Source organism: Elgaria multicarinata, chromosome 11, assembly GCF_023053635.1.
Source record: "Elgaria multicarinata webbii isolate HBS135686 ecotype San Diego chromosome 11, rElgMul1.1.pri, whole genome shotgun sequence".
NCBI lineage: Eukaryota > Metazoa > Chordata > Lepidosauria > Squamata > Anguidae > Elgaria > Elgaria multicarinata.
Genome location: NC_086181.1, coordinates 27,021,007 through 27,086,516, shown reverse-complemented (window position 1 = coordinate 27,086,516; position 65,510 = coordinate 27,021,007). Strand labels below are relative to the sequence as shown.

General features: G+C 43.2%; 3 protein-coding genes across 3 annotated transcripts; all 3 read right to left on the bottom strand.

Moving 5' to 3' along the window:
- Nucleotides 1-11,218: 11,218 nt before the first annotated feature.
- On the bottom strand, nucleotides 11,219-22,333 carry LOC134405630 (serine protease 27-like; the record flags this gene model as incomplete). Its single annotated transcript, XM_063136871.1, has 6 exons — nucleotides 22,276-22,333; nucleotides 19,880-19,900; nucleotides 19,043-19,205; nucleotides 15,297-15,571; nucleotides 14,015-14,184; nucleotides 11,219-11,362 (listed from the first exon to the last, which is right to left on the bottom strand). Coding segments are annotated over exons 1-6 (831 nt in total), but the record flags the coding sequence as incomplete, so codon positions are not given.
- A 10,912-nt stretch (nucleotides 22,334-33,245) lies between these two features.
- LOC134405628 (serine protease 27-like) lies at nucleotides 33,246-40,685 on the bottom strand. Its single transcript, XM_063136870.1, has 6 exons — nucleotides 40,661-40,685; nucleotides 39,423-39,443; nucleotides 37,537-37,675; nucleotides 35,959-36,233; nucleotides 34,630-34,799; nucleotides 33,246-33,476 (listed from the first exon to the last, which is right to left on the bottom strand). The coding sequence occupies exons 1-6, from the start codon at nucleotides 40,683-40,685 to the stop codon at nucleotides 33,246-33,248; spliced, it is 861 nt and encodes a 286-aa protein (XP_062992940.1).
- Nucleotides 40,686-49,629: 8,944 nt separating this feature from the next.
- On the bottom strand, nucleotides 49,630-62,944 carry LOC134405627 (serine protease 27-like). Its single transcript, XM_063136869.1, has 6 exons — nucleotides 62,882-62,944; nucleotides 62,189-62,288; nucleotides 61,175-61,334; nucleotides 52,163-52,431; nucleotides 50,831-50,994; nucleotides 49,630-49,803 (listed from the first exon to the last, which is right to left on the bottom strand). The coding sequence occupies exons 1-6, from the start codon at nucleotides 62,942-62,944 to the stop codon at nucleotides 49,630-49,632; spliced, it is 930 nt and encodes a 309-aa protein (XP_062992939.1).
- Between the last annotated feature and the right edge of the window lie 2,566 nt (nucleotides 62,945-65,510).

Genomic DNA, 65,510 nt, shown 5'->3' with positions numbered 1-65,510 from the left:
CTGGGAGGAGGAGCTGGATGTACCACCTTTTCCAAATCCTGATGCTTTACCCATTGTAGCTATTACAGTATAAATTCGGTATCATCTCAAAATTCGGTCCCACAAAGGGATAGTTCACCTAATAAAATTCTGTCTGCTGTATGTCAGCTCTGTCACTTGATTATATTATTATTATTGTTGTTGTTGTTGTTATTTATTTATTTATTTAGTAGATAGACAGGCCCTAAGCTCTTTAGTAGGGCTGTGCAAATCCGGGCTTCGAATTAGAAAATTCATAAGCACGGAGGTCATTTTATGATGGATCTGCCATTTTAGGAGGGAACCACCATTTCAATGCACAGGCCTAGCCCCCCATACAGCCTAGAACTCCCAGCATCCAGTGCCTGGGAGGGCTGTACTTACTGGGACCAGCAAGATCGGCCTCCCTGGGCTGGCTTCTGATCCTCGGGCCACCCTCTGAGAGATTGGGCCACTGGGCTGGGCACTGCAAGATCAGAGGCTCTTCAATGGTAGCCCTAAGTAGAGCGCGTTGCAGCGCGTAATGTAGCCAAGGCATGTATAAGTTTTGCCAAATCACAGAGACTCAGAAAAGCTCATTCTTTACAAAGAATGAAAGGACAAGTCCCTACACACAATGGGCTTACAGTAAAAAACTGTATACAAGGAACCAGCAGAAGAAGGGAAGGCAGAGATTAAACAGGGAGAGGATATGTAATTATTACACCTGCTTGCATTTAAATATTAATAATTATTAATGGCATTAGGTATAACGGGGTGTTCAAAAGCCTTCACAGAAAAGATGAGTTTTGAGGAGGGATTTGAATGAATTAAGGAAGGGGTGCTTTCAGAGGCATTTGGAAAGTCACTACCAGAAATAATGGGGCAGTTTCAAGAAAAGGGTGCAGTTATTTGAGGGAACAGGAGACCTTTGGATGGCTGAGTATTGGAACTCTAGGCTGAGAATTGGATATCGAATATAAGCTAACCAGCACTTCGAATTCTGCTCGGAAATGAATCAGAAGCCTTAGCAAATGGAAAAGAATTGGTGTAATGGTTTCCCCCTGCAATAGCAAATCCTATGGGCATGTCTACACCATATGGTGTAGAGGAAGGGAGGTGAGATGATCCTGGCCTAATTCTGGGATCGTTGTAGTGTGTCTAGACATGGCACATGACGTTCCGGGAGGAAGAGGACGTCGCGCCCACCATTTTGTTTTTTTCCTTTTGTTTTTAATAAAAAATGAGCACAGGAGCGCTCCACTGAAAAAGTAATTTTTTTTTAGTTTTTTTATTCCTGTTCCCCCCCCACTCCACCCCCAATGGGCACAGAGCTCCTGAAGAGCCCAGTGCCCAGGTCGGCTCCTTGCGGTTACTCACAAGGAGCCGTGATGAAACCATGACGGCCGGCCACACCTCCTGCGGTCTTGGGATCATCCTACACTGTACTGCTTTCGTCGCCAGCTGAAGACCTTTTTATTCACTCAGTATTTTAACACTTAATTTTAACTTAAATTTAAATTTTACTGTTTTAACTCTGTATTTTAATCTTATATCAACTTTGCTGTGTGGTTTTATCCTGGTTGCGCTTTTTATACTGTATTTCGTAATTGTGTTTTTAACCTGTTGGGTGTTTTACTGTGGTTTTAATTTTTGTGAACCGCCCAGAGAGCTTCGGCTATTGGGCGGTATAAAAATGTAATAAATAAATAAATATAAATAAATGAATAAAGACCACGGAAAATATGGTTAAAGGGTGTATCGGTCCGGGCCCGATTCAAAGTGCTGGTATTGACATTTAAAGCCCTAAACGGTTTGGGGCCAGATTATTTGAAGGAACACCTCCTCCCATATGTACCTACCCGGACCTTAAGATCATCTACAGGGGCCCTTCTCCGTGAGCCCCTGCCAAAGGAAGTGAGGCAGGTGGCTACTAGGAGGAGGGCTCTCTCCGCTGTGGCACCTCGGTTGTGGAATGAGCTCCCCAGAGAGGTCCGCCTGGCGCCTACACTGTACTCCTTTCATCGCCAGCTGAAGACCTTTTTATTCACTCAGTATTTTAACACTTAATTTTAACTTAAATTTAAATTATACTGTTTTAACTCTGTATTTTAACCTTATATTGGTTGCTGCGTGGTTTTATCCTGGTTGTGCTTTTTATATTGTATTTTGTATTTGTGTTTTTAACTTGTTGGTTGTTTTATGACGGTTTTAATTTTTGTGAACCGCCCAGAAAGCTTCGGCTATTGGGCGGTATAAAAATGTAATAAATAAATAAATAAATAAATAAATTAAAGGGTAGGGTGATTAAAGGGTAGGGTGATATCCCGTGGAAAGGGAGGGATCATCCCTCCCTGCTCCCGGGATCCCCTGTATGTCATTTGGACTCACAGGGACAATCCTGGGGCGATCCCTGGGATATCGCCCCATGTAGACATGCCCTATGTCTAGAAATAAACAACCTGATTCATTCCCCCTCCCCATTATCCTTGAATACCTCCCACAAAGATAGCAGCTGTTTCACGGCCTTTATCGCGTTATGACAACGTTTCTTCTGAGTTCTTTCCCAGAATTAACTAATTGTGCAATTAGTTATTCACAAAGGATTACAACCATGATTAAGATAAAAAGAAATAATAAAACACTCCTGGTGAAAACTGAGAAGGTACCCTACCTCTTGCCTGCTCCTCCTCCAGGTATGACCACCTTTGATGTTAACAGTTGCCTGATCTCAGTGGATTACTGGGAGTCATATCCCTTTGTCTGAGTTGTGAGTAATCCAGTCCGTGCCAATGCCTTATGGCTTCTTTTGAAGCTAGCCAGGCCTTAACTAAGTTCCATGCCTGCCCCTCCCAGGTGAAAGATGTGAAGCTTGTATTTCCAAAGAATGTTCAGAAGGAGGTCTAAAGTCCATCTGATTCTCCTGCTGAGGTATTTTATAGTTAAAGAGTAGCAGCACCTTCCCTGCAGAAGGATGAGAAGCTGACAATGATTCTCTGGTTATGACGCAGTGTTGTGGGATGAAGCTTTACCTTTTGGTCTGTCCCAAAGACTCTCACCACTGGGAAGGTGCTTCCACCAGCATTGCGTCTTCTCAGTGTCGTCTGGCGGAGCTTTTCCGGGTGGTTCGTGGCCTGCTACACTCTGGGCCAGGGCGTGAGATAGTTGAACCCTTGGTAGCATGCTGTGACGAGTTTGCACGGCACTTTGAAGATAAAGTCGCTCAGATTCGTCATGAATTGGACACCACACTTAATGCAGCTCCACTAGTAGAGGCATTCAGAGCGCCGTCCGGTTCAGTTTTATTGGATGAGTTTTAGTTATTGAGGCCCGAGGATGTGGACAAGGTGCTTGGCCAAGTCCAGTCGACCACCTGTGTGCTTGCCCCTTGCCCCTCGTGGCTCATTACATCAAATAAGGAGGGGATCGCCGGCTGGGTCCAGGAGGTTGTAAATGCCTCCTTGAGAGAGGGAGTGGTGCCGGCCTCTTTAAAAGAGGCGGTAATTAGACCACTCCTGAAGAAGCCTAATCTGGACCCGGAGGATGTTAACAACTACAGGCCGGTGGCTAATATCCCTTTCCTGGGCAAGGTGCTTGAGCGGGTGGTTGCAGGACAACTCCAGGCACTCTTGAATGAAAGGGATTATCTAGATCCATTTCAATCGGGTTTCAGGCCTGGTTTTGGAACGGAAACTGCCTTGGTCGCCCTGTGGGATGACCTCTGTCGGGAGAGAGACAGGGGGAGTGCGACCCTGTTGGTTCTCCTGGACCTCTCAGCGGCCTTCGATACCATCGACCATGGTATCCTTCTGGATAGGTTGTCTGAGCTGGGAGTTGGAGGTACTGCATTGCAGTGGTTCCGCTCCTACTTGGATGGCCGATTCCAGAAGGTGGTGCTGGGGGATTATTGCTCTGTGCCGTGGCTCCTAAGCCATGGGGTTCCGCAGGGCTCTATCTTATCCCCTATGCTGTTTAACATTTACATGAAGCCGCTGGGGGAGGTTATCCGGAGATGTGGACTGAGGTGTCATCAATATGCGGATGATACCCAGCTCTACCTTTCCTTTTCATCAAACCCAGGTGAGGCAGTGACTGTTCTGAACCAGTGCCTGAGCACGGTAATGGACTGGATGAGGGCTAACAAACTGAGACTCAATCCAGACAAGACGGAGGTACTGTTAGCGGGTGGTTCATCTGTCCGGCGAGGTGATGTTTGCCCTGTCCTGGACGGGGTTGCACTCTCCCTAAAGGATCGGGTCCGTAGTTTGGGGGTGCTCTTCGATCCAGAACTGTCACTTGAGGCACAGGTGAACTCAGTGGCAAAGAGCACCTTTTATCAGCTTAGGTTGATATACCAACTATGCCCTTATCTGGACAGAGATAGCCTAGCTACAGTTATCCATGCTCTGATAACCTCTCGCTTGGATTACTGCAATGCGTTATACGTGGGGCTGCCTTTGAAAACGGTCCGGAAGCTTCAGCTGGTACAAAATAGGGTAGCAAGGTTATTAACAGGGACTGGCTGGCGAGATCACATCACGCCAGTCCTTTTCCAGCTTCATTGGCTGCCAGTACAGGTCCGGGCCCAATTCAAAGTGCTGGTATTGACATTTAAAGCCCTAAACGGTTTGGGGCCAGGTTATTTGAAGGAACGCCTCCTCCCATATGTACCTACCCGGACCTTAAGATCATCTACAGGGCCCCTTCTCTGTGAGCCCCTGCCAAAGGAAGTGACGCAGGTGGCTACTAGGAGGAGGGCTTTCTCCGCTGTGGCACCCCGGTTGTGGAACGAGCTCCCCAGAGAGGTTCGCCTGGCGCCTACACTGTACTCCTTTCGTCGCCAGCTGAAGACCTTTTTATTCTCTCAGTGTTTTAACACTTAATTTTAACTTAAATTTAAATTTTACTGTTTTAACTCTGTATTTTAATCTTATATCAACTTTGCTGTGTGGTTTTATCCTGGTTGCGCTTTTTATACTGTATTTCGTAATTGTGTTTTAACCTGTTGGGTGTTTTACTGTGGTTTTAATTTTTGTGAACCTCCCAGAGAGCTTCGGCTATTGGGCGGTATAAAAATGTAATAAATAAATAAATCAGTATTTATGTTAAGTTATGACACCCCCTGGGATGTGTATCACTTTACACTTACTTACATTCCACCTCATTTGACATTTTAATATCCATTCCTTCACTCTGAAGAGATCCTTTTGGAGTGCTTCAAGGCTCATCTGCACCAAGCAGGATATTCCACTATGAAAGCAGTATGAAAGTGGTATATAAAATAGGGGTGTGCACGGACCCCCCGCTCCGCTTCACTTGCAGATCCGCCATTTTCCGGATCGGGCCGCTCCGCCCCGCCCCCGCCCACTCCCGCTCCGCTCCGCTCGGAGCTCCGGAGCCGGATCCGGAGCTCCGTTTTCCCCCCCCATAGGCTTGCATTGAAAGCTAAAAAATTATACAACTTTTTTTCTGTTCAAGTTAGAAACCTCACGTTTGGCACCATGACACCTCATGGGGGTATACACACGCACGCCAAGTTTCAAAGCAATCCCATCATCCCCTGATTTTTGGGGAATTTTTGAAAATCGGGCACCCCATTCACACCCCTTTCCATAGCTCCGTCAATTTGCACGTTAGAAACCTCAAACACGCCACCATGAAAGCTTATCCAGGGATACATATGCACGCGCAGACTCAAGGCAGTCCCATCATCCCCTGATTTTTGGGGAATTTATGAAAATTCACCCCTTTCCATAGCTCCGTCAATTTTGCACGTTAAAAAAAACCCTCAAACTCACCACCATGACAGCTTATCCAGGGATACATAAGCACGCCGAGACTCAAGGCAGTCCCATCATCCCCTGTTTTTTGGCGGGGCTTAAACCTGCAAAATTTGGAACTTCCAAAACTCCAAGTGAGCGCAGGAAGGACTTCTCCCCTGAGTCAAAGCCACACACACACAACATCCCTGCGAGGTGGGCAAGGGAGGAGGGAGGGAAGGCAGGCAGGCAGCTGGCATTTCTGGGGGCATAAGGAAGTGAGCCAAGGATAAGCCAGTAATGCATATAAAATGGAATAAATCAATAAATAAACAAAGGAGGGGTGGAATTAAAAGCAGCAGTGTTGCTCAATAAACAGCAAGAAGAATTTTTTAAAAAAGGCTATATCTGTCTTTTACCAGCAATAGGGGGACGTGCCCGGGGGAGGGGGAAGTAGCTGCCAGTTCAGCTCAAGACAGCCATTGCTTCACCACGAGAGCTCTAAGAAGCAAACGCTCACTTCAACTCATAACAGGCATCGCTCCACCACTAAGTAATGAACGCTCACTTCGACTCATGATAGGCATTGCTCCACCGTTTTACTCTCTTTGGAAGGCTCTAATGGCCTTCCAGTGCAGGAGAGAGTGGGGGCACGTCCACGATGAGATGCCCTAGGGGAGCTCATCCCCTTGCACCACATCTTTTCAGTTGTTCCCCAAAGTTAGGGTGGGTAGCAGTGCTGTGTTTCTATCTCTTATTCTTGGCTTAGTATATGATTTCAGGTTGTGTTTGTGCATTTGGTGGGGCTACTGTTTTAAAAAACACTGGGAAAAGCCCGTTCAGATGAAGAAAGAGAAGTTTCCCAGAATCCCAAGTTACCTGTTTTGCCTATGCCCTCCTCTAACTTTGGGATCATCATGACCGGGAGCTGACTCTGCCCCTCAGCCCTTTGAAAAAGGTATTTTTCCCGCTGATTTTTTAAAAACTTCTAGTGCGCGACCTGCACGACACAGAAAGTTGAGAGTAGTCTCAAAATGACCCCCATCCACGACTCTCTGTGCACAAGAATTTTCGGAACGATAGCTTAAAAACCAACCCAGTTATGCCCGAGTCTTTCCCTCAATGCAATCCTATGGGCGAAAAGCCGAAAACGCCGTTTGAGCCGCGCAGTTGACCTGATTTTCAAACAAATATAGCACGCGACCTGCACGTCGCAGAGAGGTGAGAGTGGTCTCAAAATGACCCCCATCCACGACTCTCTGAGCACAAGAATTTCCAGAACGATAGCTTCAAAAAGAACGTAGTTATCCGCGATTATTTGCCGCAATGCAATCCTATGGCGAAATGTTTTCAAGATGGCGACCGGAGCACTCCGCCTGAACTAGGAGCTCCGAAAAATGGTCGCTTCTCTTTGCCTTGCTTCTAGGGGTCCGCGGTCCGCTCCTACTCCACCTCTGGGTAAGGCGGAGCAGGCCAATCCGCTACTGCTTCTACGCTCCTAATCGGAGCGGATCACACCCCTAATATAAAAGGCAGGATCTACACTACTGCTTTATAGTGGTACTGAAGTGCACTGACAACTTTTGGAGCCCATGACACATCTACACCAAGCAGGATATAACACTGTGAAAGTGGTATACGGTATGTGTCATGGGCCCCAGTAATTGATCCACTCCCTTCATCACTTTCGTTGCCCTTTTCTTCATTTTTCCAGCTTCACAGTTTCCTTTTTGAGGCTATGTGACCAGAATTGTACACAGTACACCATATACTTCTATAAGGCTGTTTGTTCCGGGTAGTTTTATTTTCAATTCCTTTCCTAATGATCTCAACATGGATTTTGCCATTTTCTCAACACACTGGGCCAACTTCTGCATGGAGCGATCTACTACATACGTAAGATATCTTTCTTAGTCAGTCACTGCCAGCTCAGATGACATCTGTATACGTGGTTAGGAATATATTTTTTTGGCCCATTTGTGCATCACTTTGCACTTGTTTGCTTTGAGGTCGAGTTGCTGGTTTTTTTTGGTTTTTTGCCCATTCTCCTCCTTTTGGATCTCTTTACGGATACTTCTGGTGTGAATCACCTTAAATAATTTGGTGTTGTCGCAAGCTTAGCCACCTTGCTGCTCATCCCTAATTACAGATCATTCATGAAGATGCTTAAAAGACCTGGCTCCAATACAGATACCTGGACGATCCTACTGTTTACATCCCTCCATTGTGAAACTCTCTGCTCTCTCCTTCACGTTCTTAACCAGTCACCTATCCATAAGATGACCTCTCTTGCCATCCCAGGACTGTCCGGTTTGCTCTGAAGGCTTTGATGGGGGACTTTGTCAAAAACCCTTTGAAAGTTCAAGTAACTTATGAGCATTTTTACACAAGCGATTTATTGTAAGAAAAAAATACACAATACAACCCAGATAAAATCTGTGATTTATTTTGTCTCCCGCACTGAAACGTTTGCTTGGGATAATAAAATAAACAAACAAACAAAAGAACCCTGGTAAATAATGTAGTTAGAGATTTTTTGGAAGACTCATGAGTGGTTTGTTAAGAGGCACGTTATAGTTACAGGCTGGAGAAAGAATTGAGCTGCCCTCCATGAGTAAGAAATGTCCTTTCAACAGAGGAATTTTGGGCTTTACATTGGTTTTGACGAAGCAATGAAACAGGAGAAAATCTGGAGATCTCATCAAATAATAATAATAATAATAATAATAATAATAATAATAATAATAATAATAATTTTCCCCCTGGCTACAGCAATTGTAATCATTTTATAACAAATACACTAAATTTATATCATTCAATCACAATGATAGCCATGTTTTAAGGACACAGTTATTTTCTTTAACTTTTGTAGAGGAATTTTCTTATGGCATCTCTGGACTGGTATAGGTGAGGGGTACAAATTGGGGGAGCAGAGGGGTTTTGAATCCTGCTTTCAGCCAGCTACGCATGTGCAGGAGACCTTTCAGTGGTAGCTTTCTGCCTGCATAGGTATACTGGGGATTTCTGCTGCAACGGAACTTTCACACCAACACCAACTGTGCCTGAACGGGGATGGTGCAGAGTGACCACTTCAACACCTACGGCCCTGCAGACATCAAAATGGGTTGTGAGGATTGCTCTCAAAATCACAGGAACTAAACCCACAGCTCACTATTTATGACACATCTTTGGCATTAAATTTATTCACCACGTTTTGCCTCACCATTTAAAAACCTCAAGAGATTGTTGTTATTATTTTATTTGAATTACAGACACTAAAACACCACTTTTAGCATTGTTGTTGTTGTTGTTATTATTATTATTATTACTATTATTATTATTTCAGTTTATAACTTGCCTATATGCAAAGTATTCTAGGCATCATACAGAGTTAAAACAGTTTAACTAAACAAAACATACAATAAAAACAATACAACAGGATATAACAGTCAGCCAAGAGAAATAAGACTTCTAAAAAGTATTATTTTTAGAATAGAGCCTTTAATCCCCACTTAAAAACATTCAAAGAGGTCAGCAGGCACATTACATTAGATGGGTCATTCCACACCTGAGGGGCATGATGTAGAATCACCTTAAGTATCGTGGCCCCTGAACAATGTCCATGGTTGGATAAAAAAAAAAATCCCAGCATTTTCTCACTTGAGAAAATAGCTCTGAAGCAACAGGCTCTGAAGCAACCTCCCTTGGCATTTTCTTCATGTATTGGGGAGTAAAACATTGCACATAAACCACTATCAAATTGATTTAAAACTATTTATTTATTTATTTTAGCACTTTTATCCCGCCCTTTAGCCAAAAAAGATTCTCAAGGCGGCTCACAAAAATATTTAAGCCTGCTCACAGGCTTGCAGTCTAATGGGTGATGAAGAAGTACACAAAATTAATCAGATAGAAATGAACATCAAGTTCCCTAAATCTCTACCAATTGCATATGATGGTTTTGAACATATGTATGCTGAGTTGCATTATACCCTGTGTGATGATATTTCATGAAGTTAGCCCATAGGATGAAGTCAGAGGGATGGATGTCTCAGAAGAAGGTTAGTGCAAGAGACACCAAGAGGAGTGACACAGCAGGAGTGACAGCTCTTTCCAGCTCCACTTCCATCCTGCCCACCTCCACTATGGTTCTGCCCACCATCCTACACACCTCCATTACCATCCTGCCCACCTCCATTGCCATCCTGCCCATTACCATCCTGCCCACCTCCAGTACCGTCCTGCCCATCACCATTACCATCCTGCCCACCTCCATCCTGCCCACCTCCATTACCATCCTGCCCATCTCCATTGCCATCCTGCCCATTACCATCCTGCCCACCTCCAGTACCGTCCTGCCCATCACCATTACCATCCTGCCCACCTCCATTGCCATCCTGCCCACCTCCATTACCATCCTGCCCACCTCCATCCTGCCCATCACCATTACCATCCTGCCCATTACCGTCCTGCCCACCTCCATTGCCATCCTGCCCATTACCATCCTGCCCACCTCCAGTACCGTCCTGCCCATCACCATTACCATCCTGCCCACCTCCATTGCCATCCTGCCCACCTCCATCCTGCCCACCTCCATTACCATCCTGCCCACCTCCATCCTGCCCATCACCATTACCATCCTGCCCATTACCGTCCTGCCCGCCTCCATTACCATCCTGCCCATCACCATTACCATCCTGCCAATTACTGTCCTGCCCACCTCCATTACCATCCTGCCCATCGCCATTACCATCCTGCCCACCTCCATCCTGCCCATCGCCATTACCATCCTGCCCATTACTGTCCTGCCCGCCTCCATTACCATCCTGCCCATCACCATTACCATCCTGCCAATTACTGTCCTGCCCACCTCCATTACCATCCTGCCCATCGCCATTACCATCCTGCCCACCTCCATCCTGCCCATCGCCATTACCATCCTGCCCATTACTGTCCTGCCCACCTCCATTACCATTCTGCCCACCTCCATTACCATCCTGCCCACCTCCATCCTGCCCATTACTGTCCTGCCCACCTCCATTACCATTCTGCCCACCTCCATTACCATCCTGCCCACCTCCATCCTGCCCATCACCATTACCATCCTGCCCATTACTGTCCTGCCCACCTCCATTACCATCCTGCCCACCTCCATCCTGCCCATCACCATTACCATCCTGCCCATCTCCATCCTGCCCATCACCATTACCATCCTGCCCATTACCATCCTGCCCACCTCCAGTACCATCCTGCCCACCTCCATCCTGCCCACCTCCATTACCACCCTGCCCACCTCCATTACCACCCTGCCCATTACCATCCTGCCCACCTCCATTACCACCCTGCCCACCTCCATCCTGCCCACCCCCATTGCCATCCTGCTCACCATCCTGCCCATCCAAACCACCATTCTGCTTAGCCTTCCTCTCATCATTTCTCCCACCATCATGACCAGCCATAGTCGTATTGATCCAGTTGGCATAGAAAGCCACTGAAGAGCAGACGCCAGGTTGATTGGGTATAGCACATCCCATTCCCCAACTCACAACCCCAGCCTGGGTCCAATGTCCTTCAAGTTGGCAAACCAAGGGTCCCCCGGAGTCACCCTGTGGGGAGAGATGATGAAAAATAGCATGTGCCTGTGGTAAATATTCTGTCATCTGATGATCATATGGGGGAGTTGGAATAAGACTTAAATCTTACTTCCTCCACATACTCCTAAAGGTGGCCTTAGGCAAACTAAGATAGGCTGCGTTCACGCAACACATTTACCCAGGACATTTTCTGCAATGTGGCTTTTTAACTACCTGAACAACCCAACAACAAATCATGGGCTCTCCAGGTGGCTTATTTGAGAAAAATAAGCCATGCTGCATGGTTAACAAGCCACCACACAGAAAATGTCCTGGGTTCAGACAACAAGCTAACCCCATGGTTCAACAAACAACCTTTAATTCAAAACAACCCACACTCAAACTCTTGAGTGTGGGTTAGCATGTTGTGTGAGCCCAGCCATTCTCTCAGCTTTAACCCTAGTGATGTAGTCGAGTTAGGGCTTGTAGGGATGCAACACAGGGCTCATCTACACCCAGTAGGATATTCCACTAGGAAAGCGGTATATAAAAGGCAGGAGCCACGCTACTGCTTGTAGCAGTATTAAAGTGCACCACAAGATCTACACTACTGCTTTATAGTGGTACTGAAGTGCATTAACAGCTGTTGGGGCCCATGACACATCTACACCAAGCAGGATAGAACACTATGAAAGCGACATATGGATGTGTCATGGGCCCCAACAATTGTCAGTGCATTTCAATCCCACTATAAAGTAGTAGTGTGGCTCCTGCCTTTTATATACTGCTTTCATAGTGCAATATCCTGCTTGGTGTAGATGAGCCCACAGACACCATTTCCTTAGCAACAACAATATATTGTTCCTGTTGTAATAATTTTTTTTTAAAATTGCAATGGCTTGGTCTTGGAATGGTCAATTAAGACTCGTTAGCTTTACAAAGGATCTGCTCCTGGTGGAGATAGAACTGCTAGAACTAGTTTGTTGCTATGGATCAATGCAGCTACCTAAATTTGGGTGATCTCTTGGAGTGTGTAGCTAGGTGGTATATCATAATGAGCTTCTGCACTTCAGAATTTACCACAACAATCTGTAATATTGGGGGTAACAATCCTGCCTACCCTACAGAGTAGTAAGAATTGGTGGAAAATGTATTAATGATTCAAATACTTTGCTATCATAAAACTTTTAGATGACATCCACCCATTTTATTTATTTATTTATTTATTAACAATATTTTATACCACTCCCATCCAAGGATTTCAAAGTGGTGAACAAATAGAATAAAAGAATAAAAACAGAATTAAAACATATAAAAAAATCCATTTTTAAAAGAATAAAGTTCAGATAAAACTGCGGCGAGTCATTTCGGGAAAGCTTCCTGGAACAACAATGTTTTCAGGAGGCACCAGAAGGAATACAACGTTGGCACCTGCCTGACCTCCAAAGGCAGGCATAGGAAGTGGGCCACCGCACTGAAGGCCCTTCTGATGGTCTCCAGTCGGACCATAGGTCCACGTGAAACCACCATGAACATGCCCTCATGGCCCTCAGATGACCTCAGTAACTGACCTCAGGTTGATAGATATTCTCACTTTAGAAGTTTAGCAAAGGCATTCACTCCTGTATGTGAGTGAAGAGGAAATGCCTCTTTTATGATGGTGCCTGATACATACATTGTCTCCTAAAAACAAAGGAGGATAGTTTCTCTTGTTAGAACCAGTTGTTTTATCTCATATATATATTTATAAAGATTTAATGGTGTGTGCTTGGAGTTGCAGGCCTGTCTCCTACAGTAAGCACAACCCCACCCATGAGGATTTCACCAACATTTTCTTCCTCCTTTGAGCATGTTTCTGAAATCAATTTCTTTTCTATCATCTTGAATGAGGAAGGTTCAGAAAAAACACACACCCATAGAAGACATTTTCGGGAAAGGGACGAGGAGCGAATTCTGAGAATGCCTCTGCTGACGGGACAAGTTCTGAACTGATGGTTCTTGGGAATAAATAAGAGCTAGAGTCAAAAGAAGACAGGACTCCTGAACCTTTGACAATCATACAAGCTATACCTGCAGAGGATCTACACTACTGCTTTAAAATGGTTTATAACAGTATAGGGTGAACATATGGAAAGGAGGACAGGGCTCCTGTATCTTTAACAGTTGCATAGAAGAGGGAATTTCAGCAGGTGTCATTTGTATATATGGAGAACCTGGTGAAATTCTCTCTTCATCACAACAGTTAAAGCTGCAGGAGCTATCCTAGAGTGACCAGATTTAAAAGAGGGCAGGGCACCTGCACCTTTAACTGTTGTGATGAAGAGGAAATTTCACCAGGTTCTCCATATATACAAATGACACCTGCTGAAATTCCCTTTTCAATACAACTGTTAAGGATACAGGAGCCCTGTCCTCCTTTTCATATAGTCACCCTATAACAGTAGTGACAACTGTTGAGTGTTGACACACTCCCTATACAGTCTTCAAAATGTTTTCAAAGTGTTATATCCTGCTTAGCGTAGATGAAATCACCTCTTCTTGACAACTGTTAAAAAGGTGAGGAGCCCTGTCTTTTTCTGCATCTGGCCACACTAGAATTAAACCAGGCTGTTTTGACAGGTTCAGAGATGCACCTGTCCACCACAGGCAATGGCTGTATGAAGAACAGGAGATGGAGCAGCCTACCTGGCAGGAATCCTTTCCACCTTCGGGGTCACCGGTGCAGATCATATCGGCCTTGATAGGATTTCTGTCCATTCCTTCAAGTAAGATAACGTTAAAGAGAGCGTTGCAGGTTGCTCGGCTTATGAGAGGCACCTTCAGTTCCTGGAGGGTTAGTGGGGGCAGCAGCTGCACTGTAGGAGAGAGAAATGGCAGAAGGAAGGGACTTCAGGTGTGTACAGGGCAGATCTACACCAGTGTTTATAACGTAGTATAGTTCCTCTGATAACGTAATATGTTGTACTGGTTTAAAACGTCATGGGACACACTGAGTCATTATAATGCTACTTGCCTTTCTCCTTCCTGTTATTAATTCATTTAGCTGGGCCACACTGTCTCTTCTAATGCTGTACATTTGAGGTTCCCAGCGTTGGTTTGTTCTGTGCTCTGCCCACTTCCTCTTCTCCTCCAATCTCCCTCCTCCCCATTGAGGGCTATCTTTGTGCTCTGATTTAGGCACCAAAAGGAAGTTTCTACACACCCTTGAAAGCGATTGGCTGACAAGCGACGATTCAAAAGTCAGTCAGCAAAAACTATTACGATGTACGGGGCCACATACGAACACTTCCAACGGTATTTAAACGTAACAACAGAATGAATAAAACGAAAGAATGACGGAGAATACAACGATGATAAAACGTTAGAAACTGAGAGTCATGTTCTCGGAATCCTTCCTTAATGTTATAAACCATTAGTGTTTATAGCAGTGAATACATTGTGGGAGTGCACCCGGCACACTTGGGCATCCACACAACCACATCTTTCATAACCAGAAGCTGTATGATTCATATGGAGCTGGATTTGCCCAGGGGCCGATTGGCCAACCCTAAAGTCAGTCACAAAGCTACATTCCCTCCTCCCCAGAGAACCTGTACATAGTGGGGATTGGCAGCCTATTGTGTCAATCGAAAAGTTATCTTTCCACAGTTTTGCCAATGAAAGTTTCTTTCTTGGGGTAAATTGCAGCTGAAATAGGGTGGATTTTTATCCTTTCTATCTTGTGTATATTTGGTGACAAAGAAAAGGCCCCTGTGTACATGCTCAAAGGCATTCTTTGTACTTCACATCTTTTAGGGATGTGTTTCTGCCATTGTGTTACCTTTGCTTCTCCCATGATCCTTCTGTTTCCACTTGGCAATTGGAGAAGGGAACAGTTCCCCCCTCCTCTTGCCTTGTAAAGCACCATGGGCATCGATGGTGTGAAGGTCAGCAGAGTCTAATGAGCACCACAAAGAGCATTCCTCACCTCCTTGTTGAACATCTCCCCATCCAGTGACCCAGCAGTCTGAGTCCAGAGAGAATTCTACCGAAGAGTCTGGCAGACAGATGGGGAGGATGTAGTTGGTGAACGTCACAGGAGCCGTCAATTTAACTAAAGCGATATCCCCAATGGAAGCAATATCCCCACTGTAGTCAGGGTGGGGGATAATCACTTTCACTTTGGAGTATACAACATGACTCGATAGGTTCAAGAGCTGATAGGCACCCAAAAGCATATCATACTTTGAAGTGGCGATGGATCTGCAAGCACAAAAGCAAAATGCAACAGGAGCTTGTGAAGCTGAGCTTTGGGTTTCAGTGAGACATGTAAGACCTTTGACCCTGTCCTACTGATGGGCAAACTACAGGAGACATTGGTGATCTATAGTGAGACTGGGCAGAGCATTCCTTTAGATTAGTTATTTTTGGAGTTACATAAGACAAGTCCTACCAGATCAGACAAAGGGTCCATCTAGTCCAGCACTCTGTTCACAAAGTGGCAACCAGTTGTCAACCAGGAACCCACAAGCAGGACAAGGTTGCAACAACACCCTTCTGCCCATGCTCCCCAGCAACTAGTGTATATAGGCTTACTGCCTCGGCTACTGGAGGTAGCACATAGCCATCAGGACTAGTAGCCATTGATAGCCATCTCCTCCAGGAATTTATCCAACTCCCTTTGAAACCCATCTAAATTGGTGGCCATCACTACATCCTGAGGTAGTGAATTCCATAGTTTAAGATGCACCACTGACGTTCTTGGGGAACAGTGGCTATATCCAATATGCACTTGGCTTGGGACAGGAGGGGAAAGCACAGCAGAAAGAATTTCAAAATCAACGTTTTGGCTGTTATCTGTCATGGCATTGCCATCTCTTTAATGGTGGCAACATATTTCAAGTTGTGCTTCTGTTGGAGGGGTTCCCTGGGTCCTATGGCTCCTCAGCCAGTGTGTCACTAGGCCTGCATCCTAAACATCTTTTTTTAAAAAAAACATCTGCAGGGTCCCCTGAATTGCACTGGGATCAGGGCAGTTAGAGAGGGGAGCTTCTGGACAAAGCATTTCCTGTGCAATCCCCATGCTGGGTTCACATAATTTGATGGAGGTTCAAGATGTCATCATCCATTTGTAATCCTCCCATATTCTCCCACCACTTCTTCCTTCTTTTTTCTTGCCACAGAAAATCTGATGAGGAAGGAAAGATCCAAACAATTGCCCAATCTCTTTGCGGGTGTGGACAGGAAAATGTGGGACGGAAGCAAGGCAAGAGGAGATGTCCCTGGAGAAGGCAGATGATATGTTGGAGAACTCCCCTCCTTTCTCTAGTACTTGCTGTGCATTTTCTATTTCAGAGCCAACTAATAAGCAGGGACAATCAAGCCAGCAGGTTTTCTAGGCCCTTTCTAACCCTAAGGTTTATCCCAGGCAAATGGAGGGATCATCCCTGGCTGCTCCCGGGATCCCCTGAGTGTCATTTGCACAGGGATGCTCCCAGGAAAAAAGGCAGGTGTAGAAACGGCCCTAGCTGGGCTGTGAAACTGACTAAATTGGGCTGTCTGATTACATAGGTTATGAAATTGGGTAGACTAGAGATCAGGCATTCCCAGACGAAACTGATTTGTAATAATATTTTCTTGGAAGTAAGCTTAGCTATAAACTTTTTGTCCCAGTGCTGCAGGCAATCTTTTAAATAAATATATTTAAAATGTCTTTGCAGTTGCACTGTTTTAAAAACTGTATACTCATACACAAAGAGAAATATGGGTGCTAAAACAGCACTGAGAAGCATGCCCTTCAAAACGTTGGGAGAAGAATGTGTGTGGTGACAGCACTGCCCATGTGGCTATGTCATGTTCCCCATTTGGATGGAACATAATGAGATGCATACACGAATACAAGTGATAGAATCCATGAAGTGTGGCTAGTCAATTGCATTTCCTGCTTGTAGCTTACAGTGGAATAGCAATGGTTGGTAGCAATAGAAGCACTCCATATGGAAACACCATGACACTATAGTACTAAGCTATCTAAACTTAAGGTCTGAAGTGGATTTTAAAGTGGTGACTGCGGGCATGTCTACACCATACAGTGTAGAGGTAGGTAGGTGGGACAATCCCGGACTTACATGCTTCCGGGATCATCACAGGGATGTCTAGATGCGGCGCGTTATGTCCCAGAAGGAAGAGGACGTCGCGCCCGCCATATTGTTGTTTTTTAATCAGAAAAGAGTTCAGGAGCGCTCCACCGAAAAAAATAAGGTTTTTTTTTTTTTAAAAAAATATTCCCACTCCCCCACCTCACCCCTGATGGAACCAGGATGAAAATGGGATGTCTGGACACACGTCCCGCAGTCCCAGGATCATCCCGGGACCACAGGAAAAGTTGGGATAGAAGGGTAGGGCGATATCCCAGGGAAAGGGAGGGATCATCCCTCCCTGCCCCCCGGGATCCCCTGTGCGTCATGTGGATGCACAGGGATGATCCCGGGGTGTTCCCCGGGATATTGCCCCGTCTAGCCATGCCCTGTGTAATCAGAAGTAGAGACTGAGGCTGTGCATCTGCAGCCACCTGTAGTAAAAAGTGGGGAACTGCAGAGAAGCCAGATGCTCCAAGCATCCTGATAACAATAGGCTAAAGTGGGTCAGGTGACTCTCTCTGACTGCTACAAAAGCTTGCTCACTGATCTGAACAACAGTTCTTCCTGGCTCCAGTCTGCCATTTCTTGGTTTTAGGGCATTTCTTCATTAAGCTTTTCTTCTGCACTTTTACTGGGGCTTCTGAGATTCTTTGTGAGATTAAGATTGGCTCCATCACATGTGCTTTTTTCAGGGGATTTTCTTCTCTGCTGTTCTGTATGTTTCATTATGCAGCCACTAGATGGTGCTATGGTATAGTGAAATTGTGGAAATACACGGCTTTTTTAAACAACATAAGAGCCATGCTGGATCAGACTAACGGTGTATCTAGTTCAGCATTCTATTCACACAGTGCTCGACTAGGGAACCACTCCTTTTAAAGCAGCATTCAAAAATTGCCAGTCTTTCCCTGACCTTTTTTAAAAAATGGAATAAAGATTACAAAGCACAGGAGAGGTCCTGAAGGATGACAACATCATCTAAAGGACCCACAAATTACCATGAGTGAGTAATCACAAACACACAATAAAAGCCTTGTGTAGAGATCACAAACACACAATAAAAGCCTCATGTAGAGATGCCCTTACACAGATATTGTAAGGCTCAAACTAGCAAGAATGAGCGCCATTAAATGTTATTCTGAAACCAGAGCAGAGAGTTAGAGGGTGGTATGGCAGTAGTTACCAATTCAAGAGTTAGTATTCAGGTGACACAAGAGGCCAAAAGGATTCCACCTGGTCCTATGAAGGAGCTGACCTGGGCTCATCTTTTCAGTTTGAGTAATTTAGTGTCAGGTACAGCCGTAGCTGCTCTTCCACGGCCTGTCTACAATGACTAACTGCTTGTGCTAGTTTACCTGCCCATTTCATGGCTTGACCTTTCTACAGGCCTACAACTCCCTCCTTCCCTCTGTTGGTTTACCAGCCATCGATTTCTTCTCTTTGAAGTGTCTTCCTTGCTCTGCCCGATCCCCCCTTGCTGAGACCAAGATGCTGATTAGCTGACTGGTGGGCATAGAATATTAGCTCAGCGTTGCAGCTGCTTCTGGGGTGAAGCTTTATAATGGTTTTACAATAATACATATCAGATACTTACTTGGTGAAGCAGTGCGCTGCTGACAGCACCCACTGATTGGCTATGAGGGAACCGCCACAAATAAAATAGCCATCTCGAAGAATGGCGACTTGCCAGGGCCACAACCCATCAGAGGCTGGCTGGCCCCCAACAATCCGAGGAGAGATCAGGGGCTGCCCACAAGCTGTGGAGAAAGAAGAGAGAGGAATTAAGGGGATTTGTTCTTGATCTACAATACAAAATGGAACTCTTCTGAAATAAAACAAGAGTTCTCAGCTTGAGTTATCTTGCAAAACACATGTGCACGTTTCAAAGCATTTCCAGTGATTAAACCTCCTGGGTGTAGTGGGTATTTTATCTGGCAAATTAATAAACATACATTGCCTTATTCCTCAACAGAAGTTGTGGCTCAATCCTATGCATATGTACTCACAAGTAAGACTTGCTTTGTTCAGTGAGAACAATACCTGTGGTGTAAGTATGTGTCAAGCCCCCAAAAGAGGGTCAAGTAATTTATTTTTACTTCAGAAATATATAAATACAGTGGTATATTTGACAGATATGAGCCTTCCAAGGGAATTCATTATATACTTATTTTATATGGGGTGTTTATACTAGCACAGGTGGCTTGTTAACCCTGCTGAGCATGCCCGTCCTGTGCCACCTGGATTTCCCTAATTACTCTCATTGGTGCAGCTGGCCCATGGGTTAACCACACCACAATCATGCAAACTGGCTCATGGTGTATTAAAGGAGATCCTGTCTTAGGTGAGACTAGATAATCTTTGAATTCTCAGAGACTCTGCTTTTCTTCTCCCCCGGAGCAGAAATGCTCCCAAAATACTGAGCTTCACTTACCTGCTTCTGAGCTAGCAGCACCTGAGGAAATAAAAAAGGGAAGTATTTCAGATAAGAGAAGTAGTAGGAGATACTGGGAACAGGAGGGCCCTAGTTATAATGCCATAGTTTGGATAATACTATCTTGGCTGAATAAAATGAGATTTGCATGAGCCTTTTGATCGCACAAGTTACCCCTTTCCACAAGTCACGATAAAACCAGGAAGAGAGCAATCCTGTGCCCCCTAGTCAGTGGCTGTGTTCGGATAACACAATAACCCACAGTGGTTTAAGTAGTCAACCATTGGTTAAATAGTTAATAGTTGGTTATTATGTTGCCTGTTGGGCAAAAACCACCCCATGGTTGACTATTTTCTTCCTAAAATGACCAACGAAGATAACCAATGCTCTGTGGAGTTCACTATCTGCACAACCATTGGTTAGCATGTTGTCTGTCAGGCTCAGTGGACTTGAGTTTACTATTGAGTTTACCATTGAGTTTACTATTTCGGCTGCCTACAGAGTCCTCCAGCAAGAGTGACTAAAGCAGCGGCTGCCGCTCTAGTCCAGCCAGCAGAACTTGCAATGGCTGATGGGATATCAGAGGGAGGACTGAGGTGGAGAGAGGGCGGGGGATGTGTCAATGACTAGTAGTCAACTCAACGCTGGGGTTAATCCACACCATGGCTGAGTTCAGACGACATGCTAATCAACGGTTGTTTCCCATTCTGTTCCAATTACACCTTCAGTTGATTAGTGTGTCATCCAAACTGAGCTCATGGTTGATTATGTGCTGAGTACCCTCTTGATAATCAACTGTAGAGTTGACTATTAACCCACTATTGTGTTGTCTGAACACAGCCAGTGTCTGGGGGAGGAATAGGATTGTTCAGTTTCTGGGAATCAAGTTCAGAAGCAGGGCTCTAACCTCAGGGCCCAAAAACTGGTCCTCTCTCCCCCATGTAGCCAGCACAGATATGGAGTGTGGAGATGAGGGAAAAGGGAGAGGAGGAGACCACAGAAGCTGCTTTGCGCCACTTCCTATTGGGTCTCAGGGCTTCTTCCCTCTTCCTCCCCAAAGCCGTGGCTAGATGGGTGAATTCACTAGTCTAGCCAAAATGCAGAAAGGCTGGCGCATGGAGAAGAGAATCACCTCTATGCTACAGCTGCCCTGCATAGGATAGTCAGTAGCTTCCAATTTTGGATAGGATTGTGCTTGAAGTCTCTAACTAGACATAGACCTGATTCTCATGTAATACCAATTCATGGGTTGTTTAATTCGTTATTTGGCAGGACTGCATGGGAGCAAGTGAGTGCACTGCTTCCCATGTGCTCACCACTTCTACTTTGCATCCATTTTTATAAACAACCCAGGAACACTCTGTTCTTGGGTTGTTTGATGCAATGTCCAAAGCTGGAATTCTGGGTTGTTGAGGGACAAACAATTCAGGGTTTTAACCCAACAACAAACAATAGGTTGCTTAGTCTATCGTTTGTTTTATGGGCGAACTAGCTCATAGTTCCTTGTTTATCAGCTTCAGAACAAGGCATTAGAAGCTAGTAATGGTCATTTCCAGGTATGGATGAAATTGCAGACTATGGTCAATTAGAGATTTCCTAGTTCAATTGTGACTCATGGTGAAGGAAGCAGTGAAAGGCCTGCATACCTGGGTATTAGGTTTGTGCATATTATGGTTTAATAAGCAAAGATATGACCATCCAAGATGGGCAAATTTGTTCCCAATTTGTCAAAAAATTAACACCTCTAACAAATGTGCACAGACTGTGTTCTTAGCCAAATTTTCTTAACCTGGGCACATCAGGGCTTTAGCTCTGGAATGTGCTTTTTATGTCGGGGCTGTGCCATGGGACATACTGAGCAGAGGGTAAACTGCTAGCAGCTCTAGGGCCAAATAAAACCCCGGGAAGGCTTCACTCTCACTTAGATGTTTAAAGTAAGAAGTGAGTACCTTTGACCTGGTGCAGAGTTCCTGCCTCTCTCACTTGAAATTAACCACAACTTGAATGAGATTAGGACTAAGCACTGCCATGGCAGAGGTCATGAAACTAAAGGACCTGGTGAAATCTGTTTGGAGAGCAAACAGATAAACGTATTGTGGGGTAATTTCCCTTTGCTGTGTTCATGAAATACATTTTTGAGTAACCTTTGGGTAGAAACTGAACTAACCACATAACACACTTCCTGTTTGAGGTTAAAATAAGGAGTATTTTATTGTTTCATCTAAATGTATACACCATATAGGCAAGGAGTTCTTACTGTAGGTACTGACCGTAACTATTAAGAAAATTGGCCAGAGGGATGGGAGAGAAGACATGACTTTCCGGGAGCCCCATCGCTTCTCTTAGAAATTAACCCTTGGACTAAACCCCAAGCATCTCCCCACATCATTAGTCACCTTGTGCCATGGTCACCTGCAGCAGCCAGACTACCAGTAAGGATGGCGAAATTCGCATGGCTGCCACTACTTCTGTAATCCCGTTCTGAAATGTCCTTCGAGTAGTTCAGCTGCAGTCGGTTCTAGAAAACAGATATTTTTCTTCCTGACTTTTGGTATCTGTGCTAAAACATTTCTTTGCAAGGGTGAAAGGATAATTCAGCTATGCTGTGCACAGACCCCCAATCCACTTTGGAGCCCAATCCGGACCTTCCAAATTGGGCCCGATCTGCCTTGGACCCGGATCCGAGGCGAGATTCGGAAGTCCGAATTTTTTCCAATAGACTTGCATTGGAAAAGAAAAATGCCTATAACTTTTTTATTTTTCAAGATACACACATGTAACTGGGCATCATAATAACTTCTAAACAGATTCTTAGTCATGCCAATTTTGAAGCAAATCGGATCATCCCCTGATTTTTAGGGACTTTTTAAACTTTTCCCCATTTACATTTATCTCCGTCATTTTTCAAGATACACACATGTAACTGGGCATCATGATAGCTTCCATGTAGGACCTTATGCATGCTGATGTTGAAGGAAATTGGATCATCCCCTGATTTTTAGGGATTTTAAAAAAAGATTTCAGCATTCCCCCCATTTACAAAACTCACAGGACTGATCACAGGCAGGGCTGTACTGGGGGACAGTATTGTTAACTGAAAATCAGTTAAAGCAATAAAACACATTAAAAACACAATAATTGCAGTAAAAGAGCACCCAATCCACAGACCCATTTACAGGCCAAAGGCCTTCTTGAATAAAGCAAGTTTGCCTGTTGGTGGAAAGATAGCAGAGACAGAGCGATGTTTTATTGCAAGTCCTATTTGTAGTGTCTATACTTCCAATAATGTTCAATCAGATGCAGCACCCTGCTCCTCCATTCTCTGCAAAGAAATGAATGTGTGATCCCTATCTAGTCCCTTTCTGGAGTTGGGCTAACTAGCATGGGCATTTGTGAAATGACACACCCGGGCATGTGCCCCAAATGTTCTGAGTTGTGCCCTGGATCTTTTTGAGTTGCCCCAGTGAAAACATCTGTGTCTGCCCAAGCCTGCCTCTTCCCTATGAGCTGCATTAGTCTTGCATTAACTAGGAGACCTTAACGTTCTGTCTCTTAGCAGACTAGCAGAGGTGAAGAATGAAATCAACCTTTTATACTAGAGGGAATACTACCCCCTTTCCTTCCCCAGTTTGCTTATATTTTTGTCTCTTCCTGCCTTTTTATTCCTCCCATCACACCCATTATACAGGTTTATAACATCTGAAGTGAAAGCCTCATATGCAGGCATCCATCTGAATGGCTGGCAAGGCAGTATATATGGGCTGAGGATCAGAAACCACCCAGAATATGGCAACAGGAACTTAATATTATGAATTTCTCATTTGGTCAAAGAAACTGGCAAAGTATTATTTGAATGTATCAGCTGCTCCTCCCACCCCTCTGAACATTCAATAAAAGAGCTTTAGTGTTAGATGAAAATTAGGTTTTTATTTTTAAGCTATATAAGAGCTGCTTTCTGCTTTTTTTCATACTCACTGCTGGGAACTTCTTTGCAATAAATGTTTGAAGAGGGCAGGGCAGGAAGAGCTCTGAAGTATTTCACACAGCACCTGATTTTATTGTCCTAAACTGCAACTTTTGGCTTCCGCAGGAACTCATGGGTTTCAGCAAAGCAAAGGATTTTATTAGATTCCACAAATTTCTTTTTCCCTCCCCACTGCTCTTCATTGCTCCATATAACTCTCAGAACCATATTATACCAACTGGAGTTTTAGGATAACGTGGCAGGGCTTTTAAATAAGTTATTCACGGTCTTAAAAAACAAACAAGAAAGTTGACTGATTTATGCACCCCTCTACTGTCTGGCCCCCAATTGCTTTGATGTTCTACCCCTCTGAGAGGAGCTACATAGCTTGGAGAATTCCACTCTCTTTTACCCACCCTTATCCTGGTCTTTATTTCTCTTTTTATTCCATCCAGAGGGGAGGGTGATGGGTAAGAGAAGTTCTGGCCTGTACATGACTTTATATAAACAGGCAATAGGATTTTTCTCCAGCTCCTTCTCCACCCCCATGCAACTCCCTGGGAAAAGCGGTTTTCATACAGTTGCAGAAGAAAATGGAGTCTATTTCATTTGTCAGCTGCAGTTATCTACCAATGGAATGACACAATTTAATAAAAGCAGGGGTTAATGGAGTGAGGAGGGGGGAGGGAGATATACGGACTTACAAAATTCTTCAGGCACCAACCCTTCTGGGTTTTCAGTGCTTTCTGAAAACATACTTTTATGACAATCATTTCCAGAAACGTAATACTGTCTTTGGTATACAGTAACAATGTACAGTATTTAACTGTGATTTTATACTGTATTTTTGTACCTCACTTAGACATTTCTTTTAATGTAAGCAAAGTACTTCATAAATATTTCTAAATTATTATTATTATTATTATTATTATTATTATTATTATTATTTATATAGCACCATCAATGTACATGGTGCTGTACAGAGTAAAACAGTAAATAGTAAGACGCTGCCGCATAGGCTTACATTCTAATAAAATCATAATAAAACAATAAGGAGGGGAAGAGAATGCACCAAACAGGCACAGGGTAGGGTAAAACTAACAGTATAAAGTCAGAGCAAAATCAAGTTTTAAAAGCTTTAGGAAAAAAAAAAGGTTTTTAGCTGAGCTTTAAAAGCTGTGATTGAACTTGCAGTTCTCAAATGTTCTGGAAGAACGTTCCAGGCATAAGGGGCAGCGGAAGAAAATGGACGAAGCCGAGCAAGGGAAGTAGAGACCCTTGGGCAGGTGAGAAATATGGCATCAGAGGAGCGAAGAGCACGAGCGGGGCAATAGTGTGAGATGAGAGAGGAAAGATAGGAAGGAGCTAGACAGTGAAAAGCTTTGTAGGTCAACAGGAGAAGTTTATATTGGATTCTGAAGTGAACTGGAAGCCAGTGAAGAGATTTCAGAAGAGCGGCGAGCCAAGAAGATGATCTTAGCAGCAGAGTGGTGAACAGAAACCAGCGGATTGATGTGAGAAGAAGGCAGGCCAGAGAGAAGAAGGTTGCAGTAGTCCAACCGAGAAATAACCAATGCATGAACAAGAGTCTTGGCGGAAGAGACAGACAAAAATCATCGAATCCTGGCAATATTATACAGGAAAAAACGATAGGATTTAGCTACTGTCTCAATATGAGGAATAAAGGAGAGCGAGGAATCAAATATAAAGCCAAGACTACGAGCTTCCTTGACCGGAGTAAGCGTAACATTATTGACAGTAAGAGAGAATGGGAGATGAGGAGAAGGTTTAGATTTAGGAGGAAAAACAAGCAATTCAGTCTAAATAAATAAATAAATAATCCTGTATGTCTACTCAGAGGTAAGTCCCATTGTGTTCAATGGAGCTTAAATCCAGGAAAGTGCGTAAGATGCCAAAGTCTCTTCCAAGGTATTTCCCATGAATAGTTCTTCTCAGGAAGTCAATTACAATGGGCCTGTTTGCACATCACAACAAGCCACCATGGGTTAAGTTACCTTGTTGTTGTGTTCCAGCTGACATTTTTAAAATTCAAGCCTCAACGCGCCATGGTGCAGCTTGTGTTGTGTGAACCCAGCCAGAGTGAGTTGTTGGCATGGTTAACAAACTTCCCACACTCTTGAAACCCCCCATGGTTTGTTTTTGATTTGTGGGTAGTTTGTTATCTATACCAACGACCCACCCTGGCTGGGTTCACATGACATGACAAGCTGTGGTCTGACCCTGCATTTTAAAAATGTCAGCCAGCACACAATATCAAATTCTTCAGCTAAATTTACACATGGTGGCTTTTTGTGATGTGCAAACCAGGTCAATGTTTAATATAAGAAAAGCAAACCCACTCTTCATGAAAGCGGAGGAGGTATCCTACCTCTTGCCTGCTGCTCCTCCTCCAGGTACGATCACCAGTTGCTTGCTGGGTTACTAAGCTCTGCTGACCTCTGTGGACTAGTGGCAGTCATATCACTTCATCTGAGTTGTGATCAGTCCTGCCAATTCCAAAACCTTTTGGCCTTTTTAGAATCCAGCCAAGCCCCAAATAAATTCCACACTGGTCCCTCCTAGCGGAAAGGTGTGAAAGCTGTATTTTCCAGGACTGATAGAAGGTGAGCCAAAGTGCATTTGGTTCCTCTGCTAGATATTTTATAGTTTAAGAGGGCTGCACCCTCCCCATAAAGCAAGAGAGCTGACAATGATTTCCTGATTCTTAAGCAGTGATTTCGGTTGAGTCCTTTGACCCTTACCCTTGCCCAAAAGGCTCACACCTCTAGGAAGGTGCCTGCATTATGTTACTACTGAGGACAGTTGGACAATGGAAACTCAGGTTGAGTTCCATGTAGAAATACTTCCCCTCCACTCTATAAGCAGTCTTTCTCCTATTTGACTTAGGGCTCATCTACACCAAGCAGGATATTCCACTATGAAAGTGGTATATAAAAGGCAGGAGCCACACCAAGCAGCATATTGCAGTATGAAACTGGTATATAGTATGTCTCAATGGGCCCCAACAGTTGTCATTGCACCTCAATACCGCTATAAAGCAGTAGTGTGGCTCCTGCCTTTTATATACCGCTTTCATAGTGGAATATCCTGCTTGGTGTAGATTATTATTATTATTTATTTATATAGCACCATCAATGTACATGGTGCTGTACAGAGTAAAACATGATCCCTTAGGGCTTTGCTAGACCTGCCGGGATAAGCTGGCAGGGAGGCGGGGCGGCAGCACGCTGACGTTAGCGCACTCCGCCCAGGCTTCCAGACGCATGACGCACAGGGACGACGGGAGCCCTGCAGCATCGGCTTTTGTTTTTGTTTTTTTAAAGGGGCTGCGTGCGCCCCGAAGCCGCTGGACTGGTAAGTCCGTTTTTCTTCTGTTTTTTTTTTACTGGGGGGGGGGGAAGAGAGGGGAGGGGGAAGGATGGCAGGGTGGGTGGCAAGGGGGGCGGCGGGTGACAGAGGGAGCGCTGCGCGCCGCCGCCGCTCGCAAGCAGGCGGAGCTGGGGGAAAAGCGCGCCATAAGCACATTCGCTTATGGCGCGTTGAAGGAGGCCTCAGCGCGGCCTGCCTCCGGATTCCCCTGTGCGTCATCTGGACGCACAGCAGGGAAACCGGGTGAGAAGGCCTCGTCTAGTAAGGCCCTATGAATAGGGCCATAGTTGTACATGACTTTGTAATGACCCCTTCCTTATCACCTTTGTACAAAGTGTTACTTTAGATGGCAGATCAGAAAGTCATTATTTGCCCTTTAGTTTGGAGCTGCAATTGTGAAATAGGTATGTAAAGATAGTGTTCGACTTTAATACAGAAGGGTGTCTATATGGACCTTAGCTAGACCTAAGGTTTATCCTGGGATCATCCTGGGATCATCCCTGTACATTTAAATGACACACAGGGGATCTCAGAAGCAGGCAGGGACGACCCGAGGATGATCCCGGGATAAACCTTAGGTCTAGCTAAGGCCATGGTTTCTTAAAATAGTTTAAGAGAACTTGTTGCTACTAGAAAGTTTAAAGAATTGGATATCACCTGTTTGGGGATAAACAGGGAACACAGGAAGACTGCAGGAGGCTATGTTGTGTGGGCTGCCCCCCACAAAAATCACAGGATGAAGGCAATCTGATAGCCCTGCCTGGAAGAGCCCTTTGTCTCCAGGACGTAGTTTTTGTTATACAGCAGGATCCTCCTTCAACAATTGAAACTCTGTGACAATGAAAGATCAGTCTTGCTACATAATTACACATTAGTCTTAAGTTCCCTTTAGGAGTGGTTAGGATGAAGTGGAGTTCCCTCTCTACTGGCGGTGTGGAGACATCTACGCTGGAGCTTCACTTATGCCTATGGAAAGCTCTTCAGATTTAAATCTACTGTTGGTAGTTTCCTCACCAGCAGTAGGCCCCAAAACAGGATATTCTAGGTTGGGGTAGGTGAGGGTGGTGGATCCAAAGACCCCCTATTTTTGCAAGTGGGGCTTGGAACAGACTCCTCAGCTATGCATGTCTGGAGTTTACTGAGCCAATTTTCTCTCATCCTGTTGTTTTCACTGGGGGAGGAATTTAAAAAAGAAAGGATCCGCCATGCTGCAAATTTACCTGTCCACCTCCCAGCTGGGCCAACCTGAGCTGGCAAAGCTTTGAAAGTAGCAGAGTACTCAACGTTTCACTCCTCCCTGACCTCACTTTTGGATTTCTCTGCCTTTCTCAAAATATGTTGAGAGCCCAAGTAAACATGTATTTGTAGCCTCTGTTGATTTTACTTTAGCTTTTGATCTAGTAAACAGGGATTGGCCATGGCATATGTTGATAGAGGGTTACTCTTGGCCATGCTGGGTGGGGATGATAGAACCTGTAGTCCAACACGTCTTAATGCCATGAGATTCTATAGACTAGCAAACAAAGGTATTCTATAGCAGTGGTAGGCAAGCTTCTTTGGACTTGTTGGCACATTTGGGAATTTGAACAATGGCTGTGGGTACCACCACAAAATGTCTCACATTGAGGATGTGGTTAGTCACATACTGGCTAATCCAGAAGTGGAAGGGGGGACAAATAGTGAGGCTAGAGGCTGGGAGGGGGGATTGGAAAGAGTTGTTTCCTGGCCCATCCAATTTCTTCTGTCCAGCAAGACCTTTCCCCTATCTGCCAAATATAGCATATTCAGTGACAGGCTGCAGTTTCACGATTTTAACTGTAACAAATAAAATGTTTTATTGGTATATCAGGCTAAACATTAGCCTTTTAGAACCGTAGAGCATTAGAACAGAACATTTAGAACAGTAAATATTGCTGGTATGCTATACAGGACAATAAATGATTTATTCAGGTAGTCTAAGGACCACCTTCATTCCTTCCTGCATGTCAACATCAGCTTTAGAGAGGCTCTTCTTGTGTGCCCACCTATGAGAGCAATTAGGCAGGTGGGCTAGGGCCTCTTGGTTGTGGCCCCCTCATTTGTGAAACTGTTCTAATTGACATCTACCACACCCATCATTACAGGCCTTCAAATGTGCTCTAAATAGGCACATGTTCACCCTGGCCTATGGCTGAGCTTATTTATTGGGTGTAGTTGGGTATATGGTGCTACCTGGTTTTAATTGGTAAATCTTCACATGTTGTTCTTTTTCTTGTTAATCATGTTTTATTGTGTTTCGTTCTTTTACCTTTGTACACCACCTTGGGAGGGTTTACCTTAAAAAGTAGCCTGTATATATTTAAACAAGCAAACGAACAAACAAAGATAAGGACATAATATTAAAGAAATAGTGTAAGAATGGCATTGTCAAGGCAATTAACTGAAGCAATTTGAACAGGATCCCAAACCTGCATATCTCCACTAAAACTACATTTATTCCAAATTTCCTGGTTATTTTAAATTTTCTGACATTTTGGAGCAGAAAGAATTCATGCCATTCAATCCAGTGGGGCATTGGATTCTTTCATCTCCACCTGAACTGGAAAAACAGAAAAGAGGAAAGAAAGACAGACTTGGGCCTCATCTACACCAAGCAGGATATTCCACTATCAAAGCAGTATGAAAGCGGTATATGGTATGTGTCAATGGGCCCCAACAGTTGTCAGTGCACTTCAATACCACTATAAAGCAGAAGTGTGGCTTCTGCATTTTATATACTGCTTTCATAGTGGAATATCCTGCTTGGTATAGATGAGCCCTTGGTTTGCATGTAAAGACTGGCCAGAACATGAGTATATCCTTAATTTGCTTGCCAGATGATCATGCATTATGACGACTCTGATACTGACTGAAACATGGCATCCTTGGGTCTTTAAGGTCTAGGTTGATATCTGCCTCCATCAATGCCTCATAGCGGGCTCTAAAACAGAGGTCTCTAACTTCTGCTCGGTTGGACTTGTCACAAATCTTCCACTGATGATATTCTTGTCCTCAGATCTATTGTTTCATTGTCTCGGGATCCTAGAGAACCGCAGACCCCTCTTCACTCTACTAAACAGGAGAAGGCAATTGGGAGAGGGCAATTGTGGCACCATTTATTTATTATTTATTTTATTTACAATATTTATATACTGTTCCCCATTGAAAATTTTGGAAAGGTGTACAAGATAAAATAAAATTAAAAACAGAATAAAACACTTTGAAATAGATTTTAAAAGAAGCAAAATGTACAGTGAACCATGGATGGTCATTAAGGAAAGGCTTCCTGGAATGATGATGTTTTCAGGAGGCGCCAAAAGGAATACAAAGTTAGTGCCTGCCTGACCTCCAGAGGCAAGGAATTCCACAGGAGGGGGGCTACCATGCTGAAGGCTCTTCCCTTGGTGGACTCCAATCAGAGGATGTGGAACCACCAGGAACATGCCCTCAGATGACTTCAGTGACCGGGCAGGTTGGTAGGGGAGAAGGTGCTCTCTTAGGTATCCTGGTCCCAAGTTGTTTAGGGCTTGGGACCAGAATACCTTAAACCTGGCCTGGTAGCAAATAGGCAGCCAGTACAGTTCCCTCAGCAGAGGAGTTACATGCTGGAAAGGGGCAGCTCCAGACAACAGCCGAGCTGCAGCATTATGCACTAACTCCAGCTTCTGGAGCAGCCTGTGCCACCATGGCCAAGCTAACCCTGTCCAGGAGAGGCTGTAGTTGGTGAACCAGCAGAAGCTGGTAAAAGGCACTCCGGGCTGCCTTGGCCACTTGAGCCTCCAGAGACAGAGATGGATCTAAGAGTACCCCAAACTACAAACCTGATCTTTCAGAGGGAGTGCAACCCCATCCAGAACAGGCAATGAGCCTATCTCCTGGACTCGGGAACCACTCACCCACAGGGCTTCCATCTTGCCAGGATTCAGATTCAGTTTATTGGCCCTCATCTAGCCCATTACTGAGTCCAGGACCTGCTCAGTCTCACCTGATTCAATTGTCACAGGGAGACATTTGGGCCATTTCCCCATTCCAAAGGTCTATATAGTGGTGCAAAAACCTGAACCAGATACAAAGATTTCGGTGTTGGTATCCCTTGAACACCTACCAGAGTAAAGATGGATACAAAGACTTTACAGAACTTTTTCTCAATTTCCTTGACCTTCATATGTCCCTTTCTTATACAACTATTCAACTCCAACTATGGATCTGCTTCAGTTGGAGTCACACCATGTGTAGACAGTGATGACTAAATAAATAAAGATCAGATCTAATAAATAAGGAGAACATGGTTATGCAAAGGGTGGGTAGGTGGGAAATATTGTGGCATGAACTTCCCAGCAAACCTTAACATCTATCTTCACCTATGTTTGAGGGCAAACACCCATGTTTTTCAACTAGGGTTCTCTGCAAATGTCCCTATTGGATTCCTCAACATTTTACAACCTCCCATCTCAGGTACTTGACTTCTGATTACCAGTCTCAGCATATTTATGAAAGTTCTTAGTTTTCCAGTTGTGCAAGGATTTTCAAAGGTAATTTTTTGGTATCGGATCCAGATTTAATCATAGTAAGAGTAGACCCATTTGAAACCAATAGGACTTAAATTAGAGTAAATTAAATCCCATTGAAATTCAATGTGTCTCCTCTACGTATGACTAAATCTGGATCCAACCTATGAATGAGTACAGTTTTTACCTTTGAATTTTGAAATTGTTACATGGACGACTTATTATGGGTTTCAACTGTGTTTGCATTCGTTTGTGTGGTGAGGTGAGGCAAAAAACCTGAGAGTCCGTAGGATATCACAGCATGATTTTGAAGTTCCACAAACAATAAAGGGCTGAAAAAACTGCAGAGAGGTGATTTTACTCCAGTACAATTGTGAACGTGAACCCCCTACTTTGGCCTATAATAATAGGGTGACCATATGAAAAGGAAGACAGGGCTACTGTATCTTTAACTATATGCTACCTCCGGGATTAAAGGAAGCATGTCTCTTAATACTAGTTGCACTTATGTCATACTTGCGGCTTCCTGCAGGATTTAATGTGTCTTCTGAACAGGCCTAATGGAATGGAAGATTCTTGACAATCCACAAAATACAAATGGAATGAATTTAACAAAATCTGTACATCTTTATCTGAAGATGGTCTTAAAATCCAGGTAGGTTTATGTGGGAGTGACTTTTACACAGAATGAATGATTCCTCCATGGCTTTTACTAGCCAAATATAAGGCCTAAAATTGGGCTATGCTACTATTCCTACCATATTAAGATGATGAACAGGGACAAACAATGTGCTGATAAAACAACTTCTTTCCTTATATTCCATTGAAACACCACAAGAACACCATTAGGACCATTCTGTTTATATTGTCCATAGACAGTTCCTAAATAAAATGCTTACTGAAAGGCAATCAATGACAACAACAAAAGGGAACTGGTCCAATTGGCCAATTTGGTCAAGTTCTTAACGATTCTGCGTGTTCAGTTTTTAATTATAATATATAGGTAATAAAAATGTGAGAAAAAGAAGGAAGAAGCATACCCGGTGTGAAAGCGGCAGTCAATATTATGTAACAATAGATTGATAATGTTAAAAATTGTGTGTAAAAGACAAAGCAATATCTCAGTATCTGAAGTATAAAAATAAATAACCTGTGAGAGAGCAACCCTGAATTGCATCAGGGAGAGTCAAGATGTTGATTTAACATTTCATTCGCAGGCCTACTGGCTAGTGTGGGGACTGGTTTTCCCCCTTCCTGCTGGTGGAGCAAAGTTCTTAAATGTTAGGGTGACCATATGAAAAGGAGGACAGGGCTCCTGCATCTTTAACAGCTGTATAGAAAAAAGGATTTTCAGCAGGTGTTATTTGTATGCATGCAGCACCTGCTGAAGTTGAAGCTGCAGGAGGTATACTAGAGTGACCAGATCCAAAAGAGGGCAGGGCTCCTGCAGCTTTAACTGTTGTGATGAAGAGGGAAGAGAGATTTTTCACAGGAGAGCTATTGCAAGAGACATCAAGAGGAATATCACAGCAGGGGTATTTTGCAGTCCAATGTTCTTCCCATTATCCATCGTCTCTTTGATCCATTTGTCATAGAAAGCCACTGAAGTGTAGACACCAGGATAGTTGGGTCGGCCACATGGTACTCCCCAACTCAGAATTCCTGCCTGGGTCCAACCTCCTTTGAGTTTGCAAACCAAGGGTCCTCCCGAGTCACCCTAGAGGAAAAAAAAAAAAAAGAGAGAGAGAGAGAGAGAGAGAGAGAGAGAGATGATTGGGGGGGGGACCACAAGCACACACTCTGACATCAAATTTGCAAAGTTGAGCAGGTGAGAGAGCTAGAATATGTTTCAAATCTTTCCTCAGACATATTCATAAGGTGGCCTCAAGCAACCCAACAGTCTTTCAGCGTCCCCCTGCCCAATAGGCTACCACTTAAGGTTGTAACAATTTCTGGAGGAGTTGTTAATGATTAATTAATTTTTAGAAAATTAAATTAATGTAAATATTATAGTTGACAAGCATTATTTCTTTAGTACTGATGATGTCCCACATAAAAATGTATACAGATTTATCGAATTATCCCATTAATTAATTGAGCCCCAGCTCACCTGATTAATTGACTAGGATTTCATTCTGTCAGGCGATAGCCCTACTATATCACCACCATATACACCACCAGCACCACCAAAATGAATCATAGAATTGGGGAGGGCCTCAAAGGCAATCTAGTCCAACACCCTGCCAACGCAGCAAATCCACCGATACAGTTAAATTCACACTCCAATTTGTGGCTATCCTACCCTTGTGAATTCTTATTCAGATTTTCCATTTTGAGCATTGGAAAGCCCAAAGGATCATGTGGAGGTACCATGTCCCAGCTTGACCATAGATAATTTTACTCCGTTGCAAATATTTTTCACAGTCATTTCTTTTTTCTCATCATGAATTAAACTGCTTGGGTAAAATGCAGAATAAATTTGCAGCGCAGCACTGATTTTAAAATCTGTCCTCTTCCTAGGAAAGGGAGGGGGCCTGGATTCTGTGAATTCCCCTACTGATGAGAGTACATTTCTGAACCATTGGTTCTTGTGAATAAACTAGGGTTGCCAGAGACCAAAGAACGCAGGAGTCCTTTAAAACCCATTTAAAAGGGGGTGATGAAGATGTGCTCAATATCACCTTTGAAAGTTATAGAAGAGAAACCTGTTAAAATGTCCTCTTCTACATAACTCTTAAAGGTGCAGGAGCCCTGTCATCTTTTGCATCTGGCCATGCTACAGTTAGACAGACAGAGGCCTATTCTGAACATTTCCGGGGTGCTCTTGTGTAACCCAGGCAATGGTGGTATATAGTTATGGAATATCCTACCTTGGAGGTGCCATTTCCACCTTCTGGGTAACCAGCACAACCCATATCAGGCATAATCGAATCAATGGTCAGGCCTTGAACTAGGTGACTGTTATAGAAAGTATTGCAGTCCGTTTGGTTTATCAGTGGCACCTTCACTTCCTTGAGAATCAATGGGGGTGGCAACCCTACTGTAGGAGAGAGAAATGGAATGTGGTCAGGAAATGCAGAGGAAGGATGCTTCAGGTATATACTGAGTGTCGTGTTTCTCAAAACCTCCTGCCTCATTCGGAGACAATAAAGAGGTCTGCCAAGTAGTCTACAAAGCTGTATTCAGGCAACTGAACTTCTTCTATGCAAAACTATGCAAACTAAGCAAGACAAATGTCTTTTTTTTTTAAAAAAGGGAAAGCCTTTTCCCAGAACGCTTTAACTTCAAGGTAGGGTAACCATATGAAAAGGAGGACAGGGCTCCTGTATCTTTAACAAGTTGTATAGAAAAGGGAATTTCATTAGGTGTCATTTGTATGCATACAGCACCTGGTGAAATTCCCTATTCATCACAACAGTTAGAGCTGCAGGAGCTATACTAGAGTGACCAGATACAAAAGAGGGCAGGGCTCCTGCAGCTTTAACTGTTATGATGAAGAGGGATTCATCATAACCACCATTGCCGGGTGCTGAGTGCATACAAATGAAACCTGCTGACATTCTCTTTTCTATAGAACTATTAAAGATGCAGGAGTCCTCTCCTCCTTTTAATAGGGTCACCCTATTCAAGGAGACTGGTTTTGGAGAAGCCTTTGGCAAGGAGCTAGCTGGGCTGACCTTCTCTTGCCTTCCTTTAGCTCTGCCCATTTGAGACTGTGGCAGACTCTAAGATCAGCTAGCCTTGAAGTGCCCTCCCCCTCTGAGGAATACTGATTTCCCACAGACTGTGTGTTGTCAATGTTTTCAGTGATAAGGTGTGGTGAAGGTTCATTCCTAGCTGGTGAGGAGCCCGTGAGAGTCAGTTCCCCCACTTCTCATGTAGGCTGGTACATTTCTGGCATTGTCTCTTCTGCTTCAGAATCTGATTCTGATTGATCACCTTAAACTCCTTCCCCCAGCCTAAGGAGAACAGGCCTAGTCATGACACCGAGTGGACCACAGTTTGGGCATCTGTGCAACCTTCTGCCCCATATCTGGAGGTCTTACACATGATTCTTTGGTTTTCCTATGGCAACTTTAAGACTGTACATTCCTTAGGGAAGGGAGCTGTTTCTTTCTCCATTTGCCCCTTAGAGCACCATGGGCATTGGTATGAAAATCAGTAGTGTCTGAATGAGCTCCACCAAGAACATTGCTCACCAACTTCTTGAGAAGCTTGCCATCCAGTGACCCAGCAATCTGCGTCCATAGAGAATTGTATCGAAGAGTGCGGCAGGCAGACAGGGAGGATGTAGTCAGTGAATTTCACAGGGGACACAAGTTTAAGTAATGCGATATCCTCACTGGAACTGACTCTACCACTGAAGTCAGGGTGGGAGATAATCTGTTTCACTTTCGATTTTACCACAGTATTCATGGGCCTGTTGATCTGATAGGCACCCAGCATCACATCGTATTGGGAAGGGTACATGAATCTGTGAACACAAGAGCAAAGTGCAACACGAGCTTGCAAAGCTGAGCTTTGGGTTTCAGCAAGACATGCAAGACCTTAGCCTCTGTCCCGCTGATGGCCAAACTACATGACACATTGGAGAGCCATGTTGAGATTGGGGAGAGCAGTGCTATAGCCCATTTACAATGGAAGGTTGGAAAATCACACCATTGCTTCATTGGTGGAACAGCAATTTCAAAGATGTTCTCAGTCTGGGATAGAAGGGGGAACACAGCAGAACGAAATGATAATAAAAAGAAACACCTTTGCTGTTTATTGAGTTCTGCCAGCAAACCTGTCATGGCCAGGACATATTTTTCAATTTGGCAGCATCTCTCAAGTTGCACTGCTGTACGAGGGCCTTCACTGAATCTTATAAGCTCCTCACTAGAGTACAGGATTGTGAAATAAATTCTCCTAAATGTTTGCATTTGTTTGGAAACGTATGTATTTATATTCTTTGAATTGAATCCCCCCCCCCATTCCTAGAAATGGGAACTTTTTAGTTTTATGGGGTTTATTGTTTGAATCTATCGCAGGCACAATATGGGCAAATTACACAAATTGTGGGCCAGAATTGGGCATTGTGGCTGCAAGTTTGTGCAAATTGCTATTTATGCAACTAATCCCTCCCTCCAGTTTCCTGGATTTGTGTGTAAGTTTGCACATGCTGAGACCAAGAGGGGATCTACACAGAGTCGTCGGGGCGCCCTGAAGGCGCTTGTGTGTGCCTCCAGGGCGCCCCGAAACTCCTAGTGTAGATACCTGTAGATACCTGTCCAGAAGAGGTGGAGGAGGAGGAGGAGGAGGAGGAGGAGGAGGAGGAGGCGAAAAGTTCCCAGGGCTCCTGTCAGATGCGAGGGTGCCTAGAGTGTCCTTGCCGCCGCCGCTCACCTCCCCACCGGCCTCCTGCTGCCGGCGAAAGAGCCACCCGGGTTGGAGAGCTCGGCGGGGAGGTGAGCAGCGGCGGCAAGGACGCTCTAGGCACCCTCGCATCTGACAGGAGCCCTGGGAACTTTTCGCCTCCTCCTCCTCCTCCTCCTCCTCCTCCTCCTCCTCCTCCTCCACCTCTTCTGGACAGGTATCTACAGGTATCTACACTAGGAGTTTTGGGGCGCCCTGGAGGCGCACGCAAGCGCCTTCAGGGCGCCCCGACGACTCTGTGTAGATCCGCTCCAAGGCATGAGGTAGCTGGTTAATAGGCATAAAATATTAGCCAGGCCTTTCAGCTGCCTCTTGGGTGAAACTTTGTTATGGTTTCACAGGAACAGATACCCGATACTTACCCAAAGAAGCAGTGAGCTGCTGTCAGCACCCATTGCTCAGCAATGAGGGAGCCTCCACAAATAGGATTGCTGTCTCGAAGAATGCTGACTTGCCAGGGCCATTGAGAACCTGATTGTCCTTCAGCAAGCTGGCCACAAGCTGTGGAGGAAGGTAAGGAAATAAGAGGATGTATCATTTTGATTTGCGATGTTCAAAAGATAGAATTCCAGGGACGCTAGATGAAATTTCTCAGTTGAAATTATTCTGCAAATGTCTCTGTGTTCATTTTTAAACAACATTTCCAATGATCGAGTCTCCTGGAAAGAATTTAATCTGGCAAATTAATAAACATTTATTGCATTATTATTTCTCAATATAAGAAGTGGCCGTGTCCTATGCATATTTACTTGCAAGTTAAGGTTCGCTTTATTTAATGAGACCAAATCCCATGTAAAAATGTGTCAAGACCCAAAGAGAGGACCAGTTAATTAATTGATTAATTGCTTCGGATACATGGAATAGGCACAGATAGTTGTGTTCAAAGCACACATAAATAATTATTGAAGCACTGAACAATAAATAAACATTGGATCAAAAATCATATTAATAATAATAAAAAATCCTCTGCTGGTTTAAGATCAGAGTTAAGGATGCCTCATGTTGGCTCAAGCTGCTCAAAGCCAAACAAATGAAAGCTAAGGCTGATGCCTTAATTGACATGGCCCATGATCAGTAATGACGTTGTGCAGTGTCAGAAATTGTGCTTGCTTACCCTCCATGCAGCCACACTTTCCCTTGGTTTTTCAGACCCAAATGGAGATGGGGAGGATGGAGTTCCTGTGACCAGCAACGATGTCCCATGTTGTCCTGGCCCTGCATTATCTTGTAAAGCACCTGAACCTTACTGTATTGCCGGAGGAATCCTTCTGTGAGTTGAGCCATGTTTGTTTGTTGCTTATGTCAGAAGCTGTCAGGATGTGTTAAACAATACGCAGGAACTGCCTTTTAGCAGTAAGTCTAGATGCTTATAAGGTGACACAGGACCAGGACAACATAGGCCATCTTTGCTGACCATGCAAAAGTGTGGGTGGATGGAAGGTGTGTTGTAAACAAACACAATTCCCCCCTTTTTTGAGAATGACATGTATTAGTACAGTGTCGGCAGTACTCCCGTCTCCCCAATGTATTTGAATCTGCTTTCTTGTAAGTGGACTTATACAATAAATATAGGTCCGCTGCCCCTCCTTCTTCTGCCGAGCTCTCCGCCCCGGGTGGCTCTTTTGCCGGCAGCAGGAGGCCGGTGGGGAGGTGGGCAGCAGCGGCGGCAAGGACGCGGCCGGATTCCCCAGCAAAGCCACCAAGCCCGGAAACTTTTCGCCCTGTCCCTGTGAGGGGCGATGCAGGGCCTCCTCCTCCTCCTCCTCTTCTGGCCAGGATAGGGCAGGATCTACACAATGAGTTTCGGGGTGCACTGCAGGCGCACGCAAGCGCCTTCACAACGATATGTAGATTCCCCCCTTGTTTAAGGAGCTGGAAATGGTAAATCAAACTCTTTCAGAAACTACACAGCCACATCAAGAATGTGGCACCTTATTTTTATTAATATTTTTTGGCTGAGGTATTTATTTGTAATATGGACCATCCACTTCATATTGGTTTATTGTCTCTAAAAGTGTTAATATATGGCGTATTAACTTCCAACCTGGCAGGGTTACAAAGTTACACTTTTTATTGCACTTCGTATTGCAGAATTTACACAGACATAGAGAAATTCATGTGGTGTATTAAAGAGAAAGCTGTCTTAGGTGAGGGGCTAGGATTGGATAGCCTCTGAATTTCAAGAGGCTCAGTTTTTCTCCATCTCCCCCAGTATAGAAATGCTTCCATTATATTGAGGACCTCTTACCTGCTTCTGAGTTAGCAGCACCTGAGGAATTAAAAATAGGAAGATAATTTGTGTACACAATTTACACAAAATAGGGGAGAAGACACTAGTTACAATTGTGTGGTTTGGATGATTATATCTTGGGTTATTAAGGTGAGATATGAACAAGCCTTTTGCTTTCACAAGGAGCCCTTGTGAAAGCAAAGTCTCTAATTAGACAGAGTTTTCCTGTTTGATCCAAACCAGAAAAGTATTGTTACCAGTTTCAGAATGAGCTGGAATAGTAAACCATGTTTTGAAGCTTTGTGTTTGTGGTTTAATGAAGGAGTGTTTATTTGAATTTCTTCTCCATCCATAAACTGGGCTGGTTCACCTGATCACCATGGTGTGTTGTAATGCATGCTGGTTGGCCTTTAGAATATTCAAGCTGCAGTGGATGGTTGCTGTGGCTTGTTGTGTTGTGCAAACCCAGTGAAGGTGGGTTATGCAAGAGTTAAACTACCCCTGCATAACCCCTGGGCTGTTTTAGGGTAATGAGAATGTTGTTTTACCCTTGTATAAACCACCCTTGTTGGGTTTGCATGACATGACAAGCCACAGCATCTTTCTCCCATGGTTTGGAGCTTCAAAAAGCCAGCCGGCATGTGCCACAACCTACCATGGTTTAAATAAGATATGGTTGGCTGTGGTGATCAAGTAATCCCAGTCACTATGGGCCTTGCTAGACGAGGCCTTAGCGCACTGTGAGGCCCGGTTTCCCTGCTGTGCGTCCAGATGACGCATAGGGGAATCTGAGTTCAGGCCGCGCTGAAGCCTCCCCTAACGCACCATAAGTGAAATCGCTTATGGCGCGCCTTTTCTGCAGCCCCGGCCTGAGGCCAGGGCTGCGGAATGTCTAGCAAGGTCCGTGGCTTTTTGCAGCTACTCGCTTACTCGCGAGTAGCCGGGAAAAGCCACAGACTGGGCACAGCGCTCATACGAGCGCTGTGCCCATCGGGCCGGGGGGCGGGGGAAGAAGAGAGAGGAGGGGGGGTAGAAGGCCGGGCACCGGGATGGTATCGGCGACAGGGAATGTGGGCAGCACGGGCATTGGGGAGAGGGAGGGCGGGCAGCAAGGGCAATGGAGAGAGGGAGGGCAGGCAGCACGGGCATCAGGGAGAGAGAGGGCAGGCGGGGAAAGAGTGGCCAGGGAGGCATCAGGGATGGCGGGATGGGGATCAGGAGCGGAGGGGGCTTAATTTTTTTAAAAAGGCACTTACCTTGTCTGGCGGCTTCAGGGCGCATGTGGCCCCTTTAACAACAAAAAAAAATGGCCGACGCTGCAGGGCTTCCGTAGTCCCTGCGCGTCGTGCGTCTAGGAGGCGGGGCAGTGCGCGCTAAAGTTAGCGCGCCATTGCCCCGCCTCCCTGCCGGCTTATCCGGCTGGGTCTAGCAAGGCCCTATGTCATAGGCAGAGAGTTCTAACCACTGCTGCTGCCCCCTACCTATGATCATTACACCATGTTTATTGTAAAGGCAACCTCAAGTAGGTTTTAATCAAAATTCACAGTTAACATCATAGAGAACTAGCATTACAATATAAAGTGAGGCAGAAGGGATATACAAGTACAAAATAGTTTATATAAATACACAGCTATGGACCCCCTTTCTTTAAATAGCATCACTGTCCTCTAAAACTTCCCTAATCGCTGCTGCTTTCGCAGCGAACCTAGCCAGGTTTAGCATGATGGGTTTGGCAGTATTTGAGAGTAAATATTTTATTTTATCCATATTGGTGAAGTTTTATTTATTTATTTATTTCATTTCATTTCTATACCGCCCAATAGCTGAAGCTCTCTGGGTGGTTCACAAAAATTAAAACCATGAAGAGCATAATAAAACAACCAACAATTTAAAAACACAAATACAAAATACAATATAAAAAGCACGACCAGGATAAAACCACACAGCAAAAATTGTTATAGGTTAAAATATGAGATTAAAAATATGAGATTAAATTAAAATTAAATTAGGTGTTATAATACTGAGAAAATAAAAAGATCTTCAGCTGGCGATGAAAGGAAAACAATGTAGGGACCAAGTACACCTCTCTGGGGAGATCGTTCCACAGCCGGGGTGCCACAGCAGAGAAAGCCCTCCTCCTAGTAGCCACCTGCCTCACTTCCTTCAGTTAGCATGCGGAGCTAAAAAATCTCATTAGGTATTTATCTCTAGGGATTTTATAAAGTTTACAGTAAAGGACATAATGTATAATATCCTCCACTGCCTGGCTACCACAAATACATAGGCCTTAGCTAGACCTAAGGATTATCCCAGGCAAATAGAGGGGTTGTCCCTGCCTGCTCCCAGGATCCCCTGTGTGTTATTTGGATGCACAGGGATGATCCTGGGACAATCCCAGGATATAGGCCTGGTCTAGCCATGGCCATAGACATTGTTCTCTGGGGATATTTTTATTTCTCCCTTCTCTACATTTAGTTTCCATTGTCTGGAAACGCAGGTCTATAAGTGCTTTGTGGAGGAAGGGGGAAGTGATTTCTGACAGGTATTTCTACCTATTAGGAAAGCTGGACAAACGGATGGAGAGAAGATGTGACTGTTCAGGAGGCCCCACATCTTTTCTCTTAGAAATGAAACCTTGAAAACCTGAGCATCTCTCCACACCATCAGTCACCTTGTACTGTGGTCATCTGCAGCAGCCATATTGCCAGCAAGGAGGGTGCAATTTGCATAGCTTTTCCGTAATTCCGTTTGGGAATGTCCTGCATGTAGTTCAGCTGTAGTCAGTTCTAGAAAACAGAAGTTGTCTTTCAGTCTCAATGTCTTTTGGTATCGGTGCATTAAAATCTCTTCTCAATGGTGAAAGGATAATGCGAGTATCTGAGGATGCAACTGAGCATTCGCGTGTCTCCGAATCCTTTGGACCCAGCTGCTCCCCAAAATCCTGGCTTGAGATCACCTGCAGATCTCCATCCTCCCCCAGCCTGACTACTAGTGATAGGAATCTTTTTGGCAGGACTTGGGTGATCTTCATAACAGTGTAAATAAATAAATAATGACAACAGCAACAACAATATTGTGATGATTATGATTAGTGATATTCTCACCCATGTTAATCAGATAGAGATTATTATGTTATCAATGTGCATGACACTCTACCAAGGACAAAATGACACACACACACCCTGCTCTTAAGAGTCTTACAGTCTAAAATTCAACATAAGACTTAAAACTGCTCCCTGATTCCCCTGGTGGTGAGAAACTTCAGGGTTTTGGTTTCATTTGGAGGAGAGAACACTGGAAACTTAGGGCTCATCTACACCAAGCAGGATATTCCACTACGAAGCAGTATGAAAGCGGTATATAAAAGGCAGGAGCCACACTACTGCTTTATAGCAGTATTGAAGTGCACTGCAGGATTTATACTACTGCTTTATAGTGGTACTGAAGTGCACTGACAACTGTTGGGGCCCATGACACATCTACATCAAATAGGATATTGCAGTATGAAAGTGGCATGAAAGCGGTATATGGTATGTGTCAATGGGTCCCAACAGGTGTCAGTGCACTTCAGTACCACTATAAAGCAGTAGTGTGGCTCCTGCTTTTTATATACCACTTTCATACTGCTTTCATAGTGGAATATCCTGCTTGGTGTAGATGAGCCCTTAATGTGTTTTTAAGAATATTGTGTAAAGTTTAGGTTATTTACAAATATACTGGTGCCCTCCAAAGGTTTTGGACTACAACATCAGAATTCCTGAACAGTGGCTATATTGGCTGAGGCTGATGGGAGTTGAGATCCAAAACATCTGCAAGGCACTAGATTGTGAAACTGTGTAGTAGATTGCAGGTGGAGACACAGAACGTGCACACTTCTGCTATGGAGACACAGCTGCCTCCTCACATCAAATATCCAGAGAGATAGATAGAGAGAGTTGTACTCCCAAACTTCCTGCAGTTCACACCTCTCTCTTTCTGTGTTTTTGTGCATCTCTGTTGCAAAAATGCCTCCATTTTTCTATTTTTGTTCCTTTGTGCGGGTCCACACCCATGCAGCTCTCCTTCCCCTTAGCAGAGGGAGGTGTTGAGTGTGCCACCTTTTCCAAAATTGGATGCCTTTCCCATTCTAATGAGCCTCGTGTGGCGCAGAGCGGTAAAGCAGCAGTTTCTCCAGCTGAAACTCTCCCCACGGCCTGAGTTCGATCCCAGCGGAAGCTGGTTTCAGGCAGCCAGCTAGGGTCGACTCAGCTTTCCATCCTCCTGAGGTCGGTAAAATGAGTACCCAGTTAGCTGGGGGAAAGGTAATCATGGCCGGGGAAGGCAACAGCAAACCACCCCGCTATAAGGCCTGCCAAGAAAACGTCAGTGAAAGCTGGCGTCCCTCCAAGAGTCAGTAATGACTCAGTGCTTGCACGAGAGGTTCCTTTCCTTTCCTTCCCATTCTAAGCATTCTAGAGCAATCTCTAAAATATTTCCTAATCATTAGCATCCATAAAGAGACATCCCCCTATGCCATCCTGGACCATTAAGAAAGGTGAACATTCTTTTGTCAAATCACAGACTGTGATCAAGTGTTGCTTTAAGGCAAACCCGTAGTGCTAGTCTCACCCGGAGTCATAAGATAGGAAGTACACAGCGGCATGCTTTTTACTTTTGCATATACTAAGGGTTTCTCTATATAAAGGGGAAATCCTGCTGCTTTACCATAGCTTGTGGCAATGGGGGTGGGGGATGGAGAAGATTAATTAAGATTGTAGAATTATTATTATTATTATTATTATTATTATTATTATTATTATTATTATTATTATTATTATTGCATTTATATCCTGCCTTTTTTTCCTCCAATGAACCCAAGGCATTGTACCACCACCTCCTCCTCCTCCTCCTCCTCTCCATTTTATCCTCACAACAACAACCCTGTGAGGTGGGTTGGGCTGAGAGTTTGTGACTGGCCCAAAGACACTCAGTGGGTTTCCATGGCCAAGTGGGGACCAGAACCCAGGTCTCCCGACTCTCAGTCCAACACTTTAACCACTATCCCACACTGGTGAGTTGTGCTTTTGCACACAGCCTTCTTCCCACTTAGCACGACTTCCCCATCACAAGCTGCTTTACCCATTGAGATCATGTAGCGAAAACAGCAGTTTCAGTATTCCAGTGGTCAGAATACTGCAGTAGTGGCTTTACCAATTCCAAGAATGCAGCCTGTTTTTCCCATTCATATAACCCCCGTTTTAATCTTTAATAATACCCCAATGGTGGATGAGAGGGGGAGGTGTGGGGTAAATGATGGGTATTTAATTCAGCGCTTACAGTAAACTTCCCTTGAGCAGGGGAGGATAGATAGGGGTGAGGAACAAGCCTCTTACATTCTCTGAGCAGCACTTACTGGGCTGATGACATTCAGTTCTATTCCGCCCACCCAACTCCAAAGTGTGGGGCCCCAGATCTACACTACTGCTTTAAAGCACTTTAAAGCGCTTTATAACAGTTTTGACAATTGTATATGGAGTGTGTCCTGGGCCCCAACAGTTGTAAAAAGTGTTATAAAGTGCTTTAAAGCAATAGTGTAGATCCTGCCAGGGTCTGAAGCACTGTGAGACCTGTGAAAGTGGGGTTTTAGGTACATCTACTCAACTTTCTTACTTCATGTGTCCCTGGCAGACCAAAGTGATTTCATGAAAATCTGGATGTAACAGAAAAGCGCTTCTTATTCCGTTTCCATGTTGATCTGGTCTGGAAGTAAGATCCAGTTCCTTAGCAGACCAGTAGCGGTATAGTATGAAATCAGTGTTTAAAACCAAAGGGAATACTACCCCCTTTCCTTTCCTTTCCTTTCCCAGTTTGCTTATGGTTGGGTTTTTTTACTCTTCCTGCCTTTCTACTCCCCATCCTCCATCATTACACATGCCTATAACATCTAAAGTGAAATTCCAATATTGCAAGAAGGTATACATGGATCATGGTTTGGAAGTTACCCAGAGTATGGCAATACAATCCTCCTATATTTTCTATATCATTCATGTAGTTTTCATTAGCGTAGATAAAGGGCTCATCTACACCAAGCAGGATATTCCACTATGAAAGTGGTATGAAAGCAGGATATAAAAGGCAGGAACCACATTATGCTTTATAGTGGTATTGAAGTGCACTGACAACTGTTGGAGGCCATGACACGTCTTCACCAAGCAGGCTATAACACTATGAAAGTGGTATGAAAGCGGTATATGGAATGTGTCAATGGGCGGCAACAGTTGACAGTGCACTTCAATATTTCTATAAAGCTCAGGGGCTCTCTGTCATTACCAAAGCAGTTCAGTTCATGAGAATCAGGACACTGGGACAGACCACAAGTGAAAGAAGCTGCTCACCTAACAAGGAAGGCTACAGGGCTGCCCTTTAACCCACCCCCAATATCCTCAGATGCCCCTTATACACATAGAAACCAACTAAAGGTTTTTTTAAATCACATTATTTCAAAGTTTCTCATGAGTGATTTCCCAGAACTTACGATTGTGGAAAATTGTAAGTTCTGAGGCCATTACTACACCTGCCTCCCCCCGCCCCGGATTGTCCCGGAATCATCCCTGTGCATCCAAATGACACACAGCGGATCCTGGGAACAGGCAGGGACAATCCCTCCATTTTCCTGGGATAATCCTCAGGTGTAGCAAGGGCCCAAGTCAACTACAACGATTAAGTTGGGGAAAATCATTCTTGGTGAAAGTTGAGAAGCTTTCCTACCTCTCACCTGTGGCTGCTCCACGTAAGATCACTTCAGATGTCAATAGTTGCCTGCTGTGTTAATAAGCACTTCTTATCTCAAGGAAGTGCATTGGGAACCACATCCCATTGTTTGAGTTGTGACCAACCCTGTCAGTGCCAACATGCTATGGCCTTTTAAAATTCCACCTTGGTCCCTCCCAGCAAGAAGCTGTGAAGGCTCTGTTTCCCAGGAACAGTTAGATCACGATCCAAAGTCCATCTGATGCTTTTGCAAAGATGTTTTACAGTTTAGGTGTAGCAGCAACCATGAAACAAATCTGGGCAAACTGGAAATGATTCTCTGGCTGAATCCTTAACCCTTGCCTGCCCCCAAAGCTGTTACCCCAGACAAAGGGCTCCTCTACACCATGCAGGATATTGCACTATGAAAGTGGTATGAAAGCAGTATAGGAAAGGCAGGAGTCACAACAAGTAGGACAGAGTGGTATGAAAGCGGTATATGGTATGTGTCAATGGGCCCCAACGGTTGTCAGTGCACTTTAATACCGCCATAAAGCAGTAGTGTGGCTCCTAGCCTTTTATATACTGCTTTCATACCACTTTCATAGTGGAATATCCTGCTTGGTGTAGATGAGCCCAGAGAGTCTGCATTTTATTACCTGAGAGGGCAGTAAAAAAAAAAGCAAACTCAATCTGGAGCATCAGGTCGAAATACTTCACCTTCACTCTATAAATAGTCTTTGCTCTTTTGACTGAGAATTGGCCAGTGTAGTAGATTTTTAGATTTATACGTTTTTAATCCTATATGTATTTTATGGTGTTTTGTATTTGTGTTGTACCCCGCCACGATCCAGAGGGAAAAGTGGGTAAGAAAATGAATTATTATTATTATTATTATTATTATTATTATTATTATTATTATTATCTTTAATGACACCACTCTAGGGCTCATCTACACCAAGTAGGATATTCCACTATTAAAGTGGTATATAAAAGGCAGGAGCCACACTACTGCTTTATAGTGGCTATTTATTTATTTACTTATTAAATTTATATACTGCCCCATAGCTGAAGCTCTCTGGGCGGTTTACAAAAGTTAAAAACAGTGAACATTAAAAAGTATACAAAAGTATACATTGAAGTGCACTGCAGGATCTACACTATTAGTGGTACTGAAGTATACTGACAACTGTTGGGGCCCATTAACACATACCATATACCATTTTCATAGTGCTCTATCCTGCTTGGTGTAGTTTAGGCTATGGAGCCAGTGGTGTAGTGGTACATCTTGCAAGGCAGGTGCTCATGATAGTCCCCATAGCCATGCCCCCAAGGAGATTCCACATATTCATGCGATTTTGTTGAGCCATATCAATAAACCAGTTCCAGAAGTTTTCATCTCTACCAGGAGCAAAACTTTTGTAAAAGTAATGGGTCTTAATTGTCCATTCATGACCAAAATACTTTGGATTAGAACAGGGATAACTCACAACAATTCCCCCTCCCCTGCAAAATCCCATTTCCCCTAAGTTACTGTGAGGGTTTAGCATTTGTCATAATTGCTCCTTCTAATCAAAAAGTATGGGCTATGACCCTGTAAGACCTAGGCCTCATCTACACTAAGGAGGATATTGCACTATGAAAGCAGTATATAAAAGGCAGGAGCCACAGCAAGCAGGATATAGCGGTATGAAAGCGGTATATGGCATGCGTCAATGGGCTCCAACAGTTGTCAGTGCACTTCAATACTGCTATAAAGCTCCTGCCTTTTATATACCACTTTCATACTGCAATATCCTGCTTGGTGTAGATGAGGCCTTAGCTCCACCAAACCACTGTGTGGGATACAGCAGGAAAAGGTCAGACTGTGTAAAGGAATGGAGGTGATTTGTTAGGGCAGACATGATAGTGCAAGAATAAGGATGTTATTGATTCACAAGCATGTTCCTATTTTCGTCTGTGAAGTGTCAGATGGGAATGTACATAACACTAATGTATCTTGACCTGATTGTAAATTGGAGAGGATTCGATAGCGGAAATTGTGTCAGAAGTGAAATATACAAGAACAAGATACAAGAATGCACAATCTCCTTCTTTATGTTTCATTGAGATATTGCGAGAATCTAGCTAAATATTTCAATTATGCTTCGAACTGATGGTGTGCAAAAGTTCTCAAACAAGGTATTTACTCAAGGGAAATGAAAAACAACAAGAACAACAACTGGGAAGCTGGTCCAATTGGCCATTTTGATGAGCCTTTAATCATTCTACATGTTCAGTTTCTAAAACTGATCTTACATAATAATATAGAAATAATGAAAGAGAGGACAAAGAAGAAATTATCATGCAAAGATTGAAAGAAGTAAAACAATGATTGCATAAAATTTTATTGATGATGTGAAATTATGTGTATTGGATGAAGAAATCTCCTTGAATCTCATATTTTAGAAGTATAAAAGTGACAGAGCAATCAGGGAGAATGATGATATGAATCTACCACCTCCTTCACAGCCATGCTGGTTTACAACAGCCAAGGTGAATGGTCTTTGGGTGTGTCTGTTCTTTTTCTTTTTCTGGGTGGAACAGGTTTTTTTAAAAAATGTTCCTCCCATGGGTCATAATAGGAAGGAATTTTGTGGGCAGCTTCAAATTTGCAAATGTGGGGCCAAAATTAGCTGCTCTTGGAACAGAGGAGCTTTGGATCTGGATGCTCCATCACTGGTTCTGGCCCACCCAAGAATGACCGTTTGCATAGCTTTCCTTCTGATCTACTGAGCAGAAGTAGTAACTGATCTGCTTAGCCTGTAGTAACTTTCCACCTCTGTGGTGGTAATGGAGCCCCACTCCAATGGCATTGTTTTCAGCAAGTGGAGGCTGATGGAGGACACCCCCAAAGCATTGTAACCCCTTCCTGCCATTCAAAATGGGATGTTGGGATTGTTCTCAAAATCTCAAGGATGATTATCGTTATTATTACTATTATTATTATTATTATTGACTAAAATATTACCTTTAGCATAATGTAGATCTATCCTAATTGTCCTGGCTCCTGACCAGAGTCCAGGGGTGGATGAAACATTCTAAGCTTTTTCTCCAAGTATTAATGCCCAGGTTTCTTTTTTTTGGAATAACCCATAGCACTTTATCCATGACCAAATTGTTTTATAAAGATTTAAATGATCAATCCAGATGCACCCAAATTAATCAGGCAGATGGCTGTTGGTGGTATGGGTCCCTGAATCTGTACCCTGTTGCAAGTGGTCATTTTGGACATACTTAAACAGAGTCGCACCGGGAACCTGCATGATGATATTCCATGCAGTTAGTTAGCAGGCTGAAAGAAGAGAGTCACAGGAAGACATGGCACAAGAGGCATCAAGAGGAATGTCACAGGAGGGATAGTGCAAAGGAGAGCAAGAGGAGGGTCACAGTGGAGGTGTTGTGCCATCCACCATTCTTCCCACCCCATTAGCAGTCGTCGTGGAGGTTTTCGTCATCATGGAGCTGTTTGCAGGGCACCAGTCGTTGCTTGAATCCACTTGAAATAGGCAGATACTGAAGTGTAGACACCAGGGCCTTTGGGCTCAGTACTCCGTATTACAAAACTCACAACCCCAACTTGAGTCCAACCTCCTTCACGTTTGCAAACCAAGGGTCCACCGGAGTCCCCCTGCAGAGAGAGACGATGGGAGATAGCACATGAGTGACAACAGATTTTAAACACTCTGAGCTTAGATTCAGTATACAGAGCACGTGAGGGGTCTGGAATAAATGTTCTACCTCCCTTCAGACACATACTGGGAAGGTGATCATAGGCAAGGCAACATTATCTCAGCCCCCCTGTCACCCACATCTGGAATATGTTCCTCACAACCCTTTGGTGGTGACTTGAGAGAGGGCCTCTTCGCTGTCCTTCCACTGGCAGGCAATGACCACTTTATTTAGGAAGGCCTTAGGTGTGGGTCTGTTGGGTTGTGTGCTGTTTTTATTCTGTAATTTTTATGTTTTATTGTATTTTAATGTACTCTTCTATAGTTTTAACCAAGTTTAATTGTTTCTTTAAGCCACATTGAATGCCATTTTTAGACAGAAAAATGGGGTATCAATCCATCTATCCATCCATCCATCCACCCACCCATCTAATCAAAGAATGGCTGGAAAAGTTGTAAACTATTTTTTTATACAAAATGTGGTCAACAAGTTTGACTTTAGAAGAGGCATTCACTCCTGTGTCCAAGAGAAGAAGAGGGTGCCTCTTCTCTTGCACGCAGACGATGTGATCAATTGACCAAGATTTAATTTTATTTGGTGACAACCTTAGATCATCATCATCATCATCATCATCATCATCATCATCATCATCATCATCATCATCATCATCATCCATAATAATAAACTTTTGAGAACTTGAAAAATGGAGATGTACCATCATCCAGCTACACCAAATGCAGAAAGAAATGGCTAAGGGCTTTATTCATATAATCCATTTCAGTTTAATTAATCCATATTCCATTTTAAATGGCAGCTGCTCTCTTCTCAGAAAAGGAAGGAGGCCTGAATTCTTAGAATTCCTCAACTGTGTATTTCTGAACATTTTTGTGTGTGCATCTGGCCACTCTAGGATTGCACTAGCATTACTCTCTGGTGTTTCACCACAGGGAATGCCTGTATGAAGGACATGTTATGGAACATTGTACCTCGGCGGCATTCTTCCCTCCTTCTGCATAACCAGCGCACAGCATTCCAGGCTTGACAGGATCCATGGGATTGTCATCATCACTGTTAAAGAGATCGTTGCAGGCTGACCGGTTTATGAGTGGTACCTTCAGTTCCTGGAGGGTTTGGGGATCTGGCAAACTCACTGTAGGAGAGAAAACTGGAATGTTGACTTGAAATGCAGAGGGAGGAAAAATACATCATTGGAGCAATGGGTGCACTATGGAAGGACATACAGGGCTCATCTACACCAAGCAGGGTATTCCAGTATGAAAGACGTATGAAAGTGGCATATAAAAAGCAGGAGCCACACTATTGCTTTATAGCGGTATGGAAGTGCCGTGCAGGATCTACACTACTGCTTTATAGTGGGACTGAAGTGCACAGACAAGTGTTGGGGCCCACAACACATCTACACCAACCAGGATATAGCACGATGAAAGTGATATGAAAGCGGTATATGGCATGTGTCAATGGGCCCCAACAGTCGTCAGTGTGCTTCAGTATCACTATAAATATATCACTCCATGCTTCTCCATCTGAAGGTTTCTTTCTCCCCCAGGCATGTCTGACCTTTCTTCCTTGTTCCCCATATTGCATCTGGAACTCCATCCCTGAACACCTTCCATTGCCACTCCATCTCTTCCTTCACAGACCTCCCCGAAAGCCCCCTTTTCTCTGAAGACTTTGGAGACCACTCATGACAGGCCAGCTATTTTGGGCAGCTTCCCTCTTGTAACTCTCACATGTGCTCCTCCTGGCCTGTTTGGATGGGTTATGATGGGAAGATCCCCTTGCCTGGGGATCTTGCCCTACCCTTTGAGCCCGGTTTCTCCACGGTCCCGGGCTGAGCCTGAGGCCATGGAATGTGTGGCCAGGCATAATGGTTCGTCCCGGTTCATCGTGAGGAGCCGGGTCCCGTGCACAGGGCGAAGAGCACCTCAGGAGCACTGAGCCCATGGTGGGGTGGGGTGGGGTGAGCGGGGGAAATATGGTGTTTTTTTAAAGAAATACTTACCTTTTCTCCACGAGCACTTGTCTGCATCTTCTCAATTAAAAAAACAAAACAAAATGGCGGGTGCAACGCCTTTTCCTCTGAGATCGTCTCGCATTGTGTGTAAACAGAGGGGGAATCTCGTAATAAAAACTGTGCAAGATCTTCACCCCTCTGTCACGTAATAACAGGTAGGTCTAGCTAAGGCCCGTAAGGACCTTGGGGAAGGCAGCTGTCCCCCCTCCTATTGTAAAACACCATAATTGATGATCTGAACATCAGCAGAGTCTGAGTGAACACTGGAAAGAGAATTACCCACCATTATATTTAATGTCTCCCCATCCAGTGACCCAGCAGTCTGCATCCATGGGGACTTCTTCCAAAGAGTGTAGCAGGCTGATGGGGTGGATGTAGTCAGTGAATTCCACAGGAGCCTTCAGTTTAACCAAAGCAATATCCGCAGAGATGAAAGGATAGTAGTCAGGATGGATTTCAATCTGCTCCACATCAGAACGTATCTCACTATCTGAGGGCTTTGAGAGCTGATAGGCACCCAGCAGGACTTTATAATCAGAAGTATTATTACACCTGTGAACACAAGAGCCAAATGCAGCAAGAGCTTGCAAAGCTGGGGCTATTTATTGTTTCTGTGAAATGTGCAAGACCTCAGCCCCCCTCCCCCCTATTTACACCCTGCCTTGGCTGATAGTGAAACTACATTAAACATGGGAGCTCAATGAGTGGAAATTCATCTGTTTGGCAGAACAATCCAATATCCTAATAACGTTGGGTAGGGATATTGGTAGGATATTGGTAGGGTTGGGTAGGAATATTCACCACTGGTGTCTGAAATTGTGCTGCATTCCATTTCACCTCTAGGTTTGTTTTTGTTCACCAAACCACATAGGAACAACCAAAATTTGATACAAAAGAGAACTTTAAAATGGGAAGCCTTAAAAAGGGGGTTTCTATAAGACCTGACATACACTGAAGAAAATGATAGACACAGAGGGGGTCAAGGAGACTCGGGAAAAGGAGGCAAGGAGGTGAGTTTCTAGGAACATGCTTACCCCAAAAGGATTTAAAAGGTGGTTGAAGTGGTTGTGCTTTTCTCAAGATTGGCAAGGTGCGGAGAGGTAGGACACCACCACAGTGCATTTTTTCTTGTGGCACTGCCACTGAATGCTACCACTGCACTCAAATGGAGGTGAGAGGCTCCTTGAATGGCCCTACAGGTTTAGACATGTTACTTAAACATATGGGGCTTGGTTTTTTACTCAGTGGGAGCTTTGGCAATGGGGTAAAGCTGCTGCTATGGGTGTACAAGGACAATGGACCCATCTAGGCAGACAAGGAAACAAAGTGGTTCAAGAAAACAATGGAAAGACAGAGGCCCTGGAAAATTGGATAGGTGCCAGAGTGGAGTAAGGGGGATCATGGTGGGAAGGGACCATGAAGAACCTTCTTGGAGACACAGTTAAACATGGAGCTGAGCTGAAACCATGAATGGAAGAGATGCCAAAGCAAAAATTAAGTGTCTGAAATCAAGAGATTTCTAGGTTTCAGGACAAAGAGCAAAAAAAGACTCAGGCCAGAACTCACCAAGCAGAATATAACCCTTTGAAAATGGTATATGGAATGTCACATGGGCCCCAACTTCAAAATTGTTACAAAAAGTGAAGATCCTGCCTCAGTGCCTTTGCATCTGGGCTTTGGATGAGGCTGAGCAAACAGAACAATAGTTTGAAAAATACAAGGAATTTCCATGCTTCTGAAGGTAAATCTACCTGGCTTTATATGGCAAATACTGGGGGGCGGAGCCTAACAGTCTAATGGAGCGGTAGGACTTCTTCTCAGCTCTTGATGGGTTAAGCCTAGAAGTGCAATTATCTACATTTGATCGGCATAAGCTGTGAGTAAACTTTACCAAAAGATTTATGAAATCTCTGTGTATCTGGGAAAGTAGAGACGTCCCCCGGAGAGCTCAGGAAATGAATAATAATCTTTACTTTCACTTTTGCTTTTCGTAAGGGGGGTCTTGCATATAATAAATAACTCTAAAGGAATGCAGAGACTCTAAGGCCTCATCTACACCAAGCAGGATATTCCACTATGAAAGCAGTATATAGAAGGCAGGAGCCACACTACTGCTTTATAGTGGTATTGAAGTGCACTAACAACTGTTGGGGCCCATTGGCACATATCATATACTGCTTTCATACCACTATATCCTGCTCGGTGCGGCTCCTGCCTTTTACATACCACTTTCATAGTGCAATATCCTGCTTGGTGTAGATGAGGCCTAAGTGGAATTAAATCACTCTCTATCTCAAGGAGAGTCAGAAAAAACAAATTAGTCGCTCTAACATTATTTATAGAGGCAAAGGAGGGGTCGTGCAACTGTGAAAGAGCAACGGGAAGCTTATGCTGAGAAAAAATAAAAACAGAACCAAACCAATTTGGACCAGAACTAAAACACATCCCTCTGACAAGTCTGTGGCCAGATTAACAAAAAAAGAGGAAGGGGAAGAGAGTGGGAGTGCACAAGATTCAAACGACTTGACAACAGAAAGCGACAAGATGGCGGCCAAAGCTGGTACTGAGCCAAAATCAGCACTTGATGAATCTCATACTAAGATGATGGAATTTATCAAAAGTAATAATGACGCATTGCTCCAGGAAATGAGAATGATTAAAGAAGAAGTTATTAAAAATATACAAAAGCTTCAAATATCAGTAGCAAAAGTTGAGAAGGATCTGGCAAAGACCAAAACAGAACTCAAGCAAATATCAAATCAAGTGGATGTGAATCAGCAACAAATAACTCAGCACAGTATTAAATTTCATCAACATGAACTGAGGCTGATCCATTTGGAAGTTATCCGGTGTTCCTGAGATTTATGCGAGATGGAAGACAGCACAGAGTAACATCTCTGGAACAGGGAATGGCTCTGTTGAGAAATCTGGGGCTGGATGAAGAATTGTCAACTCAGCCGGAAGGAGGAGAAGAGGAAAGTCCTGGCCCAAGTGGGATGTAAAGGTTTAATAAATTTTTAAAAAGTGCGGGGCGGGGAAGGAGATAATAAAAATAAATAATGAGTAAGAGGCTTGCTGCATCAGGACTGTGGGTTCTACCTCCCCCCCTTTAAAGGTTGATAGCCATGACCGGGGTGTGTCACCAACGGAGCAGTAAAGGGGGGGAAAGAGGGGGAGAGGGGAGGGGAGGGAGGGGGATTAAGGGTGAGAAGGGGAGGGGCAGGAATAAAAATTGTATTTGTTAGTTGTTGTAAGTTTGTTTTCATGGTTTTGATAATAATGTGGGTGAGCACAAGGGATCTACAAGAAATTAAACAAAAACATTATGGATAAGAAGATACGAATCTCAACACTCAATGTCAAAGGTTTGGGGGCAGTTGTTAAAAGGAAGAGGATTAAACAATTATTAAATAAAGAAGGGGCCCATTTTATCTTTCTACAGGAAACACCTCAAGCTAAAGAAGGTGCAAATGAATTACATCTAAAGTGGTCAGTGTGGTATGAAAAGTCCTTGGAGACCTCAAAAAAATATGGGGTGGCTATAATTATTTTGAAGAAAAGTGGATTCAATGTATTAAAGAGTAAAAAAAGATGAAAAAGGGATATATATTATGATACAAGGGCAATTGGAAGGCAATTATTATACTTTAATTAATATTTATGCCCCTAATGAGAGACAAAAAGAGTTTTATAAAGAACTATTTAGGGAAACAGAGGGATTTAAAAAAGGATATGTTATATTGGCTGGAGATTTTAATATGGTCATGGATAATAGGGTAGACAGGTCCAACCCTACTGTTTATGAAAGGAGAAATATTTATTATTATTTATTTATTTATATAGCACCATCAATGTACATAATATTACAATTAATATTAAAATAATATTATAATTTTAAATAAAATGATAAAAGAAAAGGATTATATTGATGCATGGCGTTTAACAAGAATGGGGGAACCTGGATATACTTATTATTCTCCAATTCACAAAACTTTCTCCAGGATAGATTATATTTTTGTTTCAAAAGACTTAGCAACAAAGGTTTGTAACACACGATTAGGGGTAATCAAAGTAACTGACCATGCACTGGTAAGCTTAGATATTAAAGTAAAAAGAGACTATAGGGAAGCGAATAGATGGAAGTTAAATACCAGAATATTAAAATATGATAAAGTGGTAGATAAAATGCGGAAAGAATTATTGGAAATATGGGAAATTAATGAGAATGGGGAATGTTCCCCATCAGTATTGTGGGATACAATGAAGGCTGTGGCTAGGGGGATTTGTATTAAAGAAACATGTAATTTAAAGAGGCAACAAGAGGAAATACAGAGAAATTTAGAGGATGGAATTAAGAAGCTTGAAAGAGAGTATTTGCAAAGTAGAAATAAACAAATCCTGATAGAATTACAAGCAAAAAAGAAAGAATTAGAAAATAGGAATTTAGAAGAAGTACAGAAGAATTTGATTTACATGAAAAGAGAGTATTTTGAGAATAGTAATAAAAACTCTAAGGTGCTGGTGAGAATCACACAAAAGGAAAAGTCAAAGAATTTGATAGGGATAGTTAAAGATAAATTAGGAAAGCCATGTAGTATTATGAAAGGGAAAATAAAGATATTTCAAGAATTTTATCTAGAAGTATACAGAGAAAAGGACACAATGGAGATAAAGATGGAGAATTATATAGATAAACATATAAAGAAGGGTCTGATAGGGGAAGATAAAGATTTAATGGAAAGATATATTTCTCAAAGGGAATCAGAAGAAGCTATTGATAAATTGAAAGGGGGTAAATCCCCTGGTATAGATGGGTTGGGATCGGAGTGCTATAAAACGTTTTTAAAAACATTGGTACCAAAATTATTGAAATTGTATAATGGGATAATAGAAGGAGATAAGATACCACCGTCGTGGGAACAATCACTAATTATATTAATTCCAAATCCGGATAAGGACTTAACAGTCCCAGACTCTTACAGACCTATTTCTTTAATAAATCAGGATGCTAAAATTTTATCAGCTATAATGGCAAGGCGGATGAATACAGTTATAGGTAATTATATTGGGGAGGATCAGTGTGGATTTATAGCGGGAAGACAAATGCACAATTTAGTTGGAAGAGCTTTAAATGTAGTACAGGGGTTAAAAACAAAGATAAAAGCAGGAATAATAGCTTTGGATATATTTAAGGCGTTTGATTATGAGATCTGGCTAACACTAAAGATGATAATAGAAAAGATGGGGTTTGAAGATAGATTCAAAGGTTTAATTGGACAATTATACTCACAAAACAGCTTCAGTAGTGATAAACGATGGAGTTACAGAAAAGATACAACTGGCCTGAGGAACAAGACAAGGACGCCCGCTCTCGCTGGTCTTATTTGTATTAATCATAGAACTATTGGCGAACGTGATAAGAGATGATATTAACATTGAGGGAGTAGGATGTAACAAAAAAATAAAAATAAAAATGTTTGCAGATGATACATTGTTGACAATTAAGAATCTATTGGAGAAAATGGAAAGAATAAAATACCATCTGAGGGAGTTTGAAGAAGTGACTGGATTAAGAATAAATTGGACAAAATCAGAAATGATGCTATTTAATTATAATAAAAAGGAAAGGAAAGATTGGGAAAGTAAAGAGAAGAATATGAAAATTAAAGAAATGATTAAATATTTGGGAATTAAAATTACAAAAAAATTAGATGATTTAGAAAAAGAAAATCTAAATAATTTGAAAAAAGAAGTTATGGATAAATTAGAAAAATATAAAAGGCTAAATTTATCTTGGATAAGAATAGCTTTAGTAAAAATGAGGATTTTACCAAAGGTAAATTTTGTATTTAGAATGTTTGTTGTTGTTTATTCGTTCAGTCGTTTCCGACTCTTCGTGACTTCATGGACCAGCCCACGCCAGAGCTTTCTGTCAGCTGTCGCCACCCCTAGCTCCCCCAAGGTCAAGTCTGTCACCAATAGAATGTTACCAATAAGAAAATCTGAAAAAGAATTAAAAAGTTGGCAAAATATTTTATATAATTTTTGCAATGGTGATAGGAAAGCAAGAATAAATTTAAAAAGGTGGTGTATAATGCAAAAAAAGAAAAAGAAAAAAAGGAGGGTTAGGACTCCCAAACTTAAAACTATATTACGTAGCTAATAGGTTGAGACACGTAGTAGAAAGTATGATAGGATTAGGAGATTTAAGTTGGTTGGAGGATAGAAAGTGAGAAGATAAAGAATGGAAATTAGAAAATATATTTTTCTGAGAATATAATAAAAAATGGTGGGAAGAAATAGAGAACCCCCTTTTAAAAAATCACTGGGAAATATGGTGTGTATACAAAAAGGATTTACTTCCAAGTATTTCCCCAATAACACCAGTGATAATGCTACAGAATTTTCCAGGAAATTTAAAAAATAAGTTGGGGAAAACTTTAATAGAGAGGAATATAATGAAGCTAAAAGATTGACTAGGAAAGATGAATACTCAAGAAGACTTAGAGGAGGCACTAAAGGAGAAAAATTTATCGTGGTTAAATTATTTTCAATTAGAACAATGGACGAAGAAATGGCTAAAGGATAGTGTAGAGTGACTACGAAATTTGAGGAGCTGATCTTAAAAAAAGAAATGGAGAAAGGGGAAAATAAAGTGATAAAAGGGTTAACGAGTGAAATATATAGAATATTATTTGGGAAGGGGGAGACAGAAAGGGCAACAGAGCTGGGAGGGAATATGGAAACAAAGAGTGTTGAGAAATATGTCTGTGAGGATAAAAGAAAATTATTATAAGATTATATGGAGGTGGTATCTAACCCCGGTGAGATTAAATAAAATAAATAAATGTGAATTTGTTCAAAAATTGTGGAAAATGGTGTTTAATGAGATAAAAGAAATTGTAGGAATGGAGATTGAAGGGACACCTATAGTGGCATTGTTATCATTACATGGCGAATTAAACTGTAATAAAGAGATAAAAGAATTGATAACAAATTTGCTGACGGCAGCAAGGTTAATGATATCTAGGAACTGGAAGGTTCAAGGGGATTACCATACAGAAGATTGGTATAAAGAGATATGGGACATTGCTATTAATGTTAAATTAACATGTAATATAAAATTGAGAAGAAGAATAACAAAAACGAATGACTTCGAGGGAATATGGAAACAGTTCCTAGAATTTGGTTTATCTAAGGGGAGTAGGAAACCACCTCCAGAAGAAACAATGAGATTTTGGAACAGGAATAGATCCCGGGGTGCACTTTTATGTTAAGTATGACTATGTTAACACATTAAATTAGAAAATATGTTATTAAGGTTATTCAGCATTTCAGTATTATGTTGGTTTTTTTGTTATTGTATTGATGTATGTTTAAGTTTTGAAAAGAATAAAAACTATTTTAAAAAATGGCAAATACTATAAATGGGGATATAATTAAATCGGGATATACAAAAGTAACGTTTCCATAGTTCCGTTTTTCTATTGTTCCATATCAATGGTAGAAGCACATAGTCCTGAGAGGTGCTCAGGTAGTTTCTATACCTGATGACTTGCCTGATAGATGGGAACATTTGAGGATCTGGTGATATTTCTCACCAAGGTACTATATTGGTCAATTCACTGCCTGGCAAGATAGCTGGGCAGTGGCTGGGTGGGAATCTACACTGGTGTTATTATAACGTTTTTAATGGGTTACTGTGACGCATAGCGTCACGTGACCCGGGTCTCCAATGTTGTAAATGAGTCGTACTTACAGTTTCTGTTTCTTAGTTCCAGCGTGGCTGCAGCTCCATGTGCCCTGTTCAATCGTTAATTTTCCTGTCCGTTTCTCAGAGCTGCAGGGTTTGCTCCGCCCACTTCCTGTTCTCCTTCCTTTCCCCGTTTGCTATCTTATCTGCTATAGCAGATAAATTACACCAGCCTTATACTGTGCAGTCACTGACGATGATTTTTTTAAAAAAACATTTTCCCCCTCTTTGCAAAGGAGCTGTAGCTCCCTGCAGGAAAATTAACAAGGTTCCAAAGTCCAAAACTCATGACCAGCGGCGGCTGCAAAAAGCTTTCAGTGTGGTCTGCCATCCAAATCCTCACCAGAGCCGTCCCAGCTTAGCTTCAGCAAAGGGGCTGGCTCCTGTGCGCTCAGGCAATTCCCTGGGACTTGGGTTAAGATGTTTTGGGAGGGAGGGAGTTTGTGTGTGCTTATGCCTTGCTCTGCTTTGCCAGCTAGAAATGAGGCAGGCAGTGGGTGGAGCAAATCCAGCAACGAAGGGATTGAACCATGTGCCCTGCTGTAACGTTATAGCTACAGACAACCGATACAGAGAGCCACGTTAGAAAGGGACACTAGCAACGTTATAAGACTAGTGTAGAACCGGCCTGGGTATTTACATGTAATAGCTGGGTATTTACATGTTTCTATAAAAACTCAGTGGCTCTGAGGTTAAGCTCAGAAAAAGGTCAGGGAAGCTCCTGGCTTCTCAAGTTAAACTGAGCAAACTTTACATTGCAAACACTATACAGTGGGATATAATTCGTGACAGGCATACAAAGGAAAAGTTATTGGAAGAGGAACCCAGGTGGTCTCTAAACTTGTTGGATGGGAACTGTTCAGGATCTGGACATACTTCTCATCAAAGGTCTATACTGGTCAATTTACTGACTGGCTAGATGACTGGGCATGTTTCTGTAGTTCCCGAATCAATGGAAGAAGCACATATGCAAATGCTTTTTCTCTTCTATAGCCACCCAGGGAACTATCCATGATTTCAGCAGGCTTTGATGCCTATGGTTCTGCTCCTTCATCTGGCACAAAACAGATTCTTGAGACAAGGTTTGAGGGTGATGCCAATGAAACACTAATACTCATGAGCAGGATCTCCACTACTGCTTTATAATGGGTTATAATGGTATTGACAACAGTTTGGGCCCAGGACACATTCCATATACCATTTTCAGACTGTTTTCTGTGGCCTCATCTACACCAAGCAGGATATTGCACTATGAAAGCAGTATGAAAGCAGTATATAAAAGGCTGGAGTCACACCAAGCAGGATATTAGCACTATGAACGTGGTAGATGGTCTGTGTCAATGGGCCCCAACCGTTGCCAGTGCACTTCAAAACCTCTATAAAGCAATAGTGTGGCTCTGGACTTTTATAGACCGCTTTCATACACTTTCATAGTGCAATATGCTGTAGTGCAATATGGTGCACTATGGTATAGATCTGGCCTTGGACAGCATGTATGAATCCTCCTGTAAAACCTCACATTGACATATATCTGCTACTTACTTAACGCAGTGCGCTGCTGTCAACACCCACTGTTCAGCTATGAGGGAGCCCCCACAGTAATACCTCTCGACACAAACAACGAGGACTTGCCATGGCCACGACCCAGGAGAAGCTGGTTGGCCCCCAATTATTTTTGGAGAGATTTTTGGCTCGCCACAAACTAAGAAGACATAAGAGGATGTGTCATTATGATTTGCAATTTGAACAAAATTAAAATGTTACAAGAGATGGAGCATGTCAGGGAAGAGAAGTTCTCAACTTGAACTAGCTTGCCAATAGATGTATGTAATTTTTTGGTCAAGACTAATAATACTTCTAGGTCATGGGGTTTTTCATACTGGCAAATTAAGGAACATTCATTGTCTTATTTTGAGGCCCAATCATAGGAATACTTAATCACAAGTAAAACTCACTTTGTTCAGTAAAACTGCCGCCCCTGGAAGTGCATGTCATACCCCAAAGAGAGGGTCAGGCTTTTTAAATTTATTTTTTTACTTTAGCACATGGAATAGGCAGGGAAAGTTATAATTAAATATTGAAGTCTTAAACAATAAGTAGGTGTTTTATCTTATTAACATACAATCTCTATCACATATGTGCAGAGAATATAGGCAACTGAGAAATCTCTTTCTGTATTTTTATTTTCTCCCGCACTATATTCTGACTAATCTGTTCCAGAAGTCGCTCACCAGGAATCCTCTCCTAATTGTATCTGACTTTAATGGATTCCACTTCCCTCGGGATTTAATCCAGACTTAGAACCTTTGAAATGTATGGAAATCAAGTTAGCCATGTCTCATTGATTTCAGTTGGTCTTCTCTTCGTATGCCTAAACCTGGATCCAACCCTCGGAATGCTCCTGTCCACCACATGCTTCTCTTCACCAACTTTCCAATTCATTATTGTGGTTGCTGAATTTAATTTCAGCATTTCTGCTTAAGCAGAATCCTCTGCACAATGAGCGACTCTGCTAGTTTGCATCTCCCTGGGCAGCTCCCCACTGCCTCCACTCACCTTGGATCAAAGTCAGTTGTAGCAGCCATACAGTGAGCAAGGAAAACACAATGGGCATGGTTGCCACTTCTTCTGTATCCTGGTCCGAGTGGCTCTGCTCCTGTCAGATACAGAACATGGCTGCTTTACTTCTATCTCAATGTATTTTGGTATCTGTGCTACAACACTTCATATCTAAGATGAAAGGGTAGGATTGGTGGACTCTAAAGACCGGGGCAATTAGGAAGTCCCAATCCCTGAATTCCCCAGTTTCCAGCAGAATCCCAAATCCTGGCTCTCCCCAACATGCCGAGACCTCCCATCTCCCCCATTCTGAATATTGGTATTGTCAAAGTTCCTGGTAGTATTCATGTATTCTAAACAAGTACACATGAGTAGAAAATAAATCATCTCCACCATCATCATCTATGGCACTTGATGAATAGTTCAAGGACTGGTTACCTGCACTCTGTAGTGGAATTGGAAATATAGTCTTTATTTGTTTATTTAATGATACAGGGCTTCACCCCTGCAGAGTGCACTGGCTTGACCAAACACCCAAAGGAGCCCATACTGGCATGACACTGACACACCAACCCACAATGGGTGACAAGCTACACACTGTGCGTTGTTTTACAGATATCCTACAGTGCAGGGTTGATGCACCTGACAAATGATCAGGCTCATCGTGGATTGTCACCCCTCCCCCCCAACCTTCGTCTTTTGTCCTTCCGCTTGCTCTGCCTGGCATTTAGAGGTCTTGGCGGCAGAATCCATCTTGCCTGCCACGAATTTTCCATCCTTGCTTGATTGCCATTAGAGCACTTTTTTTTAATTACTTTTTTTTTGCAAAAATGGTACCGGGAATCCCCCCCCTCTTCCTGTCAAAGTACTGAAGATCATGGTTGTCAGAGGAATCCATCCAAAGGGTGGAGTTTGCGAGCCTTTCCGCATTTGCCTCTTTCGACTTTGGCTTGCTTCTTCATGAGCTGACTTGATTTGAACTGAATCAAGTCTGGTTGATCATGGATTTTCCAGGATTTTTTCCACGTCAATAGAATGTTGTACAAATCGTGACCACAATTTGCATAATTCGCACAAATTTTGATCATAATTCGCATAATTTGTATGGATCCTTATCACAATCTACATAAATTATGGTGGGAAAATATGCAAATCCAGTTAATTACAGCTGGAATTTGAGAAAATTGTGGCTGCAATTCACACAACATTCAATTGATGAGGAAAAAACCAACCAAATTGGAAGAAGTCCCCAAACTCTGAAAAAACCAAGGGCATGTGGGCAGTGGGGATCCATTGGGCCCCAATAGGGGCAGACATCCAAAGGATGAATATCCTTTCTCTCTTGACTGCAACTCCCATCATTCTTCACAATTGATTATGCCGGCTAGGGCTGATTGGAGTTGGAGTCCAATAACCTCTGGAGGGTCACAATTTGCCGACTCTTGCATTAGACCATCCTCCCCTCCCTTGGAGGAGGGGCATTTTCATCTTAGTATTGCTATTTCTCCATGCTGTGGCTGCTTTTAAAAGAGAAAAATTATGTAGGGAGATCCAATCATAATTGCTAGACCTGCCGGGATAAGTTGATGGCTAGATGGCTGACGCGCAGTGACGGACGACCCCCCCTGGTGTGATGGGCACAGCGCTCGTATGAGCGCTGTGTCATGTCTGTGGCTTTTCGCGGCTACTCGTGAGTAAGCGAGTAGCTACAAAAAGCCACAGACCTTCCTAGACGTTCCGCAGCCCCGACCTCAGGCCGGGGCTGCGAAAAAGGCGCGCCAAAAGTGACTTCGCTTATGGCGCGTTAGAGGAGGCCTCAGTGCGGCCTGGGGCCGGATTCCCCTGTGCGTCATCTGGACGCAGAGCAGGGAATCTGGCTCTCAAAGCGTGCTAAGGCCTCGTCTAGCAAGGCCCTGGGTGGTTCACAAAAGCTAAAAACAGTAAACATTAAAAGTATACAAAATTTAAAAACCATCAGAAGCATAAAAGCTACAGTATAAAAACAGCAGCAGCCTTCGATCTTCTATGTAACATCTGGTTTCCCCCATTCAGAACTCTGCCCGTGCATCCCACATATCCAAATGCCCCTTCCTGTCCCTTGCAATTCCTACCTGGTTCTTTCTTGGTCGGTCAGAAAAGACCCTCTAACCTTGGGCTGCTGTTTGTTTCTTGAAGGAAAGCACAGAGCCCTTTATAAATACCCTGGTGCATTCTTTATATGGTACAGCACTATTTGTCAAATACTCAGAACAAATAAATTAGCTTCCTGGTTTGAACAAAGAGCCATCTTCTGATTTCTTTTTTCTTTTGCTTTTTTTTTTTAAAAAAGAAGAAGTCAAAATGACATTTCCCTTCTTCAAAATGACTTTTCTCAAAAAAGAGTTCAATAATTAAAACCTACACTATCCTCTAGTGGTCCAATGTTTCTTCCGCCCTAAATGATAGGGTAATCATATACATGCCTTCTCTGACATACACACTTATCTGGGAGTAAGGGCCAATAGAAACAATAGGACGTATTTCCAAGGAAGCATGTATGGGGTTGTGCTGTTAATAAAAAACTTAAATTCCCCATATTTTAAAATATTATTCATACATCTTAAATAAGCCGCATGAATTGAATGCAGTGCTAACTTGCTGGATCGATACATTATTGCTGTATCTGGTGAGCAGAGGTTGGGGAAGGCTGTTTGAGGTTACTTTTTACTTATGGGAAGCCAAGTGAAAACAGGTGGGCCTTCCATGGTTTGCTTGATTTGTCACTTTTTTTCTTTAAGTAAAGATCAGTCTTTGCAAGGTTGACCAATTCAACTGCAAAATTGCCTTAAAAGGAAGACGGGACTAACATTTTAAAGAGACCCTAGGGTGGACGGAATCAGATGTGGAGTTTGCCCAGGAGTTGATCTCCCTAGCATATGCTTTTCTGGTATGACACACCTTGACACGTGCCCTGGATCTTTTGAGGTGGGACCTGGATCATTTTGAAGTGTCTCAATAATATCGTTTGTGTCATCATAAGTCTGCTTCTTCCTTGTTAGCTCCAGTAGTCTTGCATTGACTGGGAAAACTTAACATCCAGTCCTTTAGCAGGCCAGTAGGAGTTTATTATGAAATCAGCGATTTAAACTACAGGGAATACAACCACCCCCCTTTCCATCTCCTGGTTTGCTTCTGTTTTTATTGTCTCTCCCTGCCTTTCTACTCCCCCACTCTTCATTTCACATACCTGTAACATCTAAAGTGAAATTCCAGGACAGCAAAGAGGTATACATGGGTAGTAGATTGGAAACCACCCAGATTATGGCAACAGCAAAAATCC

Excerpts from the sequence above, each read along its gene's own strand:
- LOC134405628 (XM_063136870.1), bottom strand. The coding sequence starts at position 40,685 with ATGCGCCCTGAAGCCGCCAGACAAG. Across the intron at positions 39,444-40,660 it reads CCCTGAAGCCGCCAGACAAG|GTGCTGCTAACTCAGAAGCA; the intron begins GTAAGTGCCTTT and ends TTAATTCCTCAG. Across the intron at positions 33,477-34,629 it reads GTGGAAATGGCACCTCCAAG|GGTGACTCGGGAGGACCCTT; the intron begins GTAGGATATTCC and ends TTTTTCCTCTAG.
- LOC134405627 (XM_063136869.1), bottom strand. The coding sequence starts at position 62,944 with ATGGATTCTGCCGCCAAGACCTCTAAATGCCAGGCAGAGCAAGCGGAA. Across the intron at positions 62,289-62,881 it reads CGGAAGGACAAAAGACGAAG|GAGCAGAGCCACTCGGACCA; the intron begins GTTGGGGGGGAG and ends TGTATCTGACAG. Across the intron at positions 61,335-62,188 it reads ACAACTGACTTTGATCCAAG|TTTGTGGCGAGCCAAAAATC; the intron begins GTGAGTGGAGGC and ends ATGTCTTCTTAG.